Source organism: Oncorhynchus mykiss, chromosome 5 (genome assembly GCF_057628025.1).
Source record: "Oncorhynchus mykiss isolate SJ-2025 chromosome 5, ASM5762802v1, whole genome shotgun sequence".
Classification (NCBI taxonomy): Eukaryota; Metazoa; Chordata; class Actinopteri; order Salmoniformes; family Salmonidae; genus Oncorhynchus; species Oncorhynchus mykiss.
This window is the reverse complement of record NC_143026.1, coordinates 94,185,295-94,257,383: the sequence shown is the minus strand read 5'-3', so window position 1 is coordinate 94,257,383 and position 72,089 is coordinate 94,185,295. Positions and strand designations below refer to the sequence as shown.

The window sequence follows — 72,089 nt, the reverse complement described above, 5'->3', positions numbered from 1 at the left end:
ATTTTGGCATACGTGTCACATATCAGTTTGCAAACAATGTAAACAAATATATACATGTCATTGAGTTAATAAAGCTGCATACAAACACAGACTCTGTTTTCTTGAGTGAGGCAGTTCTGTTGGGACACTAACAGTTTGTCACCGTTACAGAGCAATTCATGTGTTGTGCAGTGGCTTTGCTGACATGCATCCTTCTTTGTTGTTGTTGTTTTCCCCCAACAAGATCGACGTGCTAAAACCGCCACGGGTTGTTTTAAGGCTACATCAACTTTTGACCTAAACCCAATGACCTGTTACGTGTTTTTGTTATTGATTTCACCTTGAAATCAAGTTAGTTGACAACTCCACCAAATCTAGTTGAACTGATGTGTGTATACAACCTCCCTCTCCTCCCCCTCTCACCCATCTGCCCCCTCTCACCCCTCCCTCCTCTCCTCCCTCTCCTCCCTCTCCCTCCTCTCCTCCCTCCCTCCTTCCTCCCCCTACCTCTCCTCCCCCCTCCTCCCCTTCCTCCTCCCCTCCCTCCCTCCCCCTCCCTCCCTCCCCCTCCCTCCCTCCCTCCCTCCCTCCCTCTCCCCCCTCTCCGACCTGATGACACAGCACTGGTCCTTCTTGTTGCGTCTCATGTTGAAGAAGCAGCTGTCTGCGATGGCGAACACGTGTGGCGGCAGCTCTCCCAGCCGGCGGTCCGTGTACAGATGCACCTGCTCTGTAGTATAGAGAGGCAGCAGCTGGTACGGGTTCACCGCCACCAGAATGGAGCCTGTGTAAGTCTAGACACAACACAGAGAGAGAGGAACGTTGCGGCTGTCACACACGCAGTGGTACTGAGATGGGTGATGTGAGTGTCTGTTATTGTGTGAGAATGAGAGAGATGTTGTCCGTCAGAACGCGGCACCACTGATGAAAAGAGCGTGTGTCCAACAACACCATTCCATTAAAACAACATTGAGTAACGCTACAGTATAACCCTTAGTCTCGCTTGCCTGAGAAAGAGGCTATACAACCTCCTCCAGCCAGGACACAGCGCAGAGAGGCTACTCAGTCAAGGAAGTGTTTATGATTTACTGTCCAGATACCATGACAACCAGACAACCAATGGTTTGACATTTAAAGGCCCAGTGCAGTCAGAATTCATTTTTTTTTTTTTTATCTGTGTTTTATCTCATATTGTACAACAGCTTTTTTAAAATTTATTTTTTTATCAGTGTTATTTCCTGACAGTTGCTGGTTGAAAATACAATCTACACTGGACCTTCTAATCAGCAGGTCTGCATGAGGGCGGGAGTCTCGGCTATCCATGGCGACGTCACCAGGCACTAAATTGACTCATTGACCAATAATATCGACAGTTCCAAACCTCTCTGCCAATAACAGCTAGTTTTCAGTTTCCCCCTCCCCCCTCCCACTCAGACCATTCCCAGACAGTCCTAGCAAAAGTCTTGGTTGAAAAATAGTTTTTTTTGTGTTTGTTGCCCATTTCAATAGAAATCTATTACGGTAAAGTAAGAAATGATTTGATAATTGAAATAAAAACATTTGCATTGGGTCTTTTTTATTACCCAGTTATGATACTAAAACCTACTATCTATAAGGTTAGAAAGTCACTGCAATGCGTTTGGTGTTCAGAAGCCACATCACATTTCATGTTTGCAACGTTATATAAAATATCAAACCAAACATCGTCCCCTGTTTTCTATATTTCAAACAAGTCCTGATTCATGAAAGCAAGCAGACAAACAGTGGTTTAGGGTGTTGGCAGCTTGGCAGGGCAACACTGGAACGTTCTCATTCAACACATAAGAGGAACATTAGTCTCTATGGAGACAAACACCAGTGTGATTATCCTAACTACAGGGCAAAGTCTATCTATCTGTCACAGACAGAGCATTCACTTCAGCCAGAGAGGAATACTGTGCTGAGTCTCCATTAGAGCCTAAACCACCAGTCATCATGAACAAACTAGTTTTATATAATTGATTGTGAATGGGGTTCTTTTTAACCAAGAAGATGACAGTTGAGTCTTTGCATAATGTTTGATCACTTATGATCAGTGGTCTGTCAATAAAAACACATGTGGTTCTACCTGACTCTACCAGACTCTACCCGGTTCTACCAGACTCTACCCGGTTCTACCAGACTCTACCCGATTCTACCAGACTCTACCTGGTTCTATCAGACTCTACCAGACTCTACCTGGTTCTACCAGACTATACCTGCTTCTACCAGACTCTACCTGGTTCTTCCAGACTCCACATAGTTCTACCAGACTCCACCTGACTCTACCCGGTTCTACCAGGTTCTACCAGACTCTACCCGGTTCTACCAGACTCTGCCTGGTTTAACCAAACTCTACCTGACTCTACCTGGTTTAACCAAACTCTACCAGGCTCTACCAGGTTCTCCCTGGTTCTACCAGACTCTACCCGGTTCTACCAAACTCTACATGACTCTACCAGACTCTACCCGGTTCTACCCGACTCTACCCGACTCTACCTGGTTTAACTGAACTCTACCTGGTTCTACCCGACTCTACCTGGTTTAACCGAACTCTACCCGACTCTACCTGGTTCTACCCGACTCTACCTGGTTCTACCAGACTCTACCCGGTTCTACCCGACTCTACCTGGTTTAACCGAACTCTACCTGACTCTACCTGGTTTAACCAAACTCTACCAGACTCTACCTGGTTCTCCCTGGTTCTACCAGACTCTACCCGGTTCTCCCTGATCTACCAGACTCTACCTGTTTCTCCCTGGTTCTACCAGACTCTACCCGGTTCTCCCTGATCTACCAGACTCTACCTGGTTCTCCCTGGTTCTACCAGACTCTACCCGGTTCTACCAGACTCTACCTGGTTCTACCCGACTCTACCTGGTTTAACCAAACTCTACCTGACTCTACCTGGTTCTACCTGACTTTACCTGACTCTACCTGGTTCTACCTTTCACACATCTCAGCTGGGAGGGGGGGGGGAATGATTGTTTTAAGAACTTAGCAGGGTGGATTACAGATACAATGAAATGAATAGGGACTAAATAATTGACATAGTACACCACAATATATGTATGTAATATACTAACATAGATGATCCCGTCCTTGTGTCGGACCAGGAGGTTCCTGAGGAGCCCGGCCTCGTTGAGGTCTCCCAGTCTGATCATGTCGTCCACTCCATTAACAGACGTAGGGTGCATGGGCCGGAATCCTTCCTCTTTCTTCTTGTTGATCTCATGCTCCTGCAACGATCAATGACACTATCACAATATATCACAATATATCACAATATCAGGAGAAATATTTCAATCTGAGGCTAAAGATTTCACCGACACAAAAAAATCAAAAAAACATCCAGCTCTTCATTTCACTTCAAATAACACAAAAAAATACTAAATAAATGTCCTCATGAGAAGTTATTGGTGGTTCAAGGCAAAATAGTAAACAGAAACACGCCCAAAAAGAGGACATTACACGTAACAATATTTCACAAAATCATTCAGGTGTACAGGACAGGTACAGTACCTTCCAGTAGACAGTTAGGAGGTACAGGTAGATATTGGACAGGTAACTAGGTACAGTACCTTCCAGTAGACAGTTAGGAGGTACAGGTAGATATTGGACAGGTAACTAGGTACAGTACCTTCCAGTAGACAGTTAGGAGGTACAGGTAGATATTGGACAGGTAACTAGGTACAGTACCTTCCAGTAGACAGTTAGGAGGTACAGGTAGATATTGGACAGGTAACTAGGTACAGTACCTTCCAGTAGACAGTTAGGAGGTACAGGTAGATATTGGACAGGTAACTAGGTACCTTCCAGTAGACAGTTAGGAGGTACAGGTAGATATTGGACAGGTAACTAGGTACAGTACCTTCCAGTAGACAGTTAGGAGGTACAGGTAGATATTGGACAGGTAACTAGGTACAGTACCTTCCAGTAGACAGTTAGGAGGTACAGGTAGATATTGGACAGGTAACTAGGTACCTTCCAGTAGACAGTTAGGAGGTACAGGTAGGTATTGGACAGGTAACTAGGTACAGTACCTTCCAGTAGACAGTTAGGAGGTACAGGTAGGTATTGGACAGGTAACTAGGTACCTTCCAGTAGACAGTTAGGAGGTACAGGTAGGTATTGGACAGGTAACTAGGTACCTTCCAGTAGACAGTTAGGAGGTACAGGTAGGTATTGGACAGGTAACTATGTACAGTACCTTCCAGTAGACAGTTAGGAGGTACAGGTAGATATTGGACAGGTAACTAGGTACAGTACCTTCCAGTAGACAGTTAGGAGGTACAGGTAGATATTGGACAGGTAACTAGGTACAGTACCTTCCAGTAGACAGTTAGGAGGTACAGGTAGATATTGGACAGGTAACTAGGTACAGTACCTTCCAGTAGACAGTTAGGAGGTACAGGTAGGTATTGGACAGGTAACTAGGTACCTTCCAGTAGACAGTTAGGAGGTACAGGTAGGTATTGGACAGGTAACTAGGTACCTTCCAGTAGACAGTTAGGAGGTACAGGTAGGTATTGGACAGGTAACTAGGTACAGTACCTTCCAGTAGACAGTTAGGAGGTACAGGTAGGTATTGGACAGGTAACTAGGTACAGTACCTTTCCTTCATCATCGAAGAGCTGCAGCTTTCCAGTGTCGGTCAGCTTGACCTCAGCTCCGATGGCCACTCCCTGCCCGGAGTCTACCCACACCCATTCACCCTGAGGGGGGGGTGGACATAGTCAGTACTAAGAATACTGGACTACATACTGAGATAAAACTATGGAAAATTCAACCTACACAGACATGCTATGAAAGACATTGCTTCTTTGAACTATTCTCCCGAAATAATGTTTAAATTCAGTCTGTGACATATTTTCTGTCAAAGACAATGTTGAGGATAGATCCTGTTACTAATCATACAAGCTCATCTCAAACATGTTGTACGAGAAGAGTACGGTAATAGGTATCTTACCTTCCTCAAAACCACCATGATTAAAAAATGTCTTGTCTCCAATCTATAGATTTAGAGAGAAAAGGTGTGTATGAATCCATATCGTATGGAAAGTGCACTACGAAGTGCACTACGTTGGGCCCTGGTCAAAATGTATTGCACTATCCTGGGAATAGTGTGACATTTTGGATACAGACAATATATCAGTGGTATAAAATGGCTGCCATGTCAGCCAAGACCACTCCCTTTTTACAGTAAAACAATATTGACACATTGTGACAGCTGATGGTTAAGGCCTTGTGATTCCTGCTCCAATAAATTTAATTTAAGTTTAGGTTTCAATGTCTCGTATGAAATCAAATGATTCAATAGAATCTGAATCCCATTTAAATCCCATTAAGAATCAAATCCCATTTAAATCCCATTAAGAATCAAATCCCATTTAAATCCCATTAAGTTAAGACAATTACGGTTCAAACCACCCACTACAGCAGCCCATGTCTTACCTGTAGAGGTTATATTGCTGTAGAGGTCTATTAGAAAGCTCTCCCTGGTCCTGTAGACAGTTCAGTCCTCAGCCACCGTCTGTCCTGTCCAGTCCACCAAGAGAAATAAAAGAGACAGTACTGTGAACCAGGAAACAGGAGGACAGTGAGCTATGCCAACACAGCACAGACAGCACCCCTTTATGGCCTGAAGACTTTGATCTCAGACACCCAGCACAGGAAATAATCAGGGCAGTTACAGTCAACGCATGGCAGGTAGGTCCAGTGGAGGTAACACCCAGCACAGTTACCCTGACGGGAAGGTCCATCCCGAGGAAGGCCTAACCCGAGGAAGGCCTAACCCGAGGAAGGTCTAACCCGAGGATGGCCTAACCAGAGGAAGGCCTAACCCGAGGAAGGCCTAACCCGAGGAAGGCCTAACCCGAGGAAAGCCTAACCCGAGGAAGGCCTAACCCGAGGAAAAGCCTAACCCGAGGAAAGCCTAACCCGAGGAAAGCCTAAACCGAGGAAGGCCTAACCCGAGGAAGGCCCAACCCGAGGAAGGCCCAACCCGAGGAAGGCCCAACCCGAGGAAGGCCTAACCCGAGGAAGGCCTAACCCGAGGAAAGCCTAACCCGAGGAAGGCCTAACCCGAGGAAGGCCTAACCCGAGGAAGGTCCATCCCGAGAAAGGCCTAACCCGAGGAAGACCTAACCCGAGGAAGACCTAACCCGAGGAAGGCCTAACCCGAGGAAGGCCTAACCCGAGGAAAGCCTAACCCGAGGAAGAACTAACCCGAGGAAGGCCTAACCCGAGGAAGGCCTAACCCGAGGAAGGCCTAACCCGAGGAAAGCCTAACCCGAGGAAGGCCTAACCCGAGGAAGGCCTAACCCGAGGAAGGCCTAACCCGAGGAAGGCCTAATCCGAGGAAAGCCTAACCCGAGGAAGAACTAACCCGAGGAAGGCCTAACCCGAGGAAAGCCTAACCCGAGGAAGGCCTAACCCGAGGAAGGCCTAACCCGAGGAAAGCCTAACCCGAGGAAGGCCTAACCCGAGGAAGGCCTAACCCGAGGAAGGCCTAACCAGAGGAAGGCCTAACCCGAGGAAGGCCTAACCCGAGGAAGGCCTAACCCGAGGAAGGCCTAACCCGAGGAAGGCCTAACCCGAGGAAAGCATAACCCGAGGAAGGCCTAACCCGAGGAAGGTCCATCCCGAGAAAGGCCTAACCCGAGGAAGACCTAACCCGAGGAAGGCCTAACCCGAGGAATGCCTAACCCGAGTTGGCCCACCCTAAGGTCTAAAGGGAAGGGATACCTTATATCAACCAACCCCATCTCAAACCTTTCTCTTTGTAGCATCACAGTTTCTATTTCAGCATTAGGATAGGTGGTGTCGTCAAACATCTGTGAGTAACAGGAAAGGCATGTAAAAGAGGGCTGTAAAAAAGCAGCCTAATAAAATGTGAATTACATTATATTAAAGTGGGATTGCTACACTAAATGTATCATAAACCATGTTGATTAAGTTAACTGCAGTGACGACAGAAAGTATTCATACCCTTTGACTTATTCCACATTTTATTGTGTTACAACCTGAATTAAAAATGGATTAAATCGTTTTTTTTTCTCTCACTCATCTACACACAAAATAATGAAAAAAAAAAAATAAAATGTAAAAGTGAAAATATTTTTTTTAGACATTTTTACAAATGTATTTAAAATTAAATACAGTAAGTATTCGCACCTTTTAGTCAAAACTTTGTAGAAGCACCTTTGGCAACGATTACAGATGTGAGTCTTTCTGGGTAATTCTCGAAGAGCTTTCCACACCTGGATTCTGCAACATTTGCCCATCAATCTTTAAAGAAATTCTTCAAGATCTGTCAAATTGGTTGTTGATCATTGCTAGACAACAATTTTCAGGTCTTGCCACAGATTTTCAAGTAGATTTAAGTCAAAACTGTAACTCGGCCACTCAGGAACATTCACTGTCTTCTTGATAAGTAACTCCAGTGTAGATTCACCTTGTGTTTCAGGTTGTTGTCTTGCTGAAAGGTGAATTCATCTCCCAGTTTAAGTTGGAAAGCATACTAAACCAGGTTTTACTCCAGGATTTTGCCTGTGCTTAGCTCCATTAAGATGATTTTATCCTGAAAACTCCCCAGTCCTTAACGACTACAAGCACACCCATAACATGATGCAGCCACCACTATGCTTGAAAATATAGAGAGTGGTTGCATTGGAATTGCCCCAAACAGAACACTTTGTATAAAGGACAAAATGTTAATTGCTTTGCCAAAATGCTCCAACAGTGCAGTAATATATAAAAAATGTCAACAATACACACAAATCTAATAAGTAAAATAATGGAATTAAGAAATTTAGAAATATTAGGAAGAGCAAAGAGGACAAGTACAGCGGGGCAAAAAAGTATTTAGTCAGCCACCAATTGTGCAAGTTCTCCCACTTAAAAAGATGAGAGAGGCCTGTAATTTATCATAGGTGCACTTCGACTATGACAGACAAAATGAGAAAAAAAATCAGAGCAGTGATGTTTTGAGGCTGTTGCTGGGCAACACAGACTTTCAACTCCCTCCAAAGATTTTCTATGGGGTTGAGATCTGGAGACTGGCTAGGCCACTCCAGGACCTTGAAATGCTTCTTACGAAGCCACTCCTTTGTTGCCCGGGCGGTGTGTTTGGGATAATTGTCATGCTGAAAGACCCAGCCACGATTCATCTTCAATGCCCTTGCTGATGGAAGGAGGTTTTCACTCAAAATCTCACGATACATGGCCCCATTCATTCTTTCCTTTACACGGATCAGTCGTCCTGGTCCCTTTGCAGAAAAACAGCCCCAAAGCATGGTGTTTCCACCGCCATGCTTCACAGTAGGTATGGTGTTCTTTGGATGCAACTCAGCATTCTTTGTCCTCCAAACACGAGTTGAGTTTTTACCAAAAAGTTCTATTTTGGTTTCATCTGACCATATGACATTCTCCCAATCTTCTTCTGGATCATCCAAATGCTCTCTAGCAAACTTCAGACGAGCCTGGACATGTACTGGCTTAAGCAGGGGGACACATCTGGCACTGCAGGATTTGAGTCCCTGGCGGCATAGTGTGTTACTGATGGTAGGCTTTGTTACTTTGGTCCCAGCTCTCTGCAGGTCATTCACTAGGTCCCCCCGTGTGGTTCTGGGATTTTTGCTTGTGATCATTTTGACCCCACGGGGTGAGATCTTGCGTGGAGCCCCAGATCGAGGGAGATTATCAGTGGTCTTCATTAAATAGTACCCGCAAAACACCAGTCTCAACGTCAACAGTGAAGAGAGTAGTACACAGAGTTGTACGAGATCTTCAGTTTCTTGGCAATTTCTCTCATGGAAAAGCCTTCATTTCTCAGAACAAGAATAGACTAACGAGTTTCAGAAGACAGTTCTTTGTTTCTGGCCATTTTGAGCCTGTAATCGAACCCACAAATGCTGATGCTCCACATACTCAACTAGTCTAAAGGCCAGTTGTATTGCTTCTTTAATCAGAACAACAGTTTTCAGCTGTGCTAACAAAAGTTGCCTTTTAAAATTATAAACCTGTATTAACTAACACAACGTGCCATTGGAACACAGGAGTGATGGTTGCTGATAATGGGTTTCTGTATGCCTATGTAGATATTCCATTTTATTTTTTTTATCAGCCGTTTCCAGCTACAATAGTCATTTACAACATGAACCATGTATTTCTGGTCAATTTGATGCTATTTTAATGGACAAAACATTCACTTTTCTTTCAAAAACAAGAACATTTCTAAGTGACCCCAAACTTTTGAGCGGTTGTATATATATATTGACCCAATACTTATTTTCCACCATCATTTGCAAATAAATTCATTAAACATCCTACAATGTGATTTTCTGTTTTTTTTTGCCTGTCATAGTTGAAGTGTACCTATGATGAAAACTACAGGCCTCTCTCGTCTTTTTAAGTGGGAGAACTTGCACAATTGGTGGCTGACGAAACACTTTTTTGCCCCACTGTATAAATGTGTGTGATGGGATGTATAGACATTATGGACAGTATATGGATAGAATATGTAGTATATCTGAAGAATACGTGTTTTGAATAGTATGTCGGGTGCATTCAGAAAGTATTCAGACCCTTTGACTTTTTGCACATTTTGTTACGTTACAGCCTTATTCTAAACCTGATTAAATAGTGTTATCAATCTACACACAATACCCCATAATGACATCACAATACCCCATAATGACATCACAATACCCCATAATGACATCACAATACCCCATAATGACATCACAATACCCCATAATGACAAAGTGAAAAACATGTATTTTTTTTTTTTTTTTGCAAATGTATTAAAATAAAAATACTGAAATCCCTGATTTATATTTTATGTATTCAGACGCTTTGGAATGAGACTCGAAATTGATCTCAGGTGCATCCTGTTTCCATCTATCATCCTTGAGATGTTTCTACAACTTGATTGGAGTCCACCTGTGGTAAATTTACTTGATTGGACATGATTTGGAAAGGCACACACCTGTCTGTATAAGGTCCTACAGTTGACAGTGTATGTCAGAGCAAAAACCAAGTCATGAGGTCGAAAGAATTGTCCTTAGAGCTACGAGACAGGATTGTGTCGAGGCACAGATCTGGGGAAGGGCACCAAAAAATGTTTGCAGAATTGAAGGTCCACAAAAACAGTGGCATCCATCATTCTTAAATGAAAGAAGTTTGGAACCACCAAGACTCTTCCCAGAGCTCTAAGGTGCAGGGTTGAATGACAGTGGCGAAGTTCAGGGCGGGCGGTACTGGGCGGGGGCCGGCTAGTGGTGACTATTTAACAGTCTGATGGCCTTGAGATAGAAGCCGTTTTTCAGTCTCTCAGTCCCAGCTTTGATGCACCTGTACTGACCTCGCCTTCTGGATGATAGCGGGGTGAACAGGCAGTGGCTCGGGTGGTTGTTGTCCTTGATGGTCTTCTTGGCCTTCCTGTGACATCGGGTGGTGTAGGTGTCCTAGAGAGCAGGTAGTGTGCCCCCGGTGATGCATTGAGCAGACCTCACCACCCTCTGGAGAGCAGGTAGTGTGCCCCCGGTGATGCATTGAGCAAACCTCACCACCCTCTGGAGAGCAGGTAGTGTGCCCCCGGTGATACGTTGAGCAGACCTCACCACCCTCTGGAGAGCAGGTAGTGTGCCCCCGGTGATGCATTGAGCAGACCTCACCACCCTCTGGAGAGCAGGTAGTGTGCCCCCGGTGATGCATTGAGCAAACCTCACCACCCTCTGGAGAGCAGGTAGTGTGCCCCCCGGTGATGCATTGAGCAGACCTCACCACCCTCTGGAGAGCAGGTAGTGTGCCCCCGGTGATGCATTGAGCAGACCTCACCACCCTCTGGAGAGCAGGTAGTGTGCCCCCGGTGATGCGTTGAGCAGACCTCACTACCCTCTGGAGAGCAGGTAGTGTGCCCCCGGTGATGCGTTGAGCAGACCGCACCACCCTCTGGAGAGCAGGTAGTGTGCCCCCGGTGATGCGTTGAGCAGACCTCACTACCCTCTGGAGAGCAGGTAGTGTGCCCCCGGTGATGCGTTGAGCAGACCTCACTACCCTCTGGAGAGCAGGTAGTGTGCCCCCGGTGATGCGTTGAGCAGACCTCACTACCCTCTGGAGAGCAGGTAGTGTGCCCCTGGTGATGCATTGAGCAGACCTCACCACCCTCTGGAGAGCAGGTAGTGTGCCCCCCGGTGATGCATTGAGCAGACCTCACCACCCTCTGGAGAGCAGGTAGTGTGCCCCCGGTGATGCATTGAGCAGACCTCACTACCCTCTGGAGAGCAGGTAGTGTGCCCCCGGTGATGCATTGAGCAGACCTCACTACCCTCTGGAGAGCAGGTAGTGTGCCCCCCGGTGATGCATTGAGCAGACCTCACCACCCTCTGGAGAGCAGGTAGTGTGCCCCCGGTGATGCATTGAGCAGACCTCACTACCCTCTAGAGAGCCCTGCCGTTGCGGACGGAGCAGTTGCCGTACCAGGCAGTGATACAGCCCGACAGGATATTGTCAAAGGTGCATCTGTAAAAGTTTATGAGGGTCTTAGGGGCAAAGCTCAGGAGGCTGAAGAGGCACTGTCTGTGTGTGTGAACCATTTCAGTTTGTCAGTGATATGTAAGCAGAGGAACTTGAAGATTTCCACCTTCTCCACTGCTGTCCCGTTGATATGGATAGGGCTGTGCTCCCTCTGTTGTCTCTTGAAGTCCACGATCAGCTCCTTTGTTTTGTTGACGTTGAGAGGTTATTTTCCTCTCTCCAGGGCCCTCACCTCCTCCCTGTAGGCCGTCTCGTTGGTTGTAGGTAATCAGGCCTACCGCTGTTGTGTCGTCTGTTGTGGCCACAGGGAGTATACATCCTTGTGTGGCCCCTGTGTTGAGGATCAGTGAAGTGTAGGAGTTGAACCTTAACCCCATGGGGGGGGGCGACCCGTCAGGAAGTCCAGGACCGAGTTGCACAGGGCGGGGTTCAGACCCGAGGACGCGAGCTAAGTGATGAGCTTGGAGGGTAAATTTGGTACCCTCAAAGCTCATCACTGTTTTTTCTTTGTCATTATTGGGTATTGTGTGTAGTTGATGAGGGGGGAAAAAATGATTTAATCAATTTTAGAATAAGACTAAGGTAACAATATGTGGAAAAAGGCAATACATTCAGAATGCACTGTATGCCTCCAGCAGGCCGTTATTCAGGAAAGATTAACCATCACTCTGCCTCCTCTCCAATCCCAGCTGGCCCAGTTACTCAGGAAAGATTAACCATCACTCTGCCTCCTCTCCAATCCCAGCAGGCCCAGTTATTCAGGAAAGATTAACCATCACTCTGCCTCCTCTCCAATCCCAGCTGGCCCAGTTATTCAGGAAAGATTAACCATCACTCTGCCTCCTCTCCAATCGCAGCTGGCCCAGTTACTCAGGAATGATTAACCATCACTCTGCCTCCTCTCCAATCCCAGCTGGCCCAGTTACTCAGGAAAGATTAACCATCACTCTGCCTCCTCTCCAATCCCAGCAGGCCCAGTTATTCAGGAAAGACTAACCATCACTCTGCCTCCTCTCCAGTCCCAGCTGGCCCAGTTATTCAGGAAAGATTAACCATCACTCTGCCTCCTCTCCAGTCCCAGCAGGCCCAGTTATTCAGGAAAGACGAACCATCACTCTGCCTCCTCTCCAGTCCCAGCTGGCCCAGTTATTCAGGAAAGATTAACCATCACTCTGCCTCCTCTCCAGTCCCAGCTGGCCCAGTTATTCAGGAAAGATTAACCATCACTCTGCCTCCTCTCCAATCCCAGCTGGCCCAGTTACTCAGGAAAGATTAACCATCACTCTGCCTCCTCTCCAATCCCAGCTGGCCCAGTTACTCAGGAAAGATTAACCATCACTCTGCCTCCTCTCCAGTCCCAGTTGGCCCAGTTATTCAGGAAAGATTAACCATCACTCTGCCTCCTCTCCAGTCCCAGCTGGCCCAGTTACTCAGGAAAGACTAACCATCACTCTGCCTCCTCTCCAGTCCCAGCTGGCCCAGTTATTCAGGAAAGCTTTGTTTTGTCGACATTGAGTGAAAGGTTATTTTCCTGACACCACACTCCCAGGGCCCTCACCTCCTCCCTGTAGGCCGTCTCGTCATTATTGGTAATCAGGCCTACTACTGTAGTGTCGTCTGCAAACTTGGTGATTGAGTTGGAGCTGTGCGTGGCTATGCAGTCATGGGTGAACAGGGAGTACAGGAGGGGGCTGGATCTATTGGGGCGGTAAGCAAAATTGAAGTGGGTCTAGGGAGTCAGGTAAGGTAGAGGTGATATGACCATTAACTAGCCTCTCAAAGCACTTCATGATGACATAAGTGAGTTCTACTCTTGAGGATACCAGTAGAATTTCTTTAAACATAAATGCACTGTAAGCTTTCAAAACAAAACAACAACAAAGCAGCCATTTTTATTTCAGTATCAAATCATTTCTGGGTAACAATGGGCTCCGGAGTGGCGCAAGGCACTCCATCTCAGTCCTAGAGGCGTCACTACAGACCCTGGTTCGATTCCAGGCTGAATGACAACTGTCCGTGAATAGGAGTCCCATAGGGCGGCGCAGAATTGGCCCAGCGTCGTCTGGGTTAGGGTTTGGCCCAGCGTCGTCTGGGTTAGGGTTTGGCCCCTGGGTAGGCCATCATTGTAAATAAGAGTTTGTTCTTAACTGACTTGCCTGGTTAAATCAAAAACACCTTACTGTTGATTGGTTTCAATTAAACTGCTAAACAAAGATAGCTTCTTAGCAATTTCTCAATCCAGAACTTTGCTAGGACTGCCTGTGAGTGGTCTGAATGGGGACAGGAAAACTGGTTGTTATTGGCAGAGAGTTTTGGAACTCTTTCTTATTGGTCTATTAGCTAATTTACCCATTGGTGATGTCACCAGGCAGGTCAAAACTCCATCCCATCAAAACAGGCTGATATAAACGGTTCTTACACTAAAAGTTAATTATCATAATGTTCACCATTTTACAGTATTATTCCAATCTCATAGTGTGGAAATATATATATATATATATAAAACACAGGAACATCCTGTTTTTGACTGCACGGGGCCTTTACAACTGCAAAGTTCTCTCTGCCTCATGGCAAAATGTGTAGAATTGCAGAAAATTAACTTAAAAATGGCAAAATTGTATCTACGATGCCAAGAATCGTGCTTTTCAAATGTTTTCCCCGGGCCCGAGACTTGGTTCGTCCAGCCATGAACTGCAGACGTAGGACAAGTAATAGTAGGCTATTTTTTTATTTTTTTATCTCACTTGAGTTGTGTTCTGATTATGAAGGGGGTTCCTGATGAATTTGCTATCACGAAAAGGGGGTCCCTAAGCGTTTCAGAACCCCTGATATAGTCAACTCCACGACAATGGGAACATCCATGGAACAAAACTAGTGTCTTCACAGTACATATAAAACAAAATGACTTGAGAATACCGTTTCCTTGAAGTAGTTTTACTAGAATAACAGAGAACCCATGTACAATAGCTGAATTTTCAGGCCCAGCGTCTGATCATAACATCTGAAAAAGAATCACAACATGTTTTTATGAAGTACAAAACCCCAAAATTAGCAACAACAAAAAAAAAGACAATGGAAAAAAACAAAAAAGTTAAACACTTTCATATTCAACTTCTTTATAATTTGAACAGAAATCAGTTCCTGGCATTGTAGTTACACGACAAGCACAATACTTCCTAAAACCAAACGCATAATGTACGGTCATCAATCACACCATGAAACATTACCCACTACGCTCGTTAGCCATCTCAAAACATTACCCATAATGCTCGTCAGCCATTTCAAAACGTCAGCCATTTCAAAACATTACCCACAATGCTCGTCAGCCATTTCAAAACATTACCCACAATGCTCGTCAGCCATTTCAAAACATTACCCACAATGCTCGTCAGCCATTTCAAAACATCTCTGCATGTAAATCTCTCTATTATACAGACTGTCTCATTCATTATCAAATAAATATCTGAAAACAATAAACACTCCGCCAATATTTTCATAATCGTTAAAGTTCTGCACATACAGTACAATTAAGTCTGTTGGGGGGTGCCCCATCTTCCAATATAAGAAATATATAAAAAATATTGAAACAAAAATGGGCATTTGGCACCACATTGTTTATCACACAGGTAAATGCTGAAAATGGAAACAGAACAGGAAGTTGTAAATAAATATAGCATATTTTAAAGATGAGTCATAAATATTTGATTTCTGCCAGTAGTTGTGAAAGTAACGCCCCAAAGCGAGACATTGTTGAACAAAGTCATCCACTACATACGATGTGTTACAGACTTGTTTTTTTCCCCCCTTCATATCGATGATCTTACCAACTCGTACAACATGTTTGAAGTTTTGTAAGTGCTTACGGTTCCGTTCAACCTCTGCTTTTTTTTTTTTGACAAGAAGTAACTTGAACTGAAAGATACCAAAATAACCTGTAAAATAGGAGAACCGATAGACCTGAGCTCTGTAAAAAAGTAGAACAAAAAAGAAGAAGTGTTGTCTTCCAAATGGCATCCTATTCCCTACGTAGTGCACTACTTTTGTTCAGGACACATAGGGCTCTGGTCAAAAGTAGTGCACTACGTAGGGTATAGGGTTCCATAGGGCTCTAGTCAAAAGTAGTGTACTATATAGGGTGTAGGGTTCCATAGTGCTCTGGTCTAAAGTAGTGCGCTGTATAGGGAATAGGGTTCTATAGGGCTCTGGTCTAAAGTGGTGCACTATATAGGGAATAGGGTTCCATAGGGCTCTAGTCAATAGTAGTGCACTATATATAGGGAATAGGGTTCCATAGGGCTCTGGTCTAAAGTAGTGCACTATATAGGGAATAGGGTGCCATTTGGAAGACAGAGTGTTGAGTCTTCTTCAGTGAGAACATATTCCTAGAGGGATTCCCTCCAGACAGTGAGCTCTGACTGAAGCAACAGGAGGGTTCTTCTAGTTATGTTGTCCAGCCAGCTTCAGTGCTCAGACAGAGATAAGAGGGGTGTGGGTGAGTAGCTGTCATAGTACCAACAGTTCCATCTCTAGCTCCCAGCAGCTCTTCCACCCTGTCCTCCCGTTCGGGCAGGGCAGAGGTGGGTCGTGTTCATTAGGCACGTAAGCAGCAAAAAAAACTAAAACACAAAACAGGGAGGGACTACCCCCTTGACTTATCCACTGAGAAACGTTTACAATTTCTTCTTCCGTTGCAAAACCGGTTTAAAACACATCGCACGCTGTAACGAACAGATCCGTGACGTTGGTGACGGAACAGGAAGTCCAGGCTAGGCCCGATCCTTACGTTTCAGTTGGTTAGACTTTTTGACAGCTCCGTTCTGGTTGAGCAGCTTCAGGACCTTGTCTTTGTGGTCCAGAACCTTCATCATAGTGTCCCGGGCCTCTGTAACCTGGTCCATCACTAGCTTACAACGCTGTATGTTACCCTGCGCACACAGAACCAACATTCAGTTAGGCCTACATGACAACACTGTAGAAGTATCACAAGTATCACACTACTGAGTAGAAAAACAAATTGATGCACTGAAATTGTCTGGACTCCCCCAACTGTGACTGTGACTAAATAAACGTGTGACTTTTGGGTAACATGTGAGAGGATTTCCTCTTGAAGGACAATAACACGTCATCAAGTGCTCAACCAATCAATCAATCGATCGCTTAATCAATCAATCAATCCACCGTACCTGTATGAGTTAACCTATAATGATGACGTGGTTCAGAAAGAGAGTTCTGAATATTGATGTTAACCTTTCTGGTTATGACCTTTTTCTGCAAGACAGAACTTCCAAAGGTGGTGGAGTGGCAAATCTTTTACCAAGGATCACCTTCAGTGCTCGGTTGTCTCCACCAAGTCTGTCCCAAAAGCAATTTGATTTGCTGGTTTTAAGCATTCAACTTTCAAATATCTCTTTGTTGACTGTTGTTGGGTGGTATCATCCACCATCAGAACTGGCCTGTGCCCTACCTGCCCTAAGCTCTCTCCTGGCCCCTTACACTAAGTCTGAATTTGTCCTGCTAGGAGACCTAAACTGGGACATGCTTAAACCACCTGACCAAGTCCTAAAGAAATGGGACTCCCTAAATCTTTCTCAGACTTTTACCAATCCCACAAGGTATGACTCCAAACACCCAGAAAAGGCTAAATCCCCTTGTTGTTATCCTCACATATAATCCTGATAGGTATCAGAGGCAAGGTCATGACCTGGCCTCTGTAAATTGGTATAGAATAAGCTTGATCCCCTCTGTCGAAGATGCTTGGACCTTTTATTTTGATTGTTAACAAACACACCCCCATAAAGAAAATGAGAATTACTCCACCTCAAGAATCACATTTGGCGAAAGGCTCGGGACACGCATACTCAGGTTGACTGGCTCTCGTTCAGGCAAATGAGAAATAAGTGCACTCAGGCTATCCCGAAGGCCAAAGTTAGTTACTTTAAGGAGCAGTTCTCTCTCTGTGGGTCTAACCCCAAGAAGTTCTGGAAAACAGTTAAAGACCTGGAGAATAAACCCTCCTCCTCCCAGCTGCCCATGTCCCTTAATGTTGATGATGTGGTTGTTACTGACAGGAAGCACATGTCCCTTAAAGGTGATGATGTGGTTGTTACTGACAGGAAGCACATGTCCCTTAATGTTGATGATGTGGTTGTTACTGACAAGGAGCACATGTCCCTTAAAGGTGATGATGTGGTTGTTACTGACAGGAAGCACATGTCCCTTAATGTTGATGATGTGGTTGTTACTGACAGGAAGCACATGTCCCTTAATGTTGATGATGTGGTTGTTACTGACAGGAAGCACATGTCCCTTAATGTTGATGATGTGGTTGTTACTGACAGGAAGCACATGTCCCTTAATGTTGATGATGTGGTTGTTACTGACAGGAAGCACATGTCCCTTAATGTTGATGATGTGGTTGTTACTGACAGGAAGCACATGTCCCTTAATGTTGATGATGTGGTTGTTACTGACAGGAAGCACATGTCCCTTAAAGTTGATGATGTGGTTGTTACTGACAAGGAGCACATGTCCCTTAAAGGTGATGATGTGGTTGTTACTGACAGGAAGCACATGTCCCTTAAAGGTGATGATGTGGTTGTTACTGACAGGAAGCACATGTCCCTTAAAGTTGATGATGTGGTTGTTACTGACAAGGAGCACATGTCCCTTAAAGGTGATGATGTGGTTGTTACTGACAGGAAGCACATGTCCCTTAAAGGTGATGATGTGGTTGTTACTGACAGGAAGCACATGTCCCTTAATGTTGATGATGTGGTTGTTACTGACAGGATAATAGATAATAGCATCTTATGCTTTTGCCAAAAAGCCTTTTTGAAATCTGACATGTTGTGTTGCTACCATGCTGTGTTGCTACCATGCTGCCTTGCCATGTTGCTGTCTTAGGTCTCTCTTTATGTAGTGTCTCTTGTCTCTTGTGTTTTGACCTTCATTTTTATTTTTTAATCCCAGCCCCCGTCCCCGCAGGAGGCCCTTTGCCTTTTGATAGGCCGTCATTGTAAATAAGAAGTTGTTCTTCACTGACTTGACTAAATAAAGTATAAATAAAAAATAAATTAAATGTTGTACATGTACTGTTTACTGTCCCCACAAACCTGTATGAGTTCGTTAATGCGGTGCAGCTCGTCGTCGACCCCGGCCCTCTTCTTAGGGATTAGCCCCTCCTGAAGGGAAGTCAGTCTGCTATACACATCATGCTCCAGGTTTGACTAGGGGTCAGAGGTTAGCGGTCAGAGATCAGCCTGGAGGGAAGGTCAGTCTCCTATATATATACACACACATGTAAATTAATTACTTATAAATCATTCAATGTGATTTTCTGGATTTTTGTTTTAGATTCCGTCTCTCACAGTTGAAGTGTACCTATGATAAAAATTACGGACCTCTACATGCTTTGTAAGTAGGAAAACCTGCAAAATCGGCAGTGTATCAAATACTTGTTCTACACACTATATATATATATATATATATATATATATATATATATATACACACATACATACACACACATACATACATACATACACACTGAACAAAAATATAAACGCAACATGTAAAGTGTTGGTCCCATGTTTCATGAGCCAGAAAAAAAAATCCCAGAAATGTTCCGTACGCACAAACAGCTCATCTCTCTCAAATGTTGTGCACACATTTGTTTACATCCCTGTTAGTGAACATTTCTCCTTTGTCAAGATAATCCATCCACCTGACATTCCATATCGAGAAGCTGATTAAACAGCACGATCATTACACAGGTGCACCTTGTGCTGGGAACAATAAAAATATAGATATTTTCTCATATAAACTGTAACTCACTAAAATCTTTGAAATTGTTGCATGTTACATTTTTGTTCAGTGTACATCATGCTCCAGGTTCGACTAGGGGTCAGAGGTTACAGATCGGCTGCTGGAGGGACGTCAGTATGCTATATACATCATGCTCCAGGTTCGACTAGGGGTCAGAGGTTACAGATCGGCTGCTGGAGGGACGTCAGTATGCTATATACATCATGCTCCAGGTTCGACTAGGGGTCAGAGGTTACAGATCGGCTGCTGGAGGGACGTCAGTATGCTATATACATCATGCTCCAGGTTCGACTAGGGGTCAGAGGTTACAGATCGGCTGCTGGAGGGACGTCAGTATGCTATATACATCATGCTCCAGGTTCGACTAGGGGTCAGAGGTTACAGATCGGCTGCTGGAGGGACGTCAGTATGCTATATACATCATGCTCCAGTTTCGACTAGGGGTCAGAACAGGGTTAGAGGTCAGGGGTCAGGGCAAGACTTAAGGGTTTCAACAAGACATTAAAAGGAACATTGACATAAGTACTGCATAATACAAGCTCCAAAATACAAAAGTCACTATTTTTTCACTAATTAAAACGTCACTTAAATGTCCTCTGGTGGCTGCAAATGAGAACTGAGAGATGTATCGCCAACGGCACTCACCAGCTGCATGAGCTGAGCAACACACAAGTGCATCTTCCATCCCTGAGCTCGCCGTGCTACTCCTCTCCGATTGGCCACTTCCTGTAACGACTCCTTCTCCTCTGTAGGAACAGACACGTAACAACAGACATGACTACTACGCTGACCCCCGTTTTAACGAAGGCTTCGTAAACACGACATAACTACATTACCTATAACCGTACGTCATGGTTTAGAAATGTGGCATAACCTTGTGCTTTATAAAAAGGGTGACATAAGCACTACTTAAATAAAATACCTTATAAATCATATTAAAATGGAGGCTTCACAAAGCATTTATAACCCATCGTGCAACTTGATAGGGCGTTGAAACGCCAGGAAAGAGGGTTCAATTCCCAGGAACACCCATATACGTAAAAATGGATTCACACATGACTAAGTCGCTTTGGATAAAACAGTCCGCTAAATTGCATATAATTATATTAAAATCTAAAACATTTCTAGGATGGTCAAAACTTCTTTCCCTCCTGGGTGAATAGTCCATGTTAATCCTGACCTCAACTTCCCCCCACAATGCTGTGCTGCAGGATAACTCTAAAGCGCAGTCGTGCACAGCAACAACAACAAAAAACCCGTTGTTGAGGCCTTTTAAAAGCTGTTTTTACTTCATTGAGAGTGACTGGCATTGTGGCCGCCAATGGAACGGGCCAGCAGTACTATTACTCAGAGCCTCATATGAAATGACAAAATATATACATTCTATTGAGCCTACTGAGTATTCCCTTACAATACTTCTACTGCAGCACACCCTGTATGCTGCTCTGAGAGGCGTGTACAGTACCCAGATGATTTGGAGCGGCCCTACAGTACCCAGATGATTTGGAGCGGTCCTACAGTACCCAGATGATTTGGAGCGGTCCTACAGTACCCAGATGATTTGGAGCGGTCCTACAGTACCCAGATGATTTGGAGCGGTCCTACAGTACCCAGATGATTTGGAGCGGTCCTGCAGTACCCAGATGATTTGGAGCGGTCCTACAGTACCCAGATGATTTGGAGCGGTCCTACAGTACCCTGAGACTATTGCACCAGGTATTCCTCTTCTGTTCCCATGCTGGACACCAGGGCTTGATTACAACCTGTTACAATGTTGCCAACATGGCTGATCTTTCAGCAGGGGGAGTGGACGTGTTGAAGACCTGACTGGGTCCAGCACCGTGTGGTATAGATAGTTAAAGACCTGACTGGGTCCAGCACCGTGTGGTATAGATAGTTAAAGACCTGACTGGGTCCAGCACCGTGTGGTATAGATAGTTAAAGACCTGACTGGGTCCAGCACCGTGTGGTATAGATAGTTAAAGACCTGACTGGGTCCAGCACCGTGTGGTATAGATAGTTAAAGACCTGACTGGGTCCAGCACCGTGTGGTATAGATAGTTAAAGACCTGACTGGGTCCAGCACCGTGTGGTATAGATAGTTAAAGACCTGACTGGGTCCAGCACCGTGTGGTATAGATAGTTAAAGACCTGACTGGGTCCAGCACCGTGTGGTATAGATAGTTAAAGACCTGACTTGGTCCAGCACCGTGTGGTATAGATAGTTAAAGACCTGACTGGGTCCAGCACCGTGTGGTATAGATAGTTAAAGACCTGACTGGGTCCAGCACCGTGTGGTATAGATAGTTAAAGACCTGACTGGGTCCAGTACCGTGTGGTATAGATAGTTAAAGACCTGACTGGGTCCAGCACCGTGTGGTATAGATAGTTATAGACATGACTGGATCCAGCACCGTGTGGTATAGATAGTTAAAGACCTGACTGGGTCCAGCACTGTGTGGTATAGATAGTTAAAGACCTGACTGGGTCCAGCACCGTGTGGTATAGATAGTTAAAGACCTGACTGGGTCCAGCACCGTGTGGTATAGATAGTTAAAGACCTGACTGGGTCCAGCACCGTGTGGTATAGATAGTTAAAGACCTGACTGGGTCCAGCACCGTGTGGTATAGATAGTTAAAGACCTGACTGGGTCCAGCACCGTGTGGTATAGATAGTTATAGACCCGACTGGGTCCAGCACCGTGTGGTATAGATAGTTAAAGACCTGACTGGGTCCAGCACCGTGTGGTATAGATAGTTAAAGACCTGACTGGGTCCAGCACCGTGTGGTATAGATAGTTATAGACCTGACTGGGTCCAGTACCGTGTGGTATAGATAGTTAAAGACCTGACTGGATCCAGCACCGTGTGGTATAGATAGTTAAAGACCTGACTGGGTCCAGCACCGTGTGGTATAGATAGTTAAAGACCTGACTGGGCCCAGCACCGTGTGGTATAGATAGTTAAAGACCTGACTGGATCCAGCACCGTGTGGTATAGATAGTTAAAGACCTGACTGGATCCAGCACCGTGTGGTATAGATAGTTAAAGACCTGACTGGGTCCAGCACCGTGTGGTATAGATAGTTAAAACCCTGACTGGATCCAGCACCGTGTGGTATAGATAGTTAAAGACCTGACTGGGTCCAGCACCGTGTGGTATAGATAGTTATAGACCTGACTGGATCCAGCACCGTGTGGTATAGATAGTTAAAGACCTGACTGGGTCCAGCACCGTGTGGTATAGATAGTTAAAGACCTGACTGGGTCCAGCACCGTGTGGTATAGATAGTTAAAGACCTGACTGGGTCCAGCACCGTGTGGTATAGATAGTTAAAACCCTGACTGGGCCCAGCACCGTGTGGTATAGATAGTTAAAGACCCGACTGGGTCCATCACCGTGTGGTATAGATAGTTATAGACCTGACTGGGTCCAGCACCGTGTGGTATAGATAGTTAAAGACCTGACTGGGTCCAGCACCGTGTGGTATAGATAGTTAAAGACCTGACTGGGTCCAGCACCGTGTGGTATAGATAGTTAAAGACCTGACTGGGTCCAGCACCGTGTGGTATAGATAGTTAAAGACCTGACTGGGTCCAGTACCGTGTGGTATATAGTTAAAGACCTGACTGGGTCCAGCACCGTGTGGTATAGATAGTTAAAGACCTGACTGGGTCCAGTACCGTGTGGTATAGATAGTTAAAGACCTGACTGGGTCCAGTACCGTGTGGTATAGATAGTTAAAGACCTGACTGGGTCCAGCACCGTGTGGTATAGATAGTTAAAGACCTGACTGGGCCCAGCACCGTGTGGTATAGATAGTTAAAGACCTGACTGGGTCCAGTACCGTGTGGTATAGATAGTTATAGACCTGACTGGGTCCAGCACCGTGTGGTATAGATAGTTATAGACCTGACTGGGTCCAGCACCGTGTGGTATAGATAGTTAAAGACCTGACTGGGTCCAGCACCGTGTGGTATAGATAGTTAAAACCTGACTGGGTCCAGTACCGTGTGGTATAGATAGTTAAAGACCTGACTGGGTCCAGCACCGTGTGGTATAGATAGTTAAAGACCTGACTGGGTCCAGCACCGTGTGGTATAGATAGTTAAAACCTGACTGGGTCCAGCACCGTGTGGTATAGATAGTTAAAGACCTGACTGGGTCCAGTACCGTGTGGTATAGATAGTTAAAGACCTGACTGGGTCCAGCACCGTGTGGTATAGATAGTTAAAGACCTGATTGGGTCCAGGTATGGTGTGTTTGTGTAGTGAGGAACATGTAACTTTCAATTTCTTTAGTTTGGGGGCTTTCATCAAGGGAAGTGTTTTAGTTTGGGGGCTTTCATTACGGTGTTTCTTTAGGTTGGGGGCTTTCATCACGGTCTTTCTTTAGGTTGGGGGCTTTCATCAAGGTTAGTGTTTTAGGTTGGGGGCTTTCATCAAGGGAAGTGTTTTAGGTTGGGGGCTTTCATCAAGATGTTTCTTTAGGTTGGGGGCTTTCATCACGGTGTTTCTTTAGGTTGGGGGCTTTCATCAAGATGTTTCTTTAGGTTGGGGGCTTTCATCAAGGTAAGTGTTTTAGGTTGGGGGCTTTCATCACGGTAAGTGTTTTAGGTTGGGGGCTTTCATCAAGATGTTTCTTTAGGTTGGGGGCTTTCATCAAGGTAAGTGTTTTAGGTTGGGGGCTTTCATCACGGTAAGTGTTTTAGGTTGGGGGCTTTCATCAAGATGTTTCTTTAGGTTGGGGGCTTTCATCACAGTGTTTCTTTAGGTTGGGGGCTTTCATCAAGATGTTTCTTTAGGTTGGGGGCTTTCATCACAGTGTTTCTTTAGGTTGGGGGCTTTCATCAAGATGTTTCTTTAGGTTGGGGGCTTTCATCAAGGTGTTTCTGCACCTGGCTCCCACTAACATACCCCATTCAAAGACACTTCCATCTCGAGGCTTAAAAATCCTTCTTTAACCCGTCTCCTCCCCTTCATCTACACTGATTTAAGTAGATTTAATAAGTTACAACAATAGGCGATCATAGCTTTCACCTGGTCAGCCTATGTCGTGTTTTGAAATACTCAGTGTATAAGCCTGGAATATCAACCAATCAGAAGTGGCCTTAGTGGGAGTAACCATAGAATTGTATAGGAGTGACCTTTACTGAGTAAAGGATTTGTCAGGCACTAGTTAACACAGTCAAAAAGTCAGAATACTTGCTAAACTCTTGCGCATTTCCACAAAATGTTAGTTTACATGTAACCGTAACTAATAAAGGCCAGGTTTTATGCGTTGGGTCCATCAGACCTTCCGCACACTTGGGTGGAAGTGTCTGGGAACGAGAAGAGCTGTAATGTGACTAACATCACTTGACGTTAAAGAGTGTGCCGTCCTTCAGCACAACACCTCACCCTTTATGAAGCATGACATGTTAGAGTCACTCAGAGAGAGAGAGAGGTATGTTAGACTCTTAAAGAGTGTGCCGTCCTTCACCGCAACACCTCACCCTTTATAAAGCACACGATTATATCACAGTTGACATAGTGGGTTACGTCACATTTGACATTGGTGATCGCATCACTCAGTTATGCCACATTTATGAACCCTTTGTAAAGCCTGACGTACGGTTACGGATGCTTTGTAACACATTTATGTAGTGCTTATGAAGGCATTATGAAGCCTTTATAAGCTGAACGTCATTTAAAGCAGGACCTAAAAGCTCATACATGCTTATAAACAACTTATCCTCTGACATAGACAACCAGAGTTCTAAATCAGTAATGAAAATAACTTAATAGTAGCATACTTAGAGCGACATAATATTAGAAGCCTCATAATAACACATTATAAAGGCTCACACATGCTTATAACACCTTATATGCATTCCAGAACATATGTAATAAAATACACTATGTCTGCTAGTCAGAACCTCTTCATAAAATGTTTAAAAAAAGGACGTTCTGAGATACGTTTTTTGTTCAGCGTTCTGATTGGACCAATACTGACCTTTGATCCGGATGTCGCTGTACCTCTGGAAGTGGTGATAGGCTGCCTTCCAGGGGTTCCTATAGTGACGCAGCAGAGTGACAGGTGGGCGCGGCCTGACAGGGACGTAACGCACCCCTTCCTCATCTGAGAGAGATCACAGCAAAGCACTAGTATCAGAATTGATACCAACTTGGAATTTCACTTGACTCCCTGATTTGACTGAACTGAAATGGAATCGACCCCACCGTGGTGAGTGCCACTGGGCATGGTTTAGTGGTATCCACCCACCCACATACTCTCTGGGAGGGGACTCTCTCCTCTTAGCCCTGCTGCCCAGGGGCCTGTGGCCCATAGCCCTGTCCTCATCTGTACTGTTGGTCTCCACCATTTCAGTCTCTTCTGTGGAAATGACGTGCTGCTGTTTACGGGGCTTCTTCCTGGGGGAGGCACCAGGAACCAGGTCCCCTGAGGAGGGGGTCCCGTGAAGGGACCCGGCCTGGCGGGGCTGGGTGATGAGGCCTGAGTTCGTCGAGGGCTGGGGCACTGAGGAGAGGAGAGGAGTTGGGGGGGGGGGGGGGGGGGACAGACATGTAAATCACAGTACAGGCATGTCCAACCAGTTTTATTTCCTTGTTTAAGAAAGATAGATGGGACTGGGTAGCTTTCACAATTAATCTTTCCTGGAATCCTCACATTAAGCGTTGGCGATGTCTAGAATGACACATCGTCCAGTCATTGATATATGATAGCATTGTGTATTTTGGTTTTCTTAGAGGGGGGGGGGGGGGGGGAATTTAATATGCAGTATAATTTGGTGCATAATGTCATTCTTACTTAAAATGGTTACAAAAGCCAAAAACAATCTCATTAAATAAATGTTTTAAAACATGTATTAGGCCTAGATATGTTTTTGGGGTCAATGCTGCAGAATGATTTTCCCATTGGTAGGGCTGTTTCACTTGTCCATAAGAACACTCAAGATATCAGTTATGTTTTATAAACTGATATTATAGCCGTATCAAGTGTAGGCTATTGTTATTTCATCTTGATAATCTGGGTAAACACAGACGCCTGCCTTTACTGAGTAACTATAGTACAGCCTGCCTTAGTAACTATAGTACAGCCTGCCTGAGTAACTATGGTGAAGCCTGTCTTAGTAACTATAGTACAGCCTGCCTGAGTAACTATAGTGAAGCCTGTCTTAGTAACTATAGTACAGCCTGCCTGAGTAACTATAGTACAGCCTGCCTTAGTAACTATAGTACAGCCTGCCTTCACTGAGTAACTATGGTGCAGCCTGTCTTAGTAACTATAGTACAGCCTGCCTTAGTAACTATAGTACAGCCTGCCTTCATTGAGTAACTATAGTGCAGTCTGCCTTAGTAACTATAGTATAGCCTGTCTTAGTAACTATAGTACAGCCTGTCTTAGTAACTATAGTACAGCCTGCCTTAGTAACTATAGTGCAGCCTGCCTTCATTGAGTAACTATAGTGCAGTCTGCCTTCACTGAGTAACTATAGTACAGCCTGCCTTAGTAACTATAGTATAGCCTGTCTTAGTAACTATAGTACAGCCTGCCTGAGTAACTATAGTACAGCCTGCCTTAGTAACTATAGTACAGCCTGCCTTAGTAACTATAGTACAGCCTGCCTTAGTAACTATAGTACAGCCTGCCTTAGTAACTATAGTGCAGCCTGCCTTCACTGAGTAACTATAGTACAGCCTGCCTTCACTGAGTAACTATAGTACAGCCTGCCTTAGTAACTATAGTATAGCCTGTCTTAGTAACTATAGTACAGCCTGCCTGAGTAACTATAGTACAGCCTGCCTGAGTAACTATAGTGCAGCCTGCCTTAGTAACTATAGTGCAGCCTGCCTTGGTAACTATAGTACAGCCTGCCTTAGTAACTATAGTACAGCCTGTCTTAGTAACTATAGTACAGCCTGCCTTCACTGAGTAACTATAGTGCAGTCTGCCTTAGTAACAATAGTACAGCCTGCCTTAGTAGCTATAGTACATCCTGCCTTAGTAACTATAGTACAACCTGCCTTAGTAACTATAGTGCATCCTGTCTTAGTAACTATAGTACAGCCGGCCTTAGTAACTATAGTACAGCCTGTCTTAGTAACTATAGTACAGCCTGCCTTAGTAACTATAGTGCATCCTGCCTTAGTAACTATAGTACAGCATGCCTGAGTAACTATAGTACATCCTGCCTTAGTAACTATAGTATAGCCTGCCTTAGTAACTATAGTATAGCCTGCCTTCACTGAGTAACTATAGTACAGCCTGCCTTAGTAACTATAGTGCAGCCTGCCTTAGTAACTATAGTATAGCCTGCCTTCACTGAGTAACTATAGTACAGCCTGCCTTAGTAACTATAGTACAGCCTGCCTTAGTAACTATAGTACAGCCTGCCTTCACTGAGTAACTATAGTACAGCCTGCCTTAGTAACTATAGTGCAGCCTGCCTTAGTAACTATAGTGCAGTCTGCCTTCACTGAGTAACTATAGTACAGCCTGCCTTAGTAACTATAGTGCAGCCTGCCTTAGTAACTATAGTGCAGCCTGCCTTCACTGAGTAACTATAGTGCAGCCTGCCTTAGTAACTATAGTACAGCCTGCCTTAGTAACTATAGTACAGCCTGCCTTAGTAACTATAGTATAGCCTGCCTTAGTAACTATAGTGCAGCCTGCCTTAGTAACTATAGTACAGCCTGCCTTCACTGAGTAACTATAGTGCAGCCTGCCTTAGTAACTATAGTATAGCCTGCCTTAGTAACTATAGTGCAGCCTGCCTTAGTAACTATAGTACAGCCTGCCTTCACTGAGTAACTATAGTGCAGCCTGCCTTAGTAACTATAGTACATCCTGCCTTAGTAACTATAGTACAGCCTGCCTTAGTAACTATAGTGTAGCCTGTCTTAGTAACTATAGTATAGCCTGCCTTAGTAACTATAGTACATCCTGCCTTAGTAACTATAGTACAACCTGCCTTAGTAACTATAGTGTAGCCTGTCTTAGTAACTATAGTGCAGCCTGCCTTCACTGAGTAACTATAGTATAGCCTGCCTGAGTAACTATAGTACATCCTGTCTTAGTAACTATAGTACAGCCTGCCTTAGTAACTATAGTACATCCTGTCTTAGTAACTATAGTACATCCTGTCTTAGTAACTATAGTACAGCCTGCCTTAGTAACTATAGTACAGCCTGCCTTAGTAACTATAGTGCAGCCTGTCTTAGTAACTATAGTATAGCCTGTCTTAGTAACTATAGTACAGCCTGCCTGAGTAACTATAGTGCAGCCTGCCTTCACTGAGTAACTATAGTGCAGTCTGCCTTCACTGAGTAACTATAGTACAGCCTGCCTGAGTAACTATAGTGCAGCCTGCCTTCACTGAGTAACTATAGTGCAGTCTGCCTTCACTGAGTAACTATAGTACAGCCTGTCTTAGTAACTATAGTACAGTCTGCCTTCACTGAGTAACTATAGTACAGCCTGCCTTCACTGAGTAACTATGGTGCAGCCTGTCTTCACTGAGTAACTATAGTACAGCCTGCCTTCACTGAGTAACTATAGTACAGCCTGCCTTAGTAACTATGGTGCAGCCTGCCTTCACTGAGTAACTATAGTACATCCTGCCTTAGTAACTATAGTATAGCCTGTCTTAGTAACTATAGTACAGCCTGCCTTAGTAACTATAGTATAGCCTGTCTTAGTAACTATAGTGCAGCCTGTCTTAGTAACTATAGTATAGCCTGCCTTAGTAACTATAGTGCAAGGCAAGGAGAAAGGACGTGAGGTATTACGGAAAGACGAATTGAGATGGAAACGTTCCCACAGTTACCTGGTTGATACATCTCCATAGACTCCGCCTCCTGCTTGATTTTGACACCTGTGTGGGCGGAACCTCCGCTGCATGCTGCCGTGCTACTGGCTGCGGGCTGGGTGGGGGAGGCGACAGTATTGGCCATGGAGGCGGGGCCAGGGGGTGTCACGGCCATGGCGGCCGACAGGGCAGAGAGGTGGGTATTGGAGCTGGGCTGGGAGGGGGGTGGAGGACCACGGGGGGCCAGCAGGTTGGAGGGGATAGCCTGGGCTGCGGAGGAGACCGCCTGCTGCTCCACTCCTCCCTGGGAGGGTAGAGTCTCCACTGCTGCCATGACTAGGACTGGAGGAGCCACCATGGTCATGTGACCCTCTGCTTTAGGCTTCACTCTGACAGGGAGAGAGAGAGGCTTGTTAATTAAGACTCACTCAGAGAGAGAGAGAGAGAGAGAGAGAGAGGTATGTTAGACTCTGACAGAGAGATGTTAGAGTCACTCAGAGAGAGAGAGAGGTATGTTAGACTCTGACAGAGAGATGTTAGAGTCACTCAGAGAGTGAGAGAGGTATGTTAGACTCTGAAAGAGAGATGTTAGATCTAGGAAATAGCGTGCCATCTAGGAAATATTTTTTTTATTTAACCAGACGGGGCTGGGATAAAACATTTTTTTTAAAAATAACATATAAATATAGGACAAAATACACATCTTGACAAGAGAGACAACAACATGGCAAGGCAGACAACACAGCATGGTAGCAACACAGCAACAACATGGTAGCAGCACAACATGACAACGTCATGGTAGCAACACAGCATGACAACAACATGGTAGCAACACAGCATGACAGTAACACGGTAGCAACACAGCATGGTAGCAACACAGCAACATGGTAGCAGCACAACATGACAACGACATGGTAGCAACACAGCATGACAACAACACGGTAGCAACACAACATGACAACAACATGGTAGCAACACAGCATGACAGTAACACGGTAGCAACACAACATGACAACAACACGGTAGCAACACAGCATGACAACAACACGGTAGCAACACAACATGACAACAACACGGTAGCAACACAACAACATGGTAGCAACACAACACGGTAGCAGCATAAAACATGGTACAAACATTATTGAGCCCAGACAACAACGCAAACGTCAAGAAGTTAGAGACAACAATAAATCACACAAAGCAGCTATGTAGGATGACATCTAGGAGGCAGTCTAAACCCATTACAGGACATGCATGACCCAGGCTTTGAATGAATGATTAATTATTCTCTGAGGGCTCACCCTGCAGGTCTTGGTGGTCCTGCGCCTCTCACTCCTCCCTCCACTCTGCTGCTGGTAGCCTCACCAGGCCCTGCCGGGATCAGATTCTTACCAACACCACACCTAAACACACACACACACACACACACACACACACACACACACACGTTAGGCTGGGCGATATCAATTTCATTTGAATGTTCCAAATGCAAATCGCAACAATCAAGTTATTTATTTATTTTCTCATTCTGTTTTTATGAGCGTTTATGTCATTTTTTTGGTCTCGTCTCCGTCCCTCCTTCTGCTCTGTGGTCACCAAGCCCCTCCAGCATTTCAGTCCCACACTGTAACGTGCTAGCTGTCTAGTCTTGTGTTTTAGATATTTGCAACAAGCACCAAAAAAAAATAGTCATTAATATAAGCAATTGGGGCAACTTGTTCTAACTCAGATAAATAAGCATCATCTTTTTTCCCCAGACAGGCCAGTTGATTTCAACATGTAAACAAAGTGACCCAGGCTGTGTTGTTCAGAGACCAGACAGAAGGACAGTGTATTCACAATTGTTCAACTGTTCTATCTCGTTAGCGAGCAAAAAGATTCAAGTTGGCTAGACTTTAAATATAAAAGACGAGCTGGCTTCTCACTGGCACCGTTGGTATGGGCTTGAGAGATTGTTAATGAACAGGGCTTCTCCAAACCTTTTCACTCAGCCCCCCCCTTCCGGCATCGGGGAACATCCCGGCCCCCGGCCCCCACCACCTCTATTTCTATGGGCACAAGCACTGTTTATGACACCAACTGTTCACCCCCCCCCCCCCTCTTGTTGGCGGAGAGAACATTTTGCAGTTTTAAAGCAAATTTTCTTGCAATTCTACACATTCTGTCATGTGGTGCAGAGAACACTTTGCAGTTTTAAAGCTAATTTTCTTGCAATTCTACACATTCTGTCATGTGGTGCAGAGAACACTTTGCAGTTTTAAAGCTAATTTTCTTGCAATTCTACACATTCTGTCATGTGGTGCAGAGAACACTTTGCAGTTTTAAAGCTAATTTTCTTGCAATTCTACACATTCTGTCATGTGGTGCAGAGAACACTTTGCAGTTTTAAAGCTAATTTTCTTGCAATTCTACACATTCTGTCATGTGGTGCAGAGAACACTTTGCAGTTTTAAAGCTAATTTTCTTGCAATTCTACACATTCTGTCATGTGGTGCAGAGAACACTTTGCAGTTTTAAAGCTAATTTTCTTGCAATTCTACACATTCTGTCATGTGGTGCAGAGAACACTTTGCAGTTTTAAAGCTAATTTTCTTGCAATTCTACACATTCTGTCATGTGGTGCAGAGAACACTTTGCAGTTTTAAAGCTAATTTTCTTGTAATTCTATATGTTTTGCCATGTCTAATGTGTATTCATGCAACATTTGAGTAACTTGAATAATACAACAAAATACAGTGCCTTGCGAAAGTATTCGGCCCCCTTGAACTTTGCGACATTTTGCCACATTTCAGGCTTCAAACATAAAGATATAAAACTGTATTTTTTTGTGAAGAATCAACAACAAGTGGGATACAATCATGAAGTGGAACGACATTTATTGGATATTTCAAACTTTTTTAACAAATCAAAAGCTGAAAAATTTGGCGTGCAAAATTATTCAGCCCCTTTACTTTCAGTGCAGCAAACTCTCTCCAGAAGTTCAGTGAGGATCTCTGAATGATCCAATGTTGACCTAAATGACTAATGATGATAAATACAATCCACCTGTGTGTAATCAAGTCTCCGTATAAATGCACCTGCACTGTGATAGTCTCAGAGGTCCGTTAAAAGCGCAGAGAGCATCGTGAAGAACAAGGAACACACCAGGCAGGTCCGAGATACTGTTGTGAAGAAGTTTAAAGCCGGATTTGGATACAAAAAGATTTCCCAAGCTTTAAACATCCCAAGGAGCACTGTGCCAGCGATAATATTGAAATGGAAGGAGTATCAGACCACTGCAAATCTACCAAGACCTGGCCGTCCCTCTAAACTTTCAGCTCATACAAGGAGAAGACTGATCAGAGATGCAGCCAAGAGGCCCATGATCACTCTGGATGAACTGCAGAGATCTACAGCTGAGGTGGGAGACTCTGTCCATAGGACAACAATCAGTCGTATATTGCACAAATCTGGCCTTTATGGAAGAGTGGCAAGAAGAAAGCCATTTCTTAAAGATATCCATAAAAAGTGTCGGTTAAAGTTTGCCACAAGCCACCTGGGAGACACACCAAACATGTGGAAGAAGGTGCTCTGGTCAGATGAAACCAAAATTGAACTTTTTGGCAACAATGCAAAACGTTATGTTTGGCGTAAAAGCAACACAGCTCATCACCCTGAACACACCATCCCCACTGTCAAACATGGTGGTGGCAGCATCATGGTTTGGGCCTGCTTTTTTTAAGCAGGGACAGGGAAGATGGTTAAAATTGATGGGAAGATGGATGGAGCCAAATACCGGACCATTCTGGAAGAAAACCTGATGGAGTCTGCAAAAGACCTGAGACTGGGACGGAGATTTGTCTTCCAACAAGACAATGATCCAAAACATAAAGCAAAATCTACAATGGAATGGTTCAAAAACAAACATATCCAGGTGTTAGAATGGCCAAGTCAAAGTCCAGACCTGAATCCAATCGAGAATCTGTGGAAAGAACTGAAAACTGCTGTTCACAAATGCACTCCATCCAACCTCACTGAGCTCGAGCTGTTTTGCAAGGAGGAATGGGAAAAAAATTCAGTCTCTCGATGTGCAAAACTGATAGAGACATACCCCAAGCGACTTACAGCTGTAATCGCAGCAAAAGGTGGCGCTACAAAGTATTAACTTAAGGGGGCTGAATAATTTTGCACGCCCAATTTTTTAGTTTTTGATTTGTTAAAAAAGTTTGAAATATCCAATAAATGTCGTTCCACTTCATGATTGTGTCCCACTTGTTGTTGATTCTTCACAAAAAAATACAGTTTTATATCTTTATGTTTGAAGCCTGAAATGTGGCAAAAGGTCGCAAAGTTCAAGGGGGCCGAATACTTTCGCAAGGCACTGTATATGGGCTTTAAAAAAACAACGTTAGCTGACATGGGCTAGTTGATCTGGACATTTCTGACACGTTTGAAATATCTCTCCGATTCAGTAGGTGGTGTTCAGCAGGCCTGACACAGAAGACAACAATGAGGTCCTATCTAAACTGTTTTATTACACAGTTCCCTAATGAACATGACCCTGGGCTCAGAGGCTCAGTCACCCTTCAATGGCTGGCAGATTGATTGATTGATTGATTAATTGACCGACTGATTGACTCACCCCTCATTGGCTGGCTTCTTGCGGAGGATGCTGGGTCGAGGGGAAGAGACCAAAGTGGGCCCTCCGCCTCCTACTCCGCCCTGGGGGTGTGTCTGTACCATGGTAGCAACGGGCTGTGCGGCGCCAAACGGGCTGCCCATAGGAGCAGCTACAAACGTACTGCCGTCAGCCAATACCATCCCTGTAGAACAGACACAGGTTCTTATAATCATAGATTCAGCCAATTACCATCCCTGTAGAACAGACACAGGTTATCATCAGCTATAGATTCAACCAATTACCATTCAATACCATCCCTGTAGAACAGACACAGGTTATCATCATCAGCTATAGATTCAACCAATTACCATCCCTGTAGAACAGACACAGGTTATTATCATCAGCTATAGATTCAACCAATTACCATCCCTGTAGAACAGACACAGGTTATTATCATCAGCTATAGATTCAACCAATTACCATCCAATACCATCCCTGTAGAACAGACACAGGTTCTTATCATCATAGATTCAACCAATTACCATCCCTGTAGAACACAGACAGGTTCTTATCATCAGCTATAGATTCGACCAATTACCATTCAATACCATCCCTGTAGAACAGACACAGGTTCAGATGTACAGTCATATATTTATCATCAGCTATAGATTCGACCAATTATCATTCAATACCATCACCTTCAGCAGATGCTTTTATCCAAACATATATTTCCGTACAATATTTTCAGTATGTGTTTTCGGGTCCCTGTGAGTCATATTCAATAAGCGGCTTCTTGAGGCCATGTTTAGCGTTAGTGTACTGTAGATTACCAGATGGTTTGGCCTCAGGCTGCTGCCCTGCGATTGGTGCCTGCTGAATCCCCTGTGTGCCGATTGGACCGGAGCTATGTAACCCCTGCACTCCCATTGGTGCAGGCTGGATGCCCTGGGCTCCAATTGGTTGAGGCTGGATTCCCTGGGTGCTGATTTGTGCAGACTGTAGACCAATCCTGTCCACGGCCATCAGCTGCATGGGGTTGAGGTGAACGGTAGTGGCCACGGCCACAGCAGGCTGGCTGGGCAGAGCAGAGCTCGGGGTCTGGGGCGTCACTGAGGAGAGGAGGGGGGTGTCAGTCAAAGCAGACTTGGGACATGATGCCAACTGATCCTTAAGGTATTCACACTTGTATTTTTTTATTATTACAATTATGATGATTTCTTAAAATGTATTATAAATGGTTTCCCCCAATTATTATTATTATTATTATTATTATTTGTTTTAATTATTATAAAAAAATATATATTATATTTTTAAATTATATATATTTTTTATATATTTTTTTATTACAAAAATCACAAGGAAGGGGTAACATTAAAGTATTATTATATATATTATATTATTATTATTTGTTTTAATGATTATAATTGTTTTATTATATTTTTAAATTATATTTACATTTATTTTTATTTTTTATTATTTATTACAAAAAACACAAGGAAGGGGTAATATTAAAGTATTAGAACACGAAGGACAAACACTACAGCATCAAGACACTATCAACCACTACAGCATCAATACACTATCAACCACTACAGCATCAAGACACTATCAACCACTACAGCATCAAGACACTATCAAACACTACAGCATCAAGACACTATCACACACTACAGCATCAAGACACTATTAAACACTACAGCATCAAGACACTATCAACCACTACAGCATCAAGACACTATCAACCACTACAGCATCAAGACACTATCAACCACTACAGCATCAAGACACTATCAACCACTACAGCATCAAGACACTATCAACCACTACAGCATCAATACACTATCAACCACTACAGCATCAAGACACTATCAACCACTACAGCATCAAGACACTATCAACCACTACAGCATCAAGACACTATCAAACACTACAGCATCAAGACACTATCAACCACTACAGCATCAAGACACTATCAAACACTACAGCATCAAGACACTATCACACACTACAGCATCAAGACACTATCAACCACTACAGCATCAAGACACGCATCAAGACACTATCAAACACTACAGCATCAATACACTATCAACCACTACAGCATCAAGACACTATCAACCACTACAGCATCAAGACACTATCAAACACTACAGCATCAAGACACTATCACACACTACAGCATCAAGACACTATCAACCACTACAGCATCAAGACACTATCAACCACTACAGCATCAAGACACTATCAACCACTACAGCATCAAGACACTATCAACCACTACAGCATCAAGACACTATCAACCACTACAGCATCAAGACACTATCAAACACTACAGCATCAAGACACTATCAACCACTACAGCATCAAGACACTATCAACTACTACAGCATCAAGACACTATCAACCACTACAGCATCAAGACACTATCAAACAATACAGCATCAAGACACTATCAACCACTACAGCATCAAGACACTATCAACTACTACAGCATCAAGACACTATCAACCACTACAGCATCAAGACACTATCAACCACTACAGCATCAAGACACTATCAAACACTACAGCATCAAGACACTATCAAACACTACGGCATCAAGACACTATCAAACACTACAGCATCAAGACACTATCAAACACTACAGCATCAAGACACTATCAACCACTACAGCATCAAGACACTATCAACTACTACAGCATCAAGACACTATCAAACACTACAGCATCAAGACACTATCACACACTACAGCATCAAGACACTATCAACCACTACAGCATCAAGACACTATCAAACACTACAGCATCAAGACACTATCAAACACTACAGCATCAAGACACAATCAAACACTACAGCATCAAGACACAATCAACCACTACAGCATCAAGACACTATCAACCACTACAGCATCAAGACACTATCAACCACTACAGCATCAAGACACTATCAAACACTACAGCATCAAGACACTATCAACCACTACAGCATCAAGACACTATCAAACACTACAGCATCAAGACACTATCACACACTACAGCATCAAGACACTATCAAACACTACAGCATCAAGACACTATCAACCACTACAGCATCAAGACACTATCAAACACTACAGCATCAAGACACTATCAACTACTACAGCATCAAGACACTATCAAACACTACAGCATCAAGACACTATCAACCACTACAGCATCAAGACACTATCAACCACTACAGCATCAAGACACTATCAACCACTACAGCATCAAGACACTATCAACCACTACAGCATCAAGACACTATCAAACACTACAGCATCAAGACACTATCAACCACTACAGCATCAAGACACTATCAAACACTACAGCATCAAGACACTATCACACACTACAGCATCAAGACACTATCAAACACTACAGCATCAAGACACTATCAACCACTACAGCATCAAGACACTATCAAACACTACAGCATCAAGACACTATCACACACTACAGCATCAAGACACTATCAAACACTACAGCATCAAGACACTATCAACCACTACAGCAGAGCCATCCTTATGTGTGAGGGTGTCTACTACTACTACTATCAAACATGTATCAGTCTTCCTGCAGCAGAGCCGTCCTTATGTGTGAGGCTGCGTGTGCATGATAGTGATATAAAATATATGTCATAGTTTCCTTTTTCATCATCACAATCTTACTCTTTGTGTATTGGGGCAACATATTCCCGAGTCAATTCAATAGATCTTTTTTTGTTGTTGTACCCAAGAATACATACAGTATATATGCATGTTAAGGTATTCACCTGGGTACTGTCTGATGGTGGACACGGAGCTGGTGATGGGGGTGTAGGTGTGTGTCCGGGGGTAAGGAGAAGAGGAAAAAGTAGGCAGGAAGTACTGGAAGTGCACTGGTACAGGCGGCCTGTTGTCACTCCTGGCCTCGATGGTGACAGGGTTAGGAGAGGAGCGGTTGCCAGAGATGGAGATCAAGTTGGTCCTCTCTACGGGATAGTCTGATTGGACACGGGGGGAGGTGTGGGCTATGGGCTGGTAGTCTGATTGGACACGGGGGGAGGTGTGGGCTATGGGCTGGTAGTCTGATTGGACATGGGGGGAGGTGTGGGCTATAGGCTGGATCAGGTTGGTCCTCTCTCCAAGGTAGTCTGACTGGACATGGGGGGAGGTGTGGGCTATGGGCTGAGGTACCACTTTAGCTGTTGATACAACACAGGAAGGGGGAGATATAATACAACAGAATACACTTAAGCTGTTGATACAACACAGGAAGGGGGAGATATGACACAACAGAATACACTTCAGCTGTTGATACAACACAGGAAGGGGGAGATATGACACAACAGAATACACTTCAGCTGTCGATACAACACAGGAAGGGGGAGATATGACACAACAGAATACACTTCAGCTGTTGATACAACACAGGAAGGGGGAGATATGACACAACAGAATACACTTCAGCTGTTGATACAACACAGGAAGGGGGAGATATGACACAACAGAATACACTTCAGCTGTTGATACAACACAGGAAGGGGGAGATATGACACAACAGAATACACTACAGCTGTTGATACAACACAGGAAGGGGGAGATATGACACAACAGAATACACTTCAGCTGTCGATACAACACAGGAAGGGGGAGATATGACACAACAGAATACACTTCAGCTGTTGATACAACACAGGAAGGGGGAGATATGACACAACAGAATACACTTCAGCTGTTGATACAACACAGGAAGGGGGAGATATGACACAACAGAATACACTACAGCTGTTGATACAACACAGGAAGGGGGAGATATGACACAACAGAATACACTTCAGCTGTTGATACAACACAGGAAGGGGGAGATATGACACAACAGAATACACTTCAGCTGTTGATACAACACAGGAAGGGGGAGATATGACACAACAGAATACAGATAGAAATACTCTTTAAAGGACATCCAAACATAAAATAAATAATGAATGCAAAAAGCCCACTAGTGGGTTTGAATGTGTCTTGAGTATTTTTGTGCACTAGCTTTCAATGAATCTGAGTATTAAATAAAAAGTTGCTTAGGAGCTAGTAGCAGAGCTGCCATATCTTAGGAGCTAGTAGCAGAGCTGCCATATCTGTCATATCTTAGGAGCTAGTAGCAGAGCTGCCATATCTGTCACATCTTAGGAGCTAGTAGCAGAGCTGTCATATCTTAGGAGCTAGTAGCAGAGCTGCCATATCTGTCATATCTTAGGAGCTAGTAGCAGAGCTGCCATATCTGTCATGTCTTAGGAGCTAGTAGCAGAGCTGCCATATCTGTCATGTCTTAGGAGCTAGTAGCAGAGCTGCCATATCTGTCATATCTTAGGAGCTAGTAGCAGAGCTGCCATATCTGTCACATCTTAGGAGCTAGTAGCAGAGCTGCCATATCTGTCATATCTTAGGAGCTAGTAGCAGAGCTGCCATATCTGTCACATCTTAGGAGCTAGTAGCAGAGCTGCCATATCTGTCACATCTTAGGAGCTAGTAGCAGAGCTGCCATATCTGTCATGTCTTAGGAGCTAGAAGCAGAGCTGCCATATCTGTCATATCTTAGGAGCTAGTAGCAGAGCTGCCATATCTGTCATATCTTAGGAGCTAGTAGCAGAGCTGCCATATCTGTCATGTCTTAGGAGCTAGTAGCAGAGCTGCCATATCTGTCATATCTTAGGAGCTAGTAGCAGAGCTGCCATATCTGTCACATCTTAGGAGCTAGTAGCAGAGCTGCCATATCTGTCATATCTTAGGAGCTAGTAGCAGAGCTGCCATATCTGTCACATCTTAGGAGCTAGTAGCAGAGCTGCCATATCTGTCATATCTTAGGAGCTAGTAGCAGAGCTGCCATATCTGTCATATCTTAGGAGCTAGTAGCAGAGCTGCCATATCTGTCATTTCTTAGGAGCTAGTAGCAGAGCTGCCATATCTGTCATGTCTTAGGAGCTAGTAGCAGAGCTGCCATATCTGTCATATCTTAGGAGCTAGAAGCAGAGCTGTCATATCTTAGGAGCTAGAAGCAGAGCTGCCATATCTGTCATATCTTAGGAGCTAGAAGCAGAGCTGTCATATCTGTCATATCTTAGGAGCTAGTAGCAGAGCTGCCATATCTGTCATGTCTTAGGAGCTAGTAGCAGAGCTGCCATATCTGTCATATCTTAGGAGCTAGAAGCAGAGCTGTCATATCTTAGGAGCTAGAAGCAGAGCTGCCATATCTGTCATGTCTTAGGAGCTAGAAGCAGAGCTGTCATATCTGTTGGCGCCATCTTACTTACTTATACAGGCTGTTACTCACCAACTGGGATGGTAGAGGTGGTCAGTGCTGTGGCGTGGGAGGAGTGTGTGGGCATCGTCATGGTGACGATAGTACTGCTGGTCATCTGGGTGTGTGGCGCAGTGCCTGAAAGAGGATCATGGGACAGAGGATCACGGGACAGAGAATGCCATTTGTTTCAATGAGGAATCGTTAAAAAGGGCGACTGCACTTCCTGTTTTCAGATTTGGGTTCGTTAAGAAATGTTAGCGGTCCATTCAAACGTGAGTTGGTTTGGGGCGGTGGTTTGATGTGGGTCTCGTGTGTTCGCAGACGGTGAGACGGTGAGCCAAACGATTTAGCAAAATAGTGTACGGCCGTGGCAAAAGTGGTTGAACTTTGGATAGCTCATCTCCGGGGCTAATTAGGGACCATTAAATCAAATGGTGATTTGAAACAGGTGTAGACCTTACAGTGAAATGCTTACTTTACAAGCCATTTAACCAACAATGTATGTAAAAAAAAAAAAATGTTTTAAAAAAAATGTTTTAAAAAAAATATTTAAAAAAAATTCAACAAATAAATAAAAGTAACAAATAATTAAAGATAATAAATTACAATGTAAATGAGACAATATTTTAATTTGCACACTTTTTTATTTCTCATTAAATGCTTTCAAAATGTGTATGGAATTTATAGTTGGTTTGAGGCAGTGTTTCCGCCGTAGTCATTTTCGTGTGGCGCTGCGCCGTGGCTAAGTTATTGCCGACCACGCCCTAAAATATGGGACATAAAATATATACAAATCGGACACATTGAAGATTCTACAACAGTCCACGTTAACGTTTCCTCTGAAAAATCAGACTACCCCATTATAGAATAGTTGATCTATTTACCTAGTCATGTGATGGTGTTATTATAGTAGAATAGTTATTCTATTTACCTAGTCATGTGATGGTGTTATTATAGACAATAGTTATTCTATTTACCTAGTCATAAAATGGTGTTATTAAACTAAACCAGACAATAGATGATCTATTTACCTAGTCATGTGATGGTGTTATTATAGACAATAGTTGATCTATTTACCTAGTCATGTGATGGTGTTATTATAGACAATAGATGATCTATTTACCTAGTCGGCTTGTTGTTGTGTGTCCTATGCCAGATAAATATTCCTCTCGAAGCGCATTCAAGTTACGAGTGCCATAGGGAGGGAAACATGCATTCTGACAATCGCGGGGGAAAAAAACAGACGTTTTCATGGCCTTGTTAGAAAGAGAGAGGGAACCCAACTTTCCATTCCTACTCATTTCTCAACTCCTAAAATATGTGAACTGTACCAGTTCTTTGCAGCAGCATGTTTAAACGCGTTTGGAATGAGTGCAAAAGGGGAGAGTGGGGCTAAACGTAACATGGGTCAACTGGAGGTTAACTTGGGGGAAAGACGCCACCCAACCTCAAAATAATTTTGGGGGGTTAGTGACTTAAATTGTGATGAGACAGATTACATTTTTAGTTGAGCAAGTTTAGTGGCAACCAGGGGAAGTATTGGATGGGGGGGGGGGTGGGGCAGACATGAAGGGGTGTCTGTGAGAAGTACAGGCAGGGGGCATTTTACCCTGGGTGGCGGTTTACCCCAAGTTACCCTAACATGTAGGCCTGCATTATATTTACTGTGTTGATACATGTTTTTTGGTACATAAAATGAATCAATAGGATGCCAACTAGTTAAAATATCACATTTGAGATCTAGCTAATGATTAGCCCAATAGTGTAAATGCAGATAGACAACCACATGCTTAAGCCCATGTATTTATAGCCATTAGCGATAATGCTATTTTCTAATAGCATGTATTATAATACGGGCCATGCATAGGCTATATGCATGGTCCAATATGTTAAAATTATTTAAACAAATTATACCATTAGCCCATGTAATTGGGCTGATTACAGGAAGGTAGAAATTATATTTTATATGGTTTCAGCATTATTTTATTTTTTATTTATTTTGGAGTAGAATGACCTTTTAAAATGTTTGAGTCACCCAGATAACATGAACTATGACAAAATGTAGAATTGTAGGAAATTTGCTTTAAAACAGCTAAATATTAGTCCCTGCGGCTAACAGGAGGGCCTCTAAACCCCGGTCAAACCTTGTACAAGTACCTGACAAAATAAAGGAGACACAGACATAAAAGTGTCTTAAATCGGACGTTAGTCCCGCACGAGCTGGAGTTGCCCACCCCTGGTTTACATAGGTGTCATGCTCATCCAACCATTCACTGACCACTCATGTGGTTTGGGGATAGCCATGGTAGCTAAAATAATGGCCTGTCCAGCATTTTATACATGCCCCTAAGCATGATGGGATGTTCTTTGCTTAATTAACTCAGGAACTACACCTGTGTGTAAGCACCTGCTTTCAATATACTTTGTAAGCATCATTTACTTTCCATTATTTCTGGCAGTTACCTTTACACTGTAATTTACCGATGGTCCCTAACTAGCCCCATAGGGATATCCAAAGTGAACCCAATTTCACCACGGGCATTACGATCGGGTCGCATGCAGCTGCACTCCGAATTGATAATTACTGATGCTGTGGGCAGGATTGAAACAAACCCAACTTTAAATTTACGTTGTGACACAGTCACGGCCACAAACCACACACACACACACACACACACATGTTTTGGACGAGACCGACTTCATGACCAAAATTATCCCATTTCCAATTTGTAGTCAATTTCGACAGTAGAATAAATGTTTCGGACTCATATTGATGCCACATAGGCCGTTTTCTAAATTAAGTCGATTTTTAGGGGATGTCGGTATTTAAAAACGTCCATGTTATTCATCTCATTCATTATGATCGAAACAGGATGAACTGATCCGATATCAAGCACTCTTTGTAAATATGAGTCCTAGAATGGTGACCTCGTAGAATAACATATTAAAATTCATCACTAAAATGTAATTGAATAGGATCTGTGTGGGTGGTGTTACCTGTAGTGGTGGTGCCTGGGACAGTGGTGGTGGTGGTGGTGGTTAGAATAGGTGCCACCGTTGCCGCAGCAACCGGAGTCCCAGAACAGAAGATGGATTTCTGTAATAGAAAGAAGTGTATTTTCTTCTATTTTTCCTGTCAAAGTGTCACCAGAAAAACCTGACTTGAGGAGAACAACCGTAGAACATCTTACCCTCCCCTCCTCCGTATGTATTTGGACAGCGAAGCTATAAATAAAAATTTTTAAAAAATGGTACATTTTGGCCATAAACAGTACTCCACCATTTTGGATTTGAGATCAAATATTTCATATGAGGCGACCGTACACCTTTTATTTCAGGGTATTTTCATACATATCTTGTTTTACTGTTTAGAAATGAAAACCTGAAATCAGATATAAAAAAAAAAAAACACACACACACAGTACCAGTCAAAAGTTTGGACACCTCTACTCATTCAAGGGTTTTTCTTTATTTTTTACTAGTTTCTACATTGTAGAATAAAAGTGAAGACATTTTAACTATGAAATAACACCTATGGAATCATGTAGTAACCCCAAAAAGTTTTATCAACAAAGGTGCAGTAAATTGCTGATTTCTGAGGCTGGTAACTCTAATGAACTTATCCTCTGCAGCAGAGGAAACTCTGGGTCTTCCTTTCCTGTGGCGGTCCTCATGAAAGACAGTTTCATCATAGCGCTTGATGGTTTTTGCGACTGCACTTGAACTTTCAAAGTTCTTGAAATATTCCGTATTGACTGACCTTCATGTCTTAAAGTAATGATGGACTGTTGTTTCTCTTTGATTATTTGAGCTGTTCATGCCATAATATGGACTTTTTTTAAACAAATGTCTTCTGTCTTCTGTATACCACCCCTACCTTGTCACATCACAACTGATTGGCTCAAACACATTTTGAAGGAAAGAAATTCCACAAATTAACTTTTAACAAGGCACACCTGTTAATTGAAATGCATTCCAGGTGACTACCTCATAAAGCTAGTTGAGAGAATGCCAAGAGTGTGCAACGCTGTAATCAAGGCAAAGGGTGGCTACTTTGAAGAATCTCAAATATAAAATATATTTTGATTTGTTTAACACTTTTTTGGTTACTACATGATTCCATATGTGTTATTTCATAGTTTTGATGTCTTCACTATTATTCTACAATGTAGAAACTAGTAAAAAAAATAAAGAAAAACCCTGGAATGAGTATGTGTTCTAGAACCCTGGAATGAGTAGGTGTTCTAGAACCCTGGAATGAGTAGGTGTTCTAGAACCCTGGAATGAGTAGGTGTGTTCAAACTTTTTGACTGGAACTACATGTGAGAATGCTGCTCATTGACTACAGCTCAGCGTTCAACACAATAGTGCCCACAAAGCTCACGGGGGCCCCTCAGGGGTGTGTACTTAGTCCCCTCCTGTACTCCCTGTTCACCCACAATTGCGTGGCCAAGCACGACTCCAACACCACCATTAAGTTTGCTGACGACACAACGGTGGTAGGCCTGATCACCGACAATGATGAGACAGCCAATAGGGAGCAAGACAAAAGCGCTGATCGCGGACTACAGGAAAAGGGAGGGCCGAACACGCCCCCATTCTCATCCGCGGAGCTGTAGTGGAATGGGTCGAGAGTTAAGTTCCTTTGTGTCCACATCACCAACAAACTATCATGTCCCAAACACACCAAACCAGTCGTAATAAGGGCACAACACCCATTCCCCCTCAGGAGACGGAAAAGATTTGGCATGTGTCCCCAGATCCTCAAAAAGTTATACGTAAGGGGACAATCAAGTCTGAAATTTCTAAGTGGAAATGACTAACTTCAGAAGCCTTTTTAAACCTCAAATACACTGTTAAACATTTCCTGCAAGTTAAAGATTTCCTGCAATAGGGAGATCAAATTAAGATCCTACATCGGTACGTCTTCAAATGGGGAACTAGATATACAAAGTGCTTTCATTTATAAACAGCAAAACAGAGATGTATATGAAAATACCCTGAAATAAAAAGGTGACATTCTATACTGTTGCCTGATACTAAACATTTGATCTCAAATCCAAGATGCTGAAGTATAGCGCCAAAGGTAAATCTTTTATCGTCAAAGGTTCTGACCTGTGTCATGGTGTGGGGGGGCTGGGGTTTCTGCCCCCCTATAGCAGGGTGGGAGGGCAGGGTGATGCGCGTGGCTGTGTCCCTGGCCCCCTGGGGACGTTGGATACTGATGGTGGCAGGAGGAGGGTGGATGGTCAGCCCTGGATGCCTGGAGGAGGTAACACAAGACATCATCAACCCACCATCCCCTTTAATGTGACATCATCGACCCACCAAGACTTTTAATGTGACATCATCGACCCACCAAGCCTTTTAATGTGACATCATCAACCCACCATCCATTTTAATGTGACATCATAAACCCACCAAGCCTTTTAATGTGACATCATAAACCCACCATACCTTTTAATGTGACATCATCAACCCACCAAGCCTTTTAATGTGACATCATCAACCCACCATCCATTTTAATGTGACATCATCAAGCCACCAAGCCTTTTAATGTGACATCATCAACCCACCATACCTTTTAATGTGACATCATAAACCCACCATACCTTTTAATGTGACATCATCAACCCAACATACCTTTTAATGTGACATCATCAACCCACCATCCATTTTAATGTGACATCATCAAGCCACCAAGCCTTTTAATGTGACATCAACCCACCATACCTTTTAATGTGACATCATCAACCCACCAAGCCTTTTAATGTGACATCATCAACCCACCAAGCCTTTTAATGTGACATCATCAAGCCACCATCCCTTTTAATGTGAAAGCTCTGGTGGGTATTGTTTCAATACATGGTCAATAAATTTCAAATTTGAATTCTAAACCTTGTGGGCACAAACACACATGTTGTCCTTTACACAAGTGTTTAAAGGTAAATCCTATGGTTTATTTTCTCATTTATACAGGGGGTTTTAATTTGGGAGCAACTGTGCAAAAAAACTAAAACCATATATTTGTTTTCTTTCTGTACCGTTGTTTCCCCCGAGCGCAGATTCGTTAGCGTCATGCTTGTACCATTACTACAGAGCACACTGCTTGTTTTCCGAACCCAAACAGTTCAAAATATCTGACACATATTACCGACAATCTTTTTCTCCTCCTGTCATAAACCATGTCCGTTCTAAAACTACTCGATGGCTGCATTTGTTTTACACCGTGTTCCAGTCATGCTAGCTATCTAGCTAGCTAGCTAACAACCTGGTAACTTTACCAGTACACCCAAACATCAGTCATGTTACCTCATTAGCTAGCTAGCTAGCTAACAACCTGGTAACTTTACCAGTACATCCAAACATCAGTCATGTTACCTCATTAGCTAGCTAGCTAACAACCTGGTAACTTTACCAGTACATCCAAACATCAGTCATGTTACCTCATTAGCTAGCTAGCTAACTACCTGGTAACTTTACCAGTACATCCAAACATCAGTCATATTACCTCATCAGCTAGCTAGCTAACTAACAATCTGGTAACTTTACCAGTACATCCAAACATCAGTCATGTTACCTCATTAGCTAGCTAACTAACAATCTGGTAACTTTACCATTACATCCAAACATCAGTCATGTTACCTCATTAGCTAGCTAGTTAACTACCTGGTAACTTTACCAGTACAGCCAAACATCTGGGGACACAGAAAGAAAGGGGATATCTTCTTCAGGAAGTCAATGATCACAGCAATGAATGAATGACAGATCTCTTGCATGTCGTCATCACAGTTTAGCTTTTTATAATAAACAAATGCATTTACAGGGTTACATATTAGTTTCTTGAGCACAACATGTGCTTCAGAAGTAGCTGGGAATCATTTAGGCTATATCGCAATCTTATTTTCTGGTACTCCAAACTTTTTAAAGTTGGGAGCGCAAGTGCTACCAATGAACATTTTTAATTTAGAGCCCTGACAATGAGTTCATCTGACTCTGGATAAGTACATAAAGCGCCAAAATCTCACACTATCCCTTTAATGCTAGTCTAGCTACTAGGCCACTTACCCATGCAGCACCTCTGCAGACTGGGTGAACGTTGGGTTGATGACAGGGGACTGGTTCCGAGTGGCTGAGATGGGGACCACTGCTGTAGAGCTGGTGACAGGGGAACGAGACTGAGGACGAAGAGAGGGAGAGAATCACACTATGTTTCCTTACAAGACTGACTGAACTGTCAACACAAACAATCATTAACGCAGGAATTATCCTTTGTTACAATGAAGTAAGTCAACCCCCGAGGGGTGCATTTCCTGCACTACAAATGAGGAAAAACAATGGTGTGTAAGTCAACCCCCAGGGGGGGGCAGTCATTTCCTGCACTACAAATGAGGAAAAACAATGGTGTGTAAGGGTTGGGGCAGTCATTTCCTGCACTACAAATGAGGAAAAACAATGGTGTGTAAGGGTTGGGGCAGTCATTTCCTGCACTACAAATGAGGAAAAACAATGGTGTGTAAGGGTTGGGGCAGTCATTTCCTGCACTACAAATGAGGAAAAACAATGGTGTGTAAGGGTTGGGGCAGTCATTTCCTGCACTACAAATGAGGAAAAACAATGGTGTGTAAGGGTTTGGGGCAGTCATTTCCTGCACTACAAATGAGGAAAAACAATGGTGTGTAAGGGTTGGGGCAGTCATTTCCTGCACTACAAATGAGGAAAAACAATGGTGTGTAAGGGTTGGGGCAGTCATTTCCTGCACTACAAATGAGGAAAAACAATGGTGTGTAAAGTTAACATTTGATCTGTAAACCCTTCACAAGCCTCCCGCCATAATAATGCAATTGAGCCGTAATAACGCTGGGGTAAGCACCTGGATAGACTGGTGGTTGACGTGATGCACTGCACTGGCCCCTGATGCTGGTCTGAGAACAGCAGGCCCTTTACAGCTGGACATCACTGCTGCAGCCACCGCCCCTGGAAGACAGGCAGCACAATATAGACGAGGGAAGAGCGCCCTCTAGAGGCCGAGCCAGAGAAGTGCGACCCTCCCGGGCCAGTAATATCGGTTTAGGGTAAATGGGAAGTGAATGTTTGATGTGAAACGGGTGGGTGTTAGGCCTCCAACCAAAACGCTGGGTTAGGGAGATGTAGTACGTACCTCTTGGTAGGTGAGAGGTGAATGTGTGTTGAGGAACAGAAGGAGACCTAATTATCTGGATATTAGCTGGCACGAGGTGATGCCGATTACTGGAGTGGCCCTGAAATAGGAATAGGTCAAAAACATCAGTCCCTAATAAAAAGGTTTTCCTGGACGCAGATTAAGTATAATCCTGGATTAAAAACACATTTTCAACAGAGATGATCTACTGATGTAGTTTTGATCCCGGACTAGGGCTTAATCTGTGTCCAGGAAACTGCCCCCTTATTGGCTCATTCATTAAAGTTATTAAAAAGCAATGATCACAAACAAGAGCCAATAAGAATGTAATGATCACAAACAAGAGCCAATAAGAATGTAATGATCACAAACAAGAGCCAATAAGAATGTAATGATCACAAACAAGAGCCAATAAGAATGTAATGATCACAAACAATGTAATGATCACAAACAAGAGCCAATAAGAATGTAACAGGCTATGTAGTCACCTGTTGTCCACTGATGGTTGCCACAGGGATGGAGGAGGTGGGAGCGATGTGGCTCTCCAGGGTGACAGTGATGTGGCCAAGCAGGGCAGGCTGCACCTTGGGAGGCAGAGGGAGAGGGATGTGACCCCCCTGGCCCTGGCTGGAGGCTGGAGCTGGGGCGATGAGACGACTGGGTACCAGCGATTTCAGGGCAGCCTGAAAAAAAAAAAAAAAAAACACCACAGAAAATATAGATTTGTTTCTATGATATTTGCTGTCCTAACACACATAGATTTGATTTAAGCTAGTGATAACATAGACTATCAATCTTTTTTGATTCTATATTTTAGGACACTTTTGGGGGTATCAACTTTTCCTCCTTGACGGAGTGAGTTCTCAATCAGATGATGGCAGACAGGGGAAGAAGGGATGTGTTCATGCTGTCGTGTATAGTTGGCTATACATCACAAACAGATCTGGGATCAGGCTAGGGAAGAGAGGGTTCCCCCTCTGGGGTGTTCTAATTACCACCCTAATACCTTGATAGATAAAAACAGATCTGGGATCAGGCTCGGGAAGAGAGGGGGGAAATGGGGTGTTCTAATTACCACCCTATCACCTTTATAGATAAAAACAGATCTGGGATCAGACTAGGGAAGAGAGGGTTCCCCCTCTGGGGTGTTCTAATTACCACCCTAATACCTTGATAGATAAAAACAGATCTGGGATCAGGCTCGGGAAGAGAGGGGGGAAATGGGGTGTTCTAATTACCACCCTATCACCTTTATAGATAAAAACAGATCTGGGATCAGGCTCGGGAAGAGAGGGGGGAAATGGGGTGTTCTAATTACCACCCTATCACCTTTATAGATAAAAACAGATCTGGGATCAGACTAGGGAAGAGAGGGGGGAAATCAAATCAAATCAAATTGTATTTGTCACATACACATGGTTAGCAGATGTTAATGTGAGTGTAGCGAAATGCTTCTAGTTCCGACAATGCAGTAATAACCAACGAGTAATCTAACCTAACAATTCCACAACTACTACCTTATACACACACAAGTGTAAAGGGATGAAGAATATGTACATAAAGATATATGAATGAGTGATGGTACAGAACGGCATAGGCAAGATGCAGTAGATGGTATCGAGTACAGTATATACATATGAGATGAGTAATGTAGGGTATGTAAACAAAGTGGCATAGTTTAAAGTGGCTAGTGATACATGTATTACATAAAGATGCAGTAGATGATATAGAGTACAGTATATACATAGGAGATGAGTAATGTAGGGTATGTAAACGAAGTGTGCTTCTTTCAACTAGAGCCCTGGTCAAAAGTAGTGCACTAAATAGCAAAAAAAAAAAAGTGTAATTCGGAGAAACAGCCATGGAGAGGTCTTACCTTAATTTGCCCGTCGACGAGGGCAGTAGGCTGGGCCTGCAGTAGCTGGACAGGAGGGTTGAAGACGGTGACAGGTTGACCAGGTGTACCTGCCTTGTTGGGCACCTGCTGGGACAGAGCTGGGACCGGGGACTGCAGGCTGTGGGTCTGAACCGGGACCTGAGGAGGGACGATGAGATAAGATTTTGACTTTGTTAGACATATCAGGGGTGGATTCTGGGAACGGATTAAAGCCTAGTCTTGGACTAAAGAGTTTGATGGAGATTCAAGACACAGAACATTAGCCAATAAAAAGCCTACAATCAATGAGAAAATAGAGAAAGTGCAGTTAATGATATCTGTACATTATAGGCTGCATCCCAAATGGAGCCATCAAATACATGTACACTATCAACTAGACCTGGGGTATTCAACTCTTATCCTACGGGGTAAGGAGCCATCCTATCCCCTACAGCAAGGGTACTCAACTCTTACCCTACGAGGTCCGGAGCTTTTCTGTTCTACCGGAGAATTAATTGCACCCACCTGGTGTCCCAGGTCTAAAATCAGTCCTTGATTAGAGGGAAACGATGCAAAAACAGTTGGAACTGGCTTCAAGGTCCAGAGTTGAGTTTAAGGGAACTAGAGTATCCACTAACCTGGGGGTAGGGTCTGACCACTCCAGTCCCCTGCTTGTCTTCTCTGAACGACAGGGCTTCTTCTCCTCCCCTGCTGCTGGCTGGATGGTCCTTGGGGCCATGGTGGTCCACATCACCACTACTGTCCTCACCTGGTCCTGCTAGGGAACCATTAAAAAGCCTGCAGTGTGAGTTTTAATAAACATCATAGATCATAACATACAATTGGAGAGAATTTACCAGAAACTCTGGAGGACTGTGGAAATGTGTTCAGTTCCAAATGGCACCTTATTCACTATGTAGTACTACTCCTTTTGGGACGACAAACCGAAAATTACCGACACCGACTTCCTCTTATGTTGTTAATTTTCAGTGATTTTGCTACACAACGTTCCTGTAGATTGTTCTAGAACCATTATTTGGTTGACGGTAATAGACTATACATTATGTTGATTCCTACTATGAACGTACAGTGCCTTCAGAAAGTATTCATACCCCCTTGACTTAACGCATCCCCCCCTCACCCCCCTTGCTACACACAATACCCCACAATGACAAAGTGAAAACATGTTGTTTTTTTTGTTTTTTTTTACATTTGCAAATGTATTGAAAATGAAATACAGAAAAATCGCATTTACATCAGTATTCAACACCCCTAAGTCAATACATGTTATTACCTTTGGGCAGCGACTACACCTGTGAGTCTTTATGGGTAAGTCTCTACGAGCTTTTGCACACCTGGATTGTACATTCTTATTTTAACATTTCTTCAAGCTCTGTCAAGTTAGTTGATCATTGCTAGACACCCATTTTCAAGTCTTGCCATAGATCTGAGACGATTTAAATCAGAACTGCAACTCGGCCATTTAGGAAGATTCAATAACTAGCAGGGTTGGACAGTAGCCAGAATTTACAGTGTTACCAGTTTAGTCCACAAGGGGGCGCCAAATATATAACACATTTCCATGGAGGCTGCTAGCTAAACATGCCATTAAGCTCAAATGAAAATAAACCAATTGCAAAGACAGGTAATGCAGCTCATGAAGTTATACGTATATAGAGTATCAGTCAAAAGTTTGGACACTCCTACTCATTCAAGAGTTTTTCTTTATTTGTACTATTTTCTACATTGTCGAATAATAATGAAGACAATAAAACTATGAAATAACCGATATGGACTCATGTAGTAACCAAAAAAAAAAACGTTTTCAACAAGTCTAAATATATTTTATATTTGAGATTTCTTCAAAAGTAGCCACCCTTTGCCTTGATGACAGCTTTGCACACTCTTGGCATTCTCTCAACCAGCTTCATTAGGTAGTCACCTGGAATGCATTTCAATTAACAGGTGTGCCTTCTTAAAAGTTAATTTGTGGAATTTCTTTCCTTCTTAATGCGTTTGAGCCAATCAGTTGTGTTGTGACAAGGTAGGGGGGCTATAAAAGACCAAGTCCATATTATGGCAAGAACTGCTCAAACAAGGAAAGAGAAATGACAGTCCATCGTTCCTTTAAAACATGAAGGCTAGTCAATATGGAACATTTCAAGTACTTTGACAGTTTTTTCAAGTGCAGTCACAAAAACCATCCAGCTCTATGATGAAACTGGCTCTCATGAGGACTGCCACAGGAAAGGAAGACCCAGAGTGGAAATCTGTCCTTTGGTCTGATGAGTCCAAATTTGAGATTTTTGGTTCCAACCATCGTGTCTTTGTGAGACACAGAGTAGGATGATCTCTGCATGTGTGGTTCCCACCGTGAAGCATGGAGGAGGTGTGATGGTGCTTTGCTGGTGACACTGTCAGTGATTTATTTAGAATTCAAGGCACACAGTTAACCAGCATGGCTACCAGAGAATTCTGCAGTGATACGCCATCCCATCTGGTTTGCGCTTAGTGGGAATATAATTTGTTTTTCAACAGGACAATGACCAACACACCTCCAGGCTGTGTAAGGGCTATTTGACCAAGAAGGAGAGTGATGGTGCTGCAACAGATGACCTGGACTCCACAATCACCCGACCTCAGCCCAATTAGGATGGTTTGGGATGAGTCGGACAGCAGAGTGAAAGAAAAGCAGCCAACAAGTGCTCAGCATTTGTGGGAACTCCTTCAAGACTGTTGGAAAAGCATTCCAGGTGAAGCTGGTTGAGAGAACGCCAAGCGTTTGCGAAGCTGTCATCGAGACAAAGGGTGGCTACTTTTGAAGAATCTAAAATATATGATTTGTTTAAAACTTTTTTGGTTACTATATGATTCCATATGTGTTATTTCATAGTTGTGATGTCATCACTATTATTCTACAATGTAGAAAATAATAAAAAATAAAGAAAAACCCTGGAATGAGTAGGTATTCTAGAACCCTGGAATGAGTAGTTGTCTCCAAACTTTTGACTGGTACTGTGTGTGTGTGTATGTATATACACATATATGTATTTATTTTTATGAATATTAACTAATTTAATTGATTCTGGCCAAGGGATCCGTAAAATAAGTTCAGAGGGTGTAATACCATACAATGTAAAATTCATTTACATTATTAATTGACATTACTCATTTACATTAACATTATTAACTTACATTACATTTACATTATTCATTTACATGATTCATTTACATGATTCATTTACATTACAGTTTAGCCATTTATCAGACACCCTTATTCAGAGCTTCTTGCAGTTAGTTGGTGCATTCATCTTAAGATAGCTAGGTGAGACAACCACATACTGGGAAACCTAGGCCTGGGAGACTCACAGGGATATTGGTATCCACAGTACTGGAAAATCTCTAACCTGTCTCTGCCACATGGACATTGTTTTTGTAGAATTGCAGGAAATTCGCTTGAAAACTGCTACATTTTTATCTCCGATGCCAAGAGGTGGGCTTTTAAAATGTTTCTTCCCACACCCCAAGACTTGGTTTGTCCGGCCGTAGTTAAACTCCTTGTAAGCTATTTTATTTTATTACCTTTACTCGAGTTGTGTTCTGATTATGAGGGGGTCCCTGATGAATTTAGTATCACAAAAGGGGACCCCGGCCCCCAAAAAGTTTGAGAACCCCTGATATAGGGAATAGTATGCCATTAGGAACACGCCATGTTCAATATAAATGTTAACCTGGCTGTTTGGATGACTGATTGATGGAGACCGGCTTTCCACCAGGATTACTCTGAGCAGGCATTCCAGCTGTAGAAAATGGCTGAGAACTCATCTTTCACTATCCTAGAAGGGAGAAGGATGGAACAACCATTATATAAAACAAATATTTTAAAAAAGAGATCACACGCCTCTTTCTCAATTCCTTTTTTTCTCCTTATCTGATCAAATGTATTGGCGGATAAGGTCCAAATTCCCTCCCCTCAATGGGTTTTGAGAAGAGATGGCGTGAGGAATCCACATGACAGTCAACACAAATTTCATGACCGTCATATTTTTTATTTAACCATTATTTAACCATTATTTAACCTTTATTTAACCATTATTTAACTAGGCAAGTCAGTTCAAAATACATTCTTATTCACAATGACGGTCTAGGAACAGTGGGTTAACTGCCTTGTTCAGGGGCATAAACAACAGATTTTTACCTTGTCAACTCGGCGATTCGATCTAGCAACCTTTCGGTTACTAGTCCAACGCTCTAACCACTAGGCTACCTGCCACAGCCCTGGGAAGTAAAGATGAACGGAGACAAATCCCATTCTAGCAGCTCTAGCAAGACTCACTAGCCTCGGTACCCTGTCTTTCATTCACACAGAGCCAGCTACCTTTGTGTGAAATGGAAATGCGTTTAAGCTGAAGTATTTTTACATATCATCGCTCTGTCTGCGATCAATGAATGTCCCGGGTGATTTAGGAAATTCAGACGTTATGAAAAAAATAATGGGGTGGCACATTCTAGCTAGCTAGTTACTTTACCAGAAGAGACCCACCCTACTCGTTACGCTTGTTTACAACGAGCTGCATTGGGGTGGGAACGCAATCATGGATGGTTACATTAAGACAACGCGGAGCCGGTGCGAGATATGGGTCGGAAAACATATCTCAATGCAGGGGTGGGAGTATCCTTTGATCATGACTCTCAGTTCGGGCTGGGCGGTATACCGAATTTGACAATACAACAGTATTGATGCACGGACCGGATTGGGTTTTTACTTGACCTTCTATAACAGTATTTTAAAATGTTTGGCTTGTTAAATGTGATACACTGTGTGTAATGTCAATTTTAATAGTTTATTTTTTCTTACACTTCCCTATTTGAGTGGTCTCTCTCGCTCTCCATGCCACTTTCCACACAGACATAACCCCACTCCCTGATTTCCACACAGACCTAGCCCCACCCCCTGCTTTCCACACAGGCCTAACCCCACCCCCTGCTTTCCACACAGACCTAGCCCCACCCCCTGCTTTCCACACAGACCTAACCCCACCCCCTGCTTTCCACACAGACATAGCCCCACCCCCTGATTTCCACACAGACCTAACCCCACCCCCTGCTTTCCACACAGACCTAACCCCACCCCCTGCTTTCCACACAGACCTAACCCCACCCCCTGCTTTCCACACAGACCTAGCCCCACCCCCTGCTTTCCACACAGACCTAGCCCCACTCCCTGCTTTCCACACAGACCTAACCCCAACCCCTGCTTTCCACACAGACCTAACCCCACCCTCTGCTTTCCACACAGACCTAACCCCACCCCCTGCTTTCCACACAGACCTAACCCCACCCCCTGCTTTCCACACAGACCTAGCCCCACCCCCTGCTTTCCACACAGACCTAACCCCACCCCCTGATTTCCACACAGACCTAGCCCCACCCCCTGATTTCCACACAGACCTAACCCCACCCAGACACTCAAGGAGCGCATTTATTCTCGCTTGACTACGAGGCACTTCTGTTCAGTCTGCATGGTCAATGCAGCACATGAAATGAGGCAATCATTTGAGAAACCAAGGCTATCGAGTCTGCCGATGAGGATGTGGTGATTGACAGTCGAAAGCCTTGGCCAGGTCAATGAATACGGCTGCACAGTATTGTTCCTTATCGATGGCAGTTAAGATATCGTTTAGGACCTTGAGCGTGGCTGAGGTGCACCTATGACCAGCTCTGAAACCAGATTGCATAGCGGAGAAGGTATGGTGGGATTCGAAATGGTCGGTAATCTGTTTGTTGACTTGGCTTTCGAAGACTTTAGAAAAGGCAGGGTAGGACAGATATAGGTCAGTAGCAGTTTGGGTCAAGAGGGGGATGACCGCAGCTGCTTTCCAATCTTTGGGAATCTCAGATGACACGAACGAGAGGTTGAACAGGCTAGTAATAGGGGTGGCAACAATTTCGGCAGATAATTTTAGAAAGAAAAGGTCCAGATTGTCTAGCTCGGCTGATTTGTAGGGGTCCAGATTTTGCAGCTCTTTCAGAACATCAGCTGACTGGATTTGGGAGAAGGAGAAATGGGGAAGGCTTGGGTGAGTTGCTGTGGGGGGTGCAGTGCTGTTGACCGGGGTAGGGGTAGCCAGGTGGAAAGCATGGCCAGCCGTAGAAAAATGCTTGTTGAAATTCTCAATTATAGTGGATTTATTGGTGGTGACAGTGTTTCCTATCTGCAGTGCAGTGGGCAGCTGGGAGGAGGTGTTCTTATTCTCCATGGACTTTACAGTGTCCCAGAACATTTTTGAGTTTGTGTTGCAGGAAGCAAATTTCTGCTTGAAAAAGCTAGCCTTGGCTTTTCTAACTGCCTGTGTATATTGGTTCCTAGCTTCCCTGAAAAGTTGCATTTCACGGGGGCTGTTCGATTCTAATGCAGAACGCCATAGGATGTTTTGTGTTGGTTGAAGGCAGTCAGGTCTGGAGAGGACCGAGGGCTATATCTGTTCCTGGTTCTAAATTTCTTGAATGGGGCATGCTTATTTAAGATGGTGAGGAAGGCATTTAAAAAAAATAACCAGACATCCTCTACTGACGGGATGACATCAATACCCTTCCAGGATACCCCGGCCAGGTCGATTAGAAAGGCCTGCTCGCTGAAGTGTTTCAGGGAGCGTTTGACAGTTATGAGTGGGGGTCGTTTGACCGCTGACCCATTACGGATGCAGGCAATGAGGCAGTGATCGCTGAGATCTTGGTTGAAAACAGCAGAGGTGTATTTAGAGGGCAGGTTGGTTAGGATGATATCTATGAGGGTGCCTGTGTTTACGGCTTTGGGGTGGTACCTGGTAGGTTCATTGACAATTTGTGTGAGATTGAGGGCATCAAGCTTAGATTGTAGGATGGCTGGGGTGTTAAGCATGTTCCAGTTTAGGTCGCCTAGGAGCACAAGCTCTGAAGATAGATGGGGGTGCAATCAGTTCACACATATGGTGTCCAGAGCACAGCTGGGGGCAGAGGGTGGTCTATAGCAGGCGGCAACAGTAAGATACTTGTTTTTAGAGAGGTGGATTTTTAAAAGTAGAAGTTCAAATTGTTTGGGCACAGACCTGGATAGTAGCACAGAACTCTGCCGTCTATCTTTGCAGTCTATTGCAGCACCGCCCCCTTTGGCCGTTCTATCTTTTCTGGAAATGTTGTAGTTAGGGATGAACATTTCAGAATTTTTGGTGGTCTTTCTTAGCCAGGATTCAGACACGGCTAGAACACCCAGGTTGGCAGAGTGTGCTAAAGCAGTGAATAAAACAAACCTGGGGAGGAGGATTCTAATGTTAACATGCATGAAACCAAGGCTATTACGGTTACAGAAGTCATCAAAAGAGAGCGCCTGGGGAATAGGAGTGGAGCTAGGCACTGCAGGGCCTGGATTTATGACTACGACACAGTTTCCACTTTGCTCCTTAATATAAATCCACAAGCATCCTATAAATTACACTATAGGTTTGTGTTTATTATATTTGCAAAAAGCTAGTTTGCCTTTTCTTAACAAGTTGTGTTACCAGCTTATGCTATTCGCTAGCTACACTGACGGAAGAGGAACCACCTGTGGTAATTAGCGATCTAGCGTGCTCTGAACACCTGTGGTAATTAGCATGCTCTGAACACCTGTGGTAATTAGCATGCTCTGAACACCTGTGGTAATTAGCGATCTAGCGTGCTCTGAACACCTGTGGTAATTAGCATGCTCTGAAGACCTGTGGTAATTAGCTATCTAGCGTGCTCTGAACACCTGTGGTAATTAGCATGCTCTGAACACCTGTGTGTAAAGGAAGAAGGCCACCAGAAACGTGTTGACACTGAAAAATACTGTCGGGTAACACTGTGTACATTAATTAAGTGTATATTTAGCATTTGTGAAATAATGTTGATGTGATATGAAACTATAGGGATTTACATTTCTACAACTATATTGCAATTGAGAATCGATTCACGTTTAGATATTGTATTTGGCTGCCAGAGTCATCCTACCTCTGTAAATAAGTAATGGCACTTTAAGGAGCAACGGTAACGTTAAGCTCCTTAAGAGTACATCTTGGGCTAGGACAGGCCACTGTACTTCAAATTGTACCTTTATCCACAATGACCGATCGAGAAGATTGAAACACTACTAGCAGTGTGGATAAAGGTCACATTTGGGGTACAGTGGCATATTGACATATCCCGTCCCTGCATTGAGTTAGGTTACCCGACCCATATCTCCCGCCAGCTCCTCGTAATGTAACCATGATTGCGTACCAACCCCCGTGCAGCTCAGTGTAAACAAGCGTAACGCTACGGTAGGTATCTTTTAGTTAAAAATATATAAAACCTTTAACTAGGTAAATTTGTATTGGCGGATAATGTTATGGTAAGCTAGTTACTATGAAACTCTAACTATACAGGTGTTAGGAATAACAAGATAAATCACCGAATAGGCACTGCTCTGAAGAATGTGCCTATCTTCTTTGACAGTATCACAAGCCGATGGCAGCGACTACAGTCGAGCTCTCAAATAACACGTTTACATAACGTTAACGTTTAATTTTGATCGCATATCCAGATGGTTAACCTTACAAAATAGCTAGCTAAGGATAGCTTGCTAGCTGCAGCTATCGCTAAACAAACATTGGGTGAACTTACAATATTTATAGAATGCCAAAATAAGTTGGGAAAAGCTTTATCGACAAAAAGCTTTTGACGATACATTGGCATAATTGTTTTTTTTTAAACATGCTAAAATACCGTATTCGTAGTGTTTTGTTTTCTCCAGGCATTCGTCTTTTCTTTTCAACAACATATATAACCGGAAGAACGAAGAGAAGCTCACAATTATTATTTTTTTCGTCCAATCATCGGAGGGAATTGTGTAAACCCTTTGACAAATCACAAACGGAGCGGAGGAGTCAATCGTTTCTGCGTAACGATTGGCTGGAATGGCATAACTATTCCCGCGCTGAGAATGTTTTATAGACGTTTAATAAACAGGGTAGTTTGGATACTGGTTACTGATTGGCTAAAACAGCTTTTTTTTTGCCGTGCGTACGTGATACCGTATACCATTACGTTTAAGCCTGTTCACGTTGATAAAATGGCTACGTCAACAATAGTGCAAAATGCCGATGTACAAAATAAGCATTTAGATTTGAAACAAACAAAGTGGGCACTTAGCTGATTCACTGACTGGTGTGTAGAAAAAGGGGATATATATTGTGAGTTTGGGAATATAAAAAATGAAACTGAACATTATTCTACGGGATTTGTATTTGTTCAGTGAGAAACATGAATGCCGAAGAATATGGGATTAGCAGCTAACGTTATGCTGGACCGGTATATCAACGAACCCTTCTCAGTTTGGCATGGACTACACACAAGGACACCGAATTTACAACGTGTCTGTCGGCGTAGTTAAAAAGTCGAGGGAAGACGGGCACGATAAAGCTGAACGGCTACATAATGATATGTAACTGTTACCAAACTAAATCATTCTAATGTACTCTGACAACAAAGCAGCAGCTGCCCCAGTTCAACGAACGGCATCCGTTCCCAACACCGTGGAAACAACAAACGATAACACGGGGCCATTTTGTTTCTCTCTCACTTGTGCACAATAAATGGCAACATTCAGATCAACATGAATAAATAATTGGCACGTGTTAGTCACTCTAGAAGTAGCGCTAATGCTCTGGTGGTATATTAGCCATACACCACACACCCTCGGTACTTATTGCTTAAATATAGCTCACAATAATCTCTCCTTCCACCTGAAGTGTGTACGACCCAAAAATGTAAAAACATTGGATTGGGTTGTATGGGCTAGATGCCCCTGGGGGGCGTATTCGGTCTTCTGGAGGGCTGCACTGAAAATGTGTTATAGTTCCTCGCCGTAAAAAAAATGCCCAAAATAGTTCTATTGTTTTTAGAATTTCCGATGCTCTCTGGTGGCATTTTCTTAACAATGCATAATATCGTATACTACCATTGTAATGTACATGAAGGTTTCAAATTCCTACAAATACATGCTTAGATCTGTTAGAAAGGTGACTACTTCAGAGCCCAAAATACAGCAGGACAGAAAAACCTTAAGTGTAACGTTTTTTTGTTAGGTTTTTTTTTTCGCAGGGGACCCCCAAATGTCCCCATATTGGGGAGTAAGAGATTTGAAAGTATGTTTGAAATCAAATGTTGCAAATTACTGTTCCAAAACAATTAAAAATAATAATAATAGTTTAACGACCCTGGGTTTATAAGCGCGGAAATCAACCCTGCCTCACGAGAATGCTTTTGCGGCACAGTCGATAGCGCGCCGGACCTCGGGCTAGAAGGAAGAGGGTTCGAGACTTGCTCCCTGCTGTTTCATTACAATATATATATTTTTTCAGATCGTTTATCTAATGGCGGCACTCTAAGCGTGCACTTTCCCATAGGAACACGGCCATTTTAAAAGTGCAGGGTTTATGCCATACCTTGATATACATATGAGGAGAAAGATGAAGTCTCTACATTTCCAATGACGTAAACATATCCTGTCTGATGCCCAGGTCATCCACTAGACAGCAGTATTAGATCCCATGACGTGTCGTGGTGTTTTCAAGCACGACGTCTTAAAATGACCCTAGCAATTAGGCCGTTCACGTTATTGATTTAAAAAATATATATATATACAAAAATAAGACATAGACAGGGCCCCAAAAAACATCTCAGAATGTAACGGGTTACACAGTTTCGATTTGCATTAATTCATTTGAAAGTGTATATGTTTTTACTCAAACCACCTATTTTTACTCAAATCACCCATGTTTGACACCCCATGGGCTAGAGGGAGTTTTCATTTCCTTTCAAATCCATGAAGGCAGAGAGGATGGAAAACCAATATGAACGCTCTTTAAAGAAGGGAAGTGTATAAGCACACACGTTTGGCTGCGTTTACACAACACAGACTAATTCTGATCTTTTGCCCAATTATTGGCAAAAGATCTGATTTAATTGGTCAAAAGACCAATGGCAAAATATCAGAATATATCTGGATGGCCACTATTTCATCACTAAAACCAGAGGGAACAAAACAACCTGGGAAATAGTTACAGGGGAGAGGAGCACATCAGTGAGTTAATTGTAACCTGGGGATGTGGCCATGATGGTATGAGGGTCAGATTGGGAATTGATATGACCAACACTTTCATGCAATTTATTTGTTAACATGTACTTCAAGACTGTCTGTCACTCCATCAGTCTAATTGCTCGAAGCGCTTGAAAGATACCTTGAAATAGTGTAATAATGGCTATTACTACTGCCATTACAGAGACAGACAGCTAGAGGGCAGCAGAGCCTCTTATTTTGTATTGTCCTTATGGCCTTGTAGTTCATAATAAAGCTGCTGTAATTTTTTTAATTCTAGGTTTCAATTCAATTTTCTAGGTAAGTCAATTAAGAAGACATTTTTATTTACAATGACGGCCTACAGTGGGTTAACTGCCTTGTTCAAGGACAGAACGACAGATTTTTACCTTGTCAGCTCGGGGATTCAACCCAGCAACCTTTCGGGTTACTGGCCCAACGCTCTACCCACAAGGCTACCTGCTTCCACTCTCTACAGGTTGTAGTCCGAGCATTAGGCCTTAAGCCAAGTGTCCTGCCACTAGACGTCGTTATTAAGGGTTTTATCCCAAATGGCCCCCTATTTCAATTATAGTGCACTACTTTGGACCAGGACCCATAAGGCTCTGGACAAAAGTAGTGCACTATTTAGGGAATAGGAGTGCCATTTGGATATTGAAAACATCTAAGGAACTAAATTGTTTCATGTTTCCTGTCTGCGTCCAGTCGAGATATTATACTCGGGGGGGCTAACCCAATATTTGGATGAGAACTGCAACAAGAGATATCCACTTCAGTTGACTTTTTCCACTTTTCACAGCCAGCATTCCATAGGTTTTAATCTCTCACCTCTGACCTGACTATCTTCATTGTTGACCCCTCACCTCTGACCTGACTATATTCATGTCGATGGTCCATTGTTACAGATAAACATTGATGCATCTCAAATTACACCGTGTTCCCCGTCAGCAGATCGGTTTGAGATTATAACACAGAAATGGGTTTGAGATTATAACACAGAAATGGGTTTGAGATTATAACACAGAAATGGGTTTGAGATTATAACACAGAAATGGGTTTGAGATTATAACACAGAAATGGGTTTGAGATTATAACACAGAAATGGGTTTGAGATTATAACACAGAAATGGGTTTGAGATTATAACACAGAAATGGGTTTGAGATTATAACACAGAAATGGGTTTGAGATTATAACACAGAAATGGGTTTGAGATTATAACACAGAAATTAGTTTGAGATTATAACACAGAAATGGGTTTGAGATTATAACACAGAAATGGGTTTGAGATTATAACACAGAAATGGGTTTGAGATAATAACACAGAAATGGGTTTGAGATTATAACACAGAAATGAGTTTGAGATTATAACACAGAAATGAGTTTGAGATTATAACACAGAAATGGGTTTGAGATTATAACACAGAAATGGGTTTGAGATTATAACACAGAAATGGGTTTGAGATTATAACACAGAAATGGGTTTGAGATTATAACACAGAAATGGGTTTGAGATTATAACACAGAAATGGGTTTGAGATTATAACACAGAAATGGGCAGTTATTAAAGGGTTGAGATTAAAACACAGAATAGACACCTTATTAAAGACATCCATGTATCCTGGACTCACTGCAGATTCGGTCATGTCATACAAGCCGTTCAGTCATATAGGGTACAGAGACAGTTAATAAACACATTATACATGATTTCCCATTACAACTATGAACAAGGGGGCCTCGGGCCAGGGGAAGCACTGCAGAGTCACCAGGGGGGCCTCGGGCCAGGGGAAGCACTGCAGAGCCACCAGGGGGGCCTCGGGCCAGGGGAAGCTAGGAGAAGCACTGCTGAGCCAGCAGGGGGGCCTCGGGCCAGGGGAAGCACTGCAGAGCCACCGTTGTGGACATAAGAAGCCTGCTAGCAGAGACGACAGTCCCGTGCAGGCACTCCGCTCCGAACATCATGTTACCGCCACAGTGATGCCCTTCTCTGCGTGGTGATCCCGAGGCTGGACACGGCCATTTCCTGGAGTGTGTTGTTTCTGTCACCCTTACAGAGGGAAGGTCTCTGTTTGTCCACAGCATGCATACGTTCCAAATGGCGCCCTATTTCCTAGTGCACTACTTTTATCAAGAGCCCATAGGACTCAGGTCAAAAGTAGTGCACAACAATAGGGAGTAGGGTGCCATTTGAGACACAACCCTATGTGATGTGACTTCTTTGGTGGTTGGTGCCCCTCCCTCCTCTTTTTGAGACGAGGTGGATCCTTTTCAGTCATGCTCTTCATCACAAGCCAAGCCCTCTCCGTCGGGCACGTACTGCACTTCCTGTTAGGTATAGAGCATTAGTTAAGGACCTTAATAGTGTCTCCTAACACTACTCTAGATAGCCTACACATCTTACTAGGAAGTATTTCTAGTTTAACACAATGTGTGAGGTCATGTCAATGAAGGACTAATTGCAAGCTCATCATATCCCTTCGATTCATCTCTAATTGATGCAATTACCTGTTAAAATTTCAAGTAAAATGAATTAAACCCTATGCTATTGCAAGTGATTTTATGTTGAACTTTAGCAGGATAGTTACACCTTTTCACCTTTTCACCACTGAAACGAAAATAGATGCAAAGAATTCCACAGATTTTTTTCCCGTGAGCTTTTAGACAGTGTTCTGCCCTGCCTATAATAGTGGTGCGCGCATTCCACCCATCGATGAATCAATTGTTTTCCTGCGCTAGAATCTAACTGCCTGTAGCTCAGGACCCAAATCTAACTGCCTGTAGCTCAGGACCCAAATCTAACTGCCTGTAGCTCAGGACCCAAATCTAACTGCCTGTAGCTCAGGACCCAAATCTAACTGCCTGTAGCTCAGGACCCAAATCTAACTGCCTGTAGCTCAGGACCCAAATCTAACTGCCTGTAGCTCAGGACCCAAATCTAACTGCCTGTAGCTCAGGACCCACATCTAACTGCCTGTAGCTCAGGACCCAAATCTAACTGCCTGTAGCTCAGGACCCAAATCTAACTGCCTGTAGCTCAGGACCCAAATCTAACTGCCTGTAGCTCAGGACCCAAATCTAACTGCCTGTAGCTCAGGACCCAAATCTAACTGCCTGTAGCTCAGGACCCAAATCTAACTGCCTGTAGCTCAGGACCCAAATCTAACTGCCTGTAGCTCAGGACCTGAAGCAAGGATATGCATATTATTGGTACCATTTGAAAGGAAACACTTTGAATAATAAAAAAAAAATCTGTTTTATTTAACCTTTATTTAACCTTTATTTAACCTTTATTTAACCTTTATTTAACTAGGCAAGTCAGTTCAGAACAAATTCTTATTTACAATGACTGCCTCCACTGGCCAAACCCGGACGACCCTGGGCCTATTGTGCGCCGCCCTATGGGACTGTAATACAGCCTGTAATGGAACCAGGGCGTCTGTAGTGACGCCTATAGCACTGAGATGCTGTGTCTTAGACCGCTGTGATAGAGCCTGTAATGGAACCAGGGCGTCTGTAGTGACGCCTATAGCACTAAGATGCTGTGTCTTAGACCGCTGTGATAGAGCCTGTAACGGAACCAGGGTCTGTAGTGACGCCTATAGCACTGAGATGCTGTGTCTTAGACCGCTGTGATAGAGCCTGTAACGGAACCAGGGTCTGTAGTGACGCCTATAGCACTGAGATGCTGTGTCTTAGACCGCTGTGATAGAGCCTGTAACGGAACCAGGGTCTGTAGTGACGCCTATAGCACTGAGATGCTGTGTCTTAGACCGCTGTGATACAGCCTGGAATGGAACCAGGGTCTGTAGTGACGCCTATAGCACTGAGATGCAGTGTTTTAGACCGCTGTGATAGAGCCTGTAACGGAACCAGGGCGTCTGTAGTGACGCCTATAGCACTGAGATGCAGTGCCTTAGACCGCTGTGATAGAGCCTGTAACGGAACCAGGGTCTGTAGTGACGCCTCTAGCACTGAGATGCAGTGTTTTAGACCGCTGTGATAGAGCCTGTAACGGAACCAGGGTCTGTAGTGACGCCTATAGCACTGAGATGCTGTGTCTTAGACCGCTGTGATAGAGCCTGTAACGGAACCAGGGCCTGTAGTGACGCCTATGGCACTGAGATGCAGTGTCTTAGACCGCTGTGATACAGCCTGGAATGGAACCAGGGTCTGTAGTGACGCCTATAGCACTGAGATGCAGTGTCTTAGACCGCTGTGATACAGCCTGGAATGGAACCAGGGTCTGTAGTGACGCCTCTAGCACTGAGATGCAGTGTTTTAGACCGCTGCACCACTCGGGAGCTCTATAGATTATATATTTTGGATGTTTTGAGAGTATTTTGAAAATACATTTAAAATACATTTTAGGCCTGTGTATTAAATGTTACAAAAACCAATGGACAGCTAACAATAAAAGTAGAACAAAATAGCTACTACTAAATGGAAGGCTAGCTAATGGTTAGCAATTAGCATTCGGCCATAACAAATAACCTTCTAAAATACATATTATTACCGTGGTTCATACTGTACACTCAATATGAGCCCTCATAACAATAATAAAAACATAGTCACACCCCTTAACTGTTTGTTGTTACAGCCTGAATGTATTGTAATTTATTGTTTAATGGCCTAAACACATACCCCATAACGGCAAAGTATAATTTTTATTTTTATTTTTTTTAAATAAATTAATAAATAATGACAAGCTGAAAGGTCTTTGAGTCAATAAGTTTTAAGTATTTGTTAAAGCAAGCCTAAACAAGTTCAGGAGTAAAAATTTGCTTGACAAGTCACGTAATAAGTTACATGAACTCACTCTGTGTGCTATAATAATCTTTAACATGATTTCTGAATGACTACCTCATCTCTGTACCCCACACTTACAGTTAGTTATCTGTAAGGTCCCTCAGTCGAGGAGTGCATTTCAGACACAAAGACCAGGAAGTTTTTCCAATGCCTCACAAAGAAGGACACCAATTGGAAGTTGAGTAAAAAAAAATAAAAAAAACATTGAATATCCCTTTGAGCCTGGTGAAGTTATTAATTACACTTTGGATGGTGTATCAATACACCCAGTCACTACAAAGATACAGGCGTCCTTCCTAACTTAGTTGCCGGAGAGGAGGGAAACCGGTCAGGGATTTCACCATGAGGGCCAGTGATGACTTTAAAACAGTGACAGAGTTTAATGGCTGTGATAGGAGAAAACTGAGGATGGAACTTACAATTCCACATGTGAGAATTAGAATTTTACCTGTGACTATTTTTCACATGAACTTGCAATTCCACATGTGAGAATTAGAATTTTACCTGTGACTATTTTTCACATGAACTTACAATTCCACATGTGAGAATTAGAATTTTACCTGTGACTATTTTTCACATGAACTTACAATTCCACATGTGAGAATTAGAATTTTACCTGTGACTATTTTTCACATGAACTTACAATTCCACATGTGAGAATTAGAATTTTACCTGTGACTATTTTTCACATGAACTTACAATTCCACATGTGAGAATTAGAATTTTACCTGTGACTATTTTTCACATGAACTTACAATTCCACATGTGAGAATTAGAATTTTACCTGTGACTATTTTTCACATGAACTTACAATTCCACATGTGAGAATTAGAATTTTACCTGTGACTATTTTTCACATGAACTTACAATTCCACATGTGAGAATTAGAATTTTACCTGTGACTATTTTTCACATGAACTTACAATTCCACATGTGAGAATTAGAATTTTACCTGTGACTATTTTTCACATGAACTTACAATTCCACATGTGAGAATTAGAATTTTACCTGTGACTATTTTTCACATGAACTTACAATTCCACATGTGAGAATTAGAATTTTACCTGTGACTATTTTTCACATGAACTTACAATTCCACATGTGAGAATTAGAATTTTACCTGTGACTATTTTTCACATGAACTTACAATTCCACATGTGAGAATTAGAATTTTACCTGTGACTATTTTTCACATGAACTTACAATTCCACATGTGAGAATTAGAATTTTACCTGTGACTATTTTTCACATGAACTTACAATTCCACATGTGAGAATTAGAATTTTACCTGTGACTATTTTTCACATGAACTTACAATTCCACATGTGAGAATTAGAATTTTACCTGTGACTATTTTTCACATGAACTTACAATTCCACATGTGAGAATTAGAATTTTACCTGTGACTATTTTTCACATGAACTTGCAATTCCACATGTGAGAATTAGAATTTTACCTGTGACTATTTTTCACATGAACTTGCAATTCCACATGTGAGAATTAGAATTTTACCTGTGACTATTTTTCACATGAACTTACAATTCCACATGTGAGAATTAGAATTTTACCTGTGACTATTTTTCACATGAACTTACAATTCCACATGTGAGAATTAGAATTTTACCTGTGACTATTTTTCACATGAACTTACAATTCCACATGTGAGAATTAGAATTTTACCTGTGACTATTTTTCACATGAACTTACAATTCCACATGTGAGAATTAGAATTTTACCTGTGACTATTTTTCACATGAACTTGCAATTCCACATGTGAGAATTAGAATTTTACCTGTGACTATTTTTCACATGAACTTACAATTCCACATGTGAGAATTAGAATTTTACCTGTGACTATTTTTCACATGAACTTACAATTCCACATGTGAGAATTAGAATTTTACCTGTGACTATTTTTCACATGAACTTACAATTCCACATGTGAGAATTAGAATTTTACCTGTGACTATTTTTCACATGAACTTGCAATTCCACATGTGAGAATTAGAATTTTACCTGTGACTATTTTTCACATGAACTTACAATTCCACATGTGAGAATTAGAATTTTACCTGTGACTATTTTTCACATGAACTTACAATTCCACATGTGAGAATTAGAATTTTACCTGTGACTATTTTTCACATGAACTTACAATTCCACATGTGAGAATTAGAATTTTACCTGTGACTATTTTTCACATGAACTTACAATTCCACATGTGAGAATTAGAATTTTACCTGTGACTATTTTTCACATGAACTTACAATTCCACATGTGAGAATTAGAATTTTACCTGTGACTATTTTTCACATGAACTTACAATTCCACATGTGAGAATTAGAATTTTACCTGTGACTATTTTTCACATGAACTTACAATTCCACATGTGAGAATTAGAATTTTACCTGTGACTATTTTTCACATGAACTTACAATTCCACATGTGAGAATTAGAATTTTACCTGTGACTATTTTTCACATGAACTTACAATTCCACATGTGAGAATTAGAATTTTACCTGTGACTATTTTTCACATGAACTTACAATTCCACATGTGAGAATTAGAATTTTACCTGTGACTATTTTTCACATGAACTTACAATTCCACATGTGAGAATTAGAATTTTACCTGTGACTATTTTTCACATGAACTTACAATTCCACATGTGAGAATTAGAATTTTACCTGTGACTATTTTTCACATGAACTTACAATTCCACATGTGAGAATTAGAATTTTACCTGTGACTATTTTTCACATGAACTTACAATTCCACATGTGAGAATTAGAATTTTACCTGTGACTATTTTTCACATGAACTTACAATTCCACATGTGAGAATTAGAATTTTACCTGTGACTATTTTTCACATGAACTTACAATTCCACATGTGAGAATTAGAATTTTACCTGTGACTATTTTTCACATGAACTTGCAATTCCACATGTGAGAATTAGAATTTTACCTGTGACTATTTTTCACATGAACTTACAATTCCACATGTGAGAATTAGAATTTTACCTGTGACTATTTTTCACATGAACTTACAATTCCACATGTGAGAATTAGAATTTTACCTGTGACTATTTTTCACATGAACTTACAATTCCACATGTGAGAATTAGAATTTTACCTGTGACTATTTTTCACATGAACTTACAATTCCACATGTGAGAATTAGAATTTTACCTGTGACTATTTTTCACATGAACTTACAATTCCACATGTGAGAATTAGAATTTTACCTGTGACTATTTTTCACATGAACTTACAATTCCACATGTGAGAATTAGAATTTTACCTGTGACTATTTTTCACATGAACTTACAATTCCACATGTGAGAATTAGAATTTTACCTGTGACTATTTTTCACATGAACTTGCAATTCCACATGTGAGAATTAGAATTTTACCTGTGACTATTTTTCACATGAACTTACAATTCCACATGTGAGAATTAGAATTTTACCTGTGACTATTTTTCACATGAACTTGCAATTCCACATGTGAGAATTAGAATTTTACCTGTGACTATTTTTCACATGAACTTGCAATTCCACATGTGAGAATTAGAATTTTACCTGTGACTATTTTTCACATGAACTTGCAATTCCACATGTGAGAATTAGAATTTTACCTGTGACTATTTTTCACATGAACTTACAATTCCACATGTGAGAATTAGAATTTTACCTGTGACTATTTTTCACATGAACTTACAATTCCACATGTGAGAATTAGAATTTTACCTGTGACTATTTTTCACATGAACTTACAATTCCACATGTGAGAATTAGAATTTTACCTGTGACTATTTTTCACATGAACTTACAATTCCACATGTGAGAATTAGAATTTTACCTGTGACTATTTTTCACATGAACTTGCAATTCCACATGTGAGAATTAGAATTTTACCTGTGACTATTTTTCACATGAACTTGCAATTCCACATGTGAGAATTAGAATTTTACCTGTGACTATTTTTCACATGAACTTACAATTCCACATGTGAGAATTAGAATTTTACCTGTGACTATTTTTCACATGAACTTACAATTCCACATGTGAGAATTAGAATTTTACCTGTGACTATTTTTCACATGAACTTACAATTCCACATGTGAGAATTAGAATTTTACCTGTGACTATTTTTCACATGAACTTGCAATTCCACATGTGAGAATTAGAATTTTACCTGTGACTATTTTTCACATGAACTTACAATTCCACATGTGAGAATTAGAATTTTACCTGTGACTATTTTTCACATGAACTTGCAATTCCACATGTGAGAATTAGAATTTTACCTGTGACTATTTTTCACATGAACTTGCAATTCCACATATGAGAATTAGAATTTTACCTGTGACTATTTTTCACATGAACTTGCAATTCCACATGTGAGAATTAGAATTTTACAAAAAAAGAAAAAAAGTGAGAATTTTACATGTGGAATTTTCTTCACATATGAAGTGAAAACACGCTATTCACCTCACATGAGAGAAGGTGGTGAACTCTAAATGTAATACATGATTTCACATGTGAAATTTAAACTCAACATGTGAAAACGCCATATGATGTGAAACTGTTTTTTGTGTGTGTGTGTGTGTGTGTGTCTATGTCTGCGTGCGTGTCTTTGCCTGTGTCCCAAACGGCACCCTATTCCCTATATAGTGCACTACTTTTGACTGGAGCACTATGGGTAGTAGTGCACTATGTAGGGGCATAGGGAACGCCGCAGAATACAATATGTATCCTTCCTCCCTCCTACCTACACCTGATGCTATGTGGCTGTGTAATTGGAAGCTTGTGAAACTAACATAGTGAACATTCTCGGGATATCAGACTGCACATTGCAGAATAACCACTCTAGATAATGACGAGGTGGAGTTTCAGTGGAGTTTAGATTCACAGATACCGTAGGCCTGGATAGGTTGGGTAGATGATTAAAAATGCAGACGTTTCAGTAGTCTGTAGGAATGTTGTTACTTAATATACATGGAGTTACACATTTCTAATGTAGAATTAACCAATTCATTACTATTTTTATTTAACTAGTCAGTTAAGAACAAATTCTTATTTTACAATGACAGCCAACCGGGGGACAGACTTGTTCAGGGGCAGAACGACAGATTTTTTTACCTTGTCAGCTCAGGGATTCAATCTAGCAAACTTTTGGTTACTGGCCCAACGCTCTAACCGCTAGGCTGCCTGCCGCCCCAAATTAATGCGTCTCTAAAAGTATAGAATTGCTCTACAACTATTTACTGTACAAGTCATTGTGAACAAAAATCCCAATTCCATACTGTGATTCACATCCAGAGGTAATATATAAACAGACATGACACAGACACATTTACCAAGAGTCTGTTGCTACGGAATCTGTTGCTACGGAATCTGTTGCTACGGAAAACACTACATAATTCACAAAGCATTCTCTGCCTCTCTCTTCAGCCCTACCACACTTAAAGATGTGGTCAAACAAGACGCCCACAGGGAGTCTAAAAGGAATGGCTCAGAATCTGGTTTTCTATTGGCAGGAAGATGAAAAGACTACTCACAGGTACTGTAGGTAGACCTAGGCAATGTCTCAAAGTGGGTCAGAGATTGGGTCACATTCATTCTGCCTTTGGCAGTCTGACCTCGACACGACATGATGAGCTGTATTATCTACCTCCAAAAAGGGCACCCTATTCCCTACGTAGTGCACTACTTTTGACCAGAGTCCATAGAGCAGGGGGTATTCAACTCGTACCCTCAGAGGTCTGGCGCCTGCTGGTTTTCTGTTCTACCCACCTGGTATCCCAGGTCTAAATCAGGCCCTGATTAGAGGGGAATCACCCACCTGGTGTCCCAGGTCTAAATCAGTCCCTGATTAGAGGGGAATCACCCACCTGGTGTCCCAGGTCTAAATCAGTCCCTGATTAGAGGGGAAACACCCACCTGGTGTCCCAGGTCTAAATCAGGCCCTGATTAGAGGGGAAACACCCACCTGGTGTCCCAGGTCTAAATCAGTCCCTGATTAGAGGGGAAACACCCA

General features: G+C 42.7%; 2 protein-coding genes across 13 annotated transcripts in view; both read right to left on the bottom strand.

The window, feature by feature from the left end:
* LOC110523043 (unconventional myosin-VIIb) overlaps positions 1-6,510 on the bottom strand; it is a 68,979-nt gene extending 62,469 nt beyond the window's left edge. For 2 of the 5 annotated variants that reach the window (XM_036978946.2, XM_036978948.2), the window contains exons 1-5: positions 5,452-6,510; positions 4,967-5,009; positions 4,611-4,712; positions 3,084-3,236; positions 589-773 (exon numbers count right to left, since the gene is read on the bottom strand). In XM_036978946.2, the coding sequence (XP_036834841.2) occupies positions 589-773; positions 3,084-3,236; positions 4,611-4,712; positions 4,967-4,984 (458 nt within the window). In that variant the 5' untranslated portion in view covers positions 4,985-5,009; positions 5,452-6,510. Of the gene's footprint in view, positions 1-588; positions 774-3,083; positions 3,237-4,610; positions 4,713-4,966; positions 5,010-5,451 lie in introns of those variants that run through there. The other 3 variants (XM_090236472.1, XM_090236473.1, XM_036978947.2) reach the window with 2 other exon arrangements.
* Positions 6,511-14,456: 7,946 nt separating this feature from the next.
* LOC110524860 (histone deacetylase complex subunit SAP130) lies at positions 14,457-59,085 on the bottom strand. 8 transcript variants are annotated; one of them, XR_016496385.1, is made up of 21 exons: positions 58,867-59,064; positions 53,838-53,942; positions 50,745-50,884; positions 50,107-50,265; positions 48,719-48,913; positions 48,231-48,330; positions 47,943-48,046; positions 47,138-47,247; positions 45,185-45,332; positions 43,067-43,166; positions 40,100-40,204; positions 37,566-37,976; positions 34,604-34,882; positions 33,795-33,975; positions 30,475-30,576; positions 29,192-29,562; positions 25,627-25,881; positions 25,357-25,482; positions 20,008-20,108; positions 18,651-18,817; positions 14,457-16,463 (listed from the first exon to the last, which is right to left on the bottom strand). XR_016496385.1 is itself a non-coding variant. In XM_090236467.1 (21 exons), the coding sequence occupies exons 2-21, from the start codon at positions 53,929-53,931 to the stop codon at positions 16,305-16,307; spliced, it is 3,354 nt and encodes a 1,117-aa protein (XP_090092593.1). In that variant the 5' UTR covers positions 53,932-53,942; positions 58,867-59,085; the 3' UTR covers positions 14,457-16,304. The 8 variants fall into 8 exon arrangements, 7 of the variants coding, with proteins under 7 accessions (XP_090092593.1, XP_090092594.1, XP_090092592.1 ...); XM_090236467.1 differs by having other exon boundaries at positions 18,651-18,764; positions 58,867-59,085; XM_090236468.1 differs by having other exon boundaries at positions 18,651-18,764; positions 50,745-50,881; positions 58,867-59,085.
* Positions 59,086-72,089: the final 13,004 nt, after the last annotated feature.

What these genes read in the sequence shown, in the direction of transcription:
- LOC110524860 (XM_090236467.1), bottom strand. Translation starts at nt 53,931, where the DNA reads ATGAGTTCTCAGCCATTTTCTACAGCTGGAATGCCTGCTCAGAGTAAT. An exon ending in TCAGTCATCCAAACAGCCAG is followed by an intron (nt 50,885 to 53,837) that starts GTTAACATTTAT and finishes ATGGTTCCCTAG; the next exon opens with CAGGACCAGGTGAGGACAGT. An exon ending in AAGAAGCCAGCCAATGAGGG is followed by an intron (nt 30,577 to 33,794) that starts GTGAGTCAATCA and finishes GTGTGTGTTTAG; the next exon opens with GTGTGGTGTTGGTAAGAATC.